Source organism: Agelaius tricolor, unplaced genomic scaffold (genome assembly GCF_023055355.1).
Source record: "Agelaius tricolor isolate 1412-34295 unplaced genomic scaffold, bAgeTri1.0.p SCAF_84, whole genome shotgun sequence".
NCBI classification, from domain to species: domain Eukaryota; kingdom Metazoa; phylum Chordata; class Aves; order Passeriformes; family Icteridae; genus Agelaius; species Agelaius tricolor.
Genome location: NW_027269344.1, coordinates 474,150 through 535,097, shown reverse-complemented (window position 1 = coordinate 535,097; position 60,948 = coordinate 474,150). Strand labels below are relative to the sequence as shown.

The 60,948-nt window shown below is 48.5% G+C and overlaps 1 protein-coding gene, 2 long non-coding RNA genes and 1 pseudogene across 3 annotated transcripts; 1 reads left to right on the top strand and 3 right to left on the bottom strand.

The window, feature by feature from the left end:
* The first annotated feature begins 12,076 nt into the window (after window positions 1–12,076).
* Window positions 12,077–58,098, top strand: LOC139585552 (uncharacterized). The gene is made up of 2 exons (XR_011677117.1): window positions 12,077–12,226; window positions 56,363–58,098. It is a non-coding gene; the product is annotated as an uncharacterized lncRNA (long non-coding RNA).
* LOC139585556 (uncharacterized) lies at window positions 27,457–29,119 on the bottom strand (annotated as a pseudogene).
* On the bottom strand, window positions 45,604–47,452 carry LOC139585545 (uncharacterized). Its single transcript, XR_011677110.1, has 2 exons — window positions 46,976–47,452; window positions 45,604–46,723 (listed from the first exon to the last, which is right to left on the bottom strand). It is a non-coding gene; the product is annotated as an uncharacterized lncRNA (long non-coding RNA).
* Window positions 48,670–50,145, bottom strand: LOC139585555 (zinc finger protein 79-like; the record flags this gene model as incomplete). Its single annotated transcript, XM_071418353.1, has 1 exon — window positions 48,670–50,145. A coding segment is annotated over one exon (714 nt), but the record flags the coding sequence as incomplete, so codon positions are not given.
* Window positions 58,099–60,948: the final 2,850 nt, after the last annotated feature.

Sequence of the window (60,948 nt, the reverse complement as noted above, 5' to 3'; positions counted from 1 at the left end):
AGGAGCCGATGTCCTGGCTGGGTGTTGGCAACAGCAAAGTCCCAGGGCAGGCTCTGTGCCAGCCCAGCTTCCTGGGGGAGAATATACCTTGATCTCTGATCCAGTGCTTGCTGAAGCAGTCAGAATTGCTTTTGCCGCCCTGTTAGGTGCCATGGCGTCAGCAGAAGATATTGAAGCCTTCCTGCTCAGGGCATTTCAGTGCCAGGCTCTTACAAGCACCCAGAGCTCCTTGGGTTGAGCTGAGCATGGGGCGGTGACCTGCGCTTTGTCTGATTCCCCTTCCTTCCCTCCCCTGGAATAGGCTGTTGCTTTTAGACACCACTTGTCCTGGTTGCTTCAGAGTACTTTGGAGAGGCTCCATATCTAATTTTCCCTATTTCCCTGGGGCTGCCCACACTTCAGGGTTCACTTCAGCATAGGCCTGGCCAGACATTTGACACAGAGGTACAACAGAACTGGCCTCTGTATCACCTTTTATAATATTAATTTGTGTTCCAAATTTAGCGATCAAATCCCTTCCCAGTAAATCATGATAGCAATTAGGAGCAAATAAAACTTCATGCATTTCAAATCCATCTCCCAGATCTACTAATAGTGGTTGAATAAAACCATACAGCTTTCCCACTTATGCCATGAATAATCAAAGACATTTTGGCCTTTTTTCCCTCCCTTAGGTCTAAGATTCAGAGTGGATTGAGAGGCCCCTGTGTCCATCTGAAAATGCCTCCTCTCAATGCAGACCCACCTGAATGTTCTCAAGGGCTCCAGTGTGGAGGGTCCCTGGTGTGATGGGAGCTGTGACAGCCCTGCCAATCCATGTCCATCAAGGGGTGGACTTGCTGGTCCTGAGGGTGCTGCTGTCTGTGCTTGCAGTGTCCTTGTGCCCTGCAGCTGGAGCCCTGATTCCTTGCCAGGGGCTGTTTGGGTGGGCTGTCCCCTGCCGAGGAGGGCAATGCCTCTGCCGGGTGCTTGTGGCCGAGCCCGTGCCCTGGGTGCTGGGGCCCCCTTGGGCCCTGGGGTTGATCCCTCAGGGGCTGTAGGAGCTCTGCCCTGGCCTTTGCCTTCAGCTTGGCCTTTTGCTGCTCCCTTCTTGCATTCACCTGCTGGGCCTTTGTGCCCAAGTGCTGCAGGGCCTTCTTCTGCCCCTCCTGCAGCCCCCCTCAGTGCCTGTGGGTGTTTGTCTTGCTTTACAAGACAGGTGTCTGCTTGGGAAGGCAGAAAAAGCCTCTCTAGGAATGGAGAATGCAAACCCCCTCCCTCTTAATTTTTACAATAGTGAAATCAAGGGTCTCTCAGGCAAAGCTATGGGAATAGGAATACCAGTTCTTTACTAGTGTGCATAATAAAGCAAACAAACAACCACAGCTCCGGCAGTGACAACAAACAGAGCCCGGAGCCAGTCCCGGCCTTTCGGCTGCGGCGCTTTCCCGTTGGGTGCAGTTCCGGGCACGGCCGGCAGGGGCGCTGGTGGCTCCCGCGGGGCAGGGCAGCGCATCCCTGCCATGGGAACCTCTCTTAATGGAAATAGAGCAATCCCTTCATCTAACTCTTTCACTTTTTTACCTTCTATAGCCTTTCTCCTGTGTTTTGAGAAAGAATTTGGAGAGGGCTGCCTTTTAACTGAGCTCCTAGTGTTTAGATAAGGTGCTTCCTGTAGAGAGAGAGTTTCCCTGAACAGCTGGAGCTGTGGTTACCAAGGGGATGTAACTCAGAGCAGGCCGGGGTCAGTGGAGGATATCCCGCCGAGGCTCGGTGGGAGTGTGGGCAGGGTCTGCTGCCGGAATCGGCAGAGGGGGATCTTCCCGTGGAGACCGAGCCGGAGCGTGGGCAGCCCCCACATGGCTTATGGCGGCTGATCCGGCAGCTCCCGGCAGAGAAAAGGCAGGTGGGAGACCCCGGCAGCAGCAGCGGCGGTGCCCAGCGCAGCTGGCACGGGCAGGGCAGCCGGGGATGGGATGGCTGGGACCCGGCCTCGGTGCGGTCGGCGCGGTGACCTCGGCCCACGCGGCAGGACAGAGCAACCCCCATCTTCCCCAGCATGGCCGGCAGAGCGGCCGCGGGCCGGGCAGTGGGAGCAGGGCACACAAATTCACCGCCAGCGCCGGGGCAGGTGGAGCTGCCCTGGGCAGTGAGCCCGCACCTGGGATGGAAACCGGGGCAGGCGGAGCTGAGGCGGGCAGCGAGCCGGGACCCGGGACAGGCGCCTCGGCCGCGAACGGAGGGGGCAAGAGCTGCAGAGGATCCCACTCTCTTTCTGACTTTTCCTCTTGTTCCCCTCCCTTTCATTTCCCCTTGTTCTCTTCCTGTTTTGTCTCGGGTGTTTCTCATGCTTTAAAGATTTTTATTCTCCTAAAATCTCCTGTCTAACCTATGGCATATTCTCTTTCTTCTAGATTAAATGGGTTTTTTTACAAATAAATCCAGAGCCTAACAAATCTAAACTTCTGCTTAGATACTTTGAAATGGTCGACGAGCTAACTCACGACCTCCTAATGTTGTTTTTCTGATCACCTTTTTATTTATCCTTTGGCAAATTAAGCATCTTTCAGTTTCTTGCTTTGCTACTCCAAAAATCCCAGTGCACCCATAGTTCCTTAAAAAATGATCACACAAAGCTTGAGTACCCCAGTGGGTTTTCTGATGCATGTCTTCTAATATTTTCCTAGTAAGCACATTTTATTAAGTAATTGTCTTCCATCAAGAAGTTTCCATTTCCCTGATTTATCTTGTTCACTTCCTGTCTTGTTTCATTCTTTTTTCTCGGCTTCCCTAAACTTTGGAATTTCCAGTTTTTCCTCGTTTGGAGTTAATATTAACATAACTCACTCAGCTCCACTTTCTGCTGTATCCTTGGCTTCGTCATCTGCCAAATTATTTCCTCTTATTTCTGGGGTCTTTCCCTTTTGGGGTTCCTTAATATGTACTATAGCTATGTCTATTAGGTAATTTTAATGCCTCTAAAACCTCTGAAATAAGTTCCTCATGTACTAAACCTTTTCCTCTTGAATTAAGTAATCTTTTTCCTTTCCAAATTTTTAAAGGTATGTACTACGCTAAAGGCATACCTTCAATCAGTATATATGGTTCCTTTATTTTGTGTTAAATATTCTAGTGCTCTTTTTAAAGTATATAATTCACGAGTTTGAGCTTACTAGTTTAAGGTTAATTTCCCTTTTTCCATAGTTTGCATGTTGTTCCCATCAACTACTACATACCCTGTACTTTCTCCTTTTGCAAGGAGTTGTATCTCTGTTACCTAACATAACTCCCAAAGGGCTATTTTTTTTTCTTTTTTTCCCCCTGTAATCCAACTTTCTGGTTTTCTGTCTCATTTTTCAAGATCTTATCTATTCATCATCTGCCTCTGTTTTTCACTTTCACTAACAACCGAAATACCACTTTTCTTTCAACTACACACTTAAAAATAAAAAACCTTTTTCTCACACTACTTTCAGTGCAATCCACCTTTCTCCAAGGAGATATAGTGAAGCTTAAAATACACAATCTACATTACATATACTTTCATTTGTCTACATTCACTCGCTTCTATTTCTCATTCACTTCCACACATTCTTTCACACGCTGAGGACACAAAGTGGATCCCTGTTGACAGAGAATCGCGGCTCCCTGTGGCCCCCTCCCCTTGGCGTTGGCCTCTGGGTCTCAGTATCTCCCGGCCTCCTGGGAGGGCCCTGACTCTGCTGCCTCCGGTGCCCGTTCACCTGTGAGGCTGATTTGTGTCACTCACACTCTTCAGCTACGGCCCCCTCACAGGCCCGGGGGGACAATGGCCCGTTTGCAGTCACACACATGCTCTGTCGCAGCCCCCACATGCCCAGGAGAACAATGGCTTATTTGTGGGTCACACACACCTCTTTCCACAGCCCCCCCTTCCCACCTGCCCGGGAAGCTGAGGCTGATTTTGTGTGTGACTCACTCTCACACACACAACAACAATAAGGTACCTTTTACTTTCACATCACCTATTACAATTTTAGGTATTTCTGGCCAGTCCTGGTGCTATTGGATTTTCCTCAACCCAGCTGTGTTGGCCAATCCCAGATGCTCTTGGGTGTAGGAGCGTCGGGGGGTAGGACGGTCGGGACGGACGGAGATGAGAGATCTCTGCAGCCAGGCCCTGGAACTTGCGGTTTATTGCAAAGGGCCCGGGTGCAGGGCCCTGCTTGGAGCTGCCAGGCACAGCTGGAGCAGGCCCGAGAGAAGAGAGGGGTAGAGAGGATGAGAGGGTGAGAGAGTAAGAGGGTAAAAGTGTAAGAGAGTGAGGTTCCCATTACAATTCAATAAATCTTCTGTGTTGAATATTCTGATTCTCACTAGCCAATCTAGTACAAGATGCACGTCCTATAGCATTTACATACAGCCTATAAGAATCATTACATTACCACACTGTGTTACATTTTAAACCGTAAAAACTCCTCTTTGGACCCCTTCTGCCAAGCTGGCAGGATCTGCTCTGACCCTTGGATCTGTCTGCAAGCAGAGGGTATTGTTTCATTAAAAGGGGATTACCTTCAGTTGGGCCACACCATTGTTTTCCAGTTGTTCACTAACTGAGGTATCTCAAAGCTTGCTTTGATTTCAATCTTGCTTATAGTTTCTATATTGTCAAAATCTTTTGCCAGACAATCATATTTATAAGGCTTTCCTGTTTCATCTTCCCCAACACTTGGGCATTTTTTTATTTCTCAATCCACCTGTGTTGTCCAATCCCAAATGCTCTTGAGCATATCCTCAATCCAGCAGAATTTTGCTTTACCCTGAATGCTCTTGGAATATTAATCCCTCAGCCCAGCAGGTTTTTAGGAGCCCCTTTTGTCCCATTTGCTAGTGGATTGGGCTAGGAAACTCCTCTGCTCCCTTCCTCCGAGGGGTCCAGCCCCTCTCTGAGACCCAGTCCCAGTTACCCCGGGGGATTCTCTCACTCCTTTTAACATTCACTTTGTCTCTTTACTGGCCACTTGTGACTGTGGTCACAAGGGTTTTCAGGATGAAGAAGAGACGAGAATGTTGACTCCATGATCAGAAGGCTTGATTTATTATTTTATGATATATGTTACATTAGACTATACTAAAAAGCAATAGAAAGGAAAAGGTTTCTTGAGAAGCTAGCTAAGCTAAGAATAGAAAAGAACGAATAACAAAGATCTGTGTCTCAGACAGAGAGCAAGAGCCAGCTCTGCCATGAGTGGTCAAGAAATCCAAACACCCACAGGAGACCAATCACGGGTCCACCTGTTGCATTCCACAGCAGCAGATAAACATTGTTTACTTTGGTTACTGAAACTGCAGCTTCTCACAAGGAAAAATCCTAAGAAAGGATTTTTTATGAAAGATGTCTGCGACAGCCACTTACCGCGGAAAGTCAGAAACGCAGCATGGGAGACTCCAGCACTCACTTGGCAGGTCTGGCACAACCAGCCCGCCTCTCATTCACTCACATTCATCCCCCCTGAGAAATACTTACCAATCCCTTTTCCTTCCCATGTTCTTCGTGCACATTACTACTCTTAGGGGGCCAATTGCCATGGTTGTAGGGAGCCTTTTTCCCTTGTCTTTGTTTTATTGTCTCCTTTTGTCCACCATAACCTGCGTCTGTCGGTCACCCCAGGGCAAACAGAGCGAGGCTGCTGAAGAGGGCAGGGGGCACCTTCCCCACTCTGACTCTCCTGAAGCACTGGCAGTGAGGTGTTGGTAACCATCCTCTGCTACCAAATTGTGAAAAACGCCAATCACTTGTTTTTAAAATTTTAAAAGTTTAATAGTAATAAAATAATTATCATAATAGTAATACTATTAGAGTAATAAAAATTTGGACAATTTGAATTAGGACAATATGAGACAACAAATACAAAGTGTTATGGAGTCCGGGTACCTTTTTCTGGGCAGCACAAGCCCTAAAAAGGACACCTGTTAACAAAGGATTAACCCTTAAAAACAATAGCCTGTTGCATATTCGTACACTTCATACATGATGCATAAATTCCATTCAAACATGGGATTCTGGTCAGTGCCACCTTCTTCCTCTGAATCCTAACAGCGCCTTCGAGGCGGGAAGAAGTTCATTTCTTCTGATAAGAGGGCAATAAATTCTTTTTCTCTGAATGATTTAGGTGTCCTGGGGCTGCTATCTCGCTGCAAGTCCTTTCTTTAAAGAAAGTCTCTTACCAAGCATAGTTTCTATTTTAATATTTTGTAATAACTAAAAACTGTATTTAACCCACTTCTTAAGAGAATTAATACAGCATTAGTTTCTAACACAAGATGTATAATATTCATTTTCATATTTGCGAAAACCCAATCACAAAATATGCACTTTTCACAATTATAATCCCACTTACTTCCAGTCTCTCCCAGCATGGTCCCAGCTGCCGCCAGCATGGTTCCAGTTGCTTCCTCAATCAACTCAGTGAGTCCCAGTATGATGCCATTTGCTCCCAGTGGCTCCCAGTCAGGCCCAGTATGGGGGATGCTGTGCAGGGTGTGCTCACTGTGACACTCAGTCACTCCCAGTATTAGTCCAGTCACTCCCGGTATGATCCAGAGATGAGCCCAGTGTGCTCCCAGTCTCTGCCAGAATAAACCAGTTTTGCGCTACATGGTTCCAGTTGCTCTCTTTCACCCTCACTTTCCTTCCAGTCGCTCCCAGTATATCCCAGTGTACCCCAGTTATCTCTAGCATCTTTCCAGTTCCTTCCAGTATGATCCCATTTGCTCCCAAGCACTCCCAGTCAGCCTCAGTGTAGTGGCACTCACTGCCAGTATGATCCCAGTCACCTCCAGCCATGATCCCAGTTCATCCCCGTGTAAGCCCAGCAGTTTCCAATCACCCCCAGTATGCACCCAGTTCCTTTCAGTTGGTCCTAGTATGTTCCCAGTTGCTCACAGTGACTCCCAGTCACTCCCAGTATATCCCATTTGCCCCTAACATGGTCTCAGTTGCCCCCTGCAGGCTCCTACTCACTCCCAGTACAATCCCAGTATGATCCCAGTATGATCCCACTCTCCATTAGTGCAATCACAGTGTGCCCTGGCATGGCAGTATGATCCCAGTATGATGTCAGTACAAGCCCAGTACAGTCCCAGTCACTCCCAGTATGATCCCAGTATGATGTCAGTACAAGCCCAGTACAGCCCCAGTCACTCCCAGTACGGTCCCAGTGCAGCCCAGTCCCTGGCAGTGCTGCCGCTGCTGGGATCCCCCAGCCCTGTGTGCGTTCCCCCCTGGCGGATGTGCCGGGAGGAGCCCCAAGGGCTGGCAGTGGCCAGGCAGGGTCCCCAGCAAGGCCCAGTTTGGATGTGCAGCCCCCAGTTTGCCCAGTTTGCCTCTCCTTTGGCCCGGGCCGGGTTCCCCCCGCCCGCAGCGGCTGGGAGCAGCCGAGAGCCCCGCGCTGCCCATCCCGACCCGTCCCGGCTCCATCCCCGCTCCTGCCGTGGGCTGCGAGGGCTGCGGGAACGGGCACCGAGGGTGTGGCTGCTGCTGGAGGAGGAGGAGGCAGGGAAGGGCAGGGATGAAGGGGGAAAAGGAGGTGGGGCTAGGGGGGAGGAGCAGGGGGAGGAGGGATGGAAGAGGAGGAACAAAAGCGGATCAAGGCTGAACTGAGGGAACCACGCCTTCGATTCCTGCCTGAATTCGCAGCCCCCACCTGTGGGATCATCGCCCCCCCCATGGCTCCGGTGAGCGGGGAGGGGGAGCTCGGCCCAGATATCCAGAGGGTCCCTGGATTGGGTTTTTGGGGGGATTTTGGAGAATGAAGAAGTCCAAGGCTGAGCGGAAAAGGCCCCTTGGGGGGACATCGGGGGGTGGCGGTGGCGGCTGCCAGCAGAGGCAGCCTGGAGGAGCAGAGCCCTGTGTGGCCCAGGAGGCCAAAGTGGGGAGCCCAGAGAGGGGGGAGCGCCGCCATTGGTGGGAGCCTCAAGAGCCTGGAGAGGGGCAGGGGGGACTCCTTGGAGCCGCTGCAGCCCAGAGCAGAGAAGGAGGGGAGAAGGGAGCCTGGGAGCCCAAACAGCCCCGGCATCCCGAAATGGGGAGAGCAAAGTGGGGGGAGCTTTTGGGATTGCTGGGACTGCCAGCAGCCTGGGCAGGGCGGGCACCGAGGAGAAGGGGGATCCCCAATCCAAGCGTGACCCCCAGTAGCTGGGACAGGGTGGAACCCCCGAACACCAGAGGGGAGGGACCAGGGACAGGGAACTCCTGGGTGGCTTTTTCAGGGCTGAATCTTGGTGTTTGGGAGGTTTTTCTGGAGCCCAGATGGCCGCTGACTTGTAGAGATGGACTCGGGCAGAGGAACCATCAAACTCAACGTGCTCATCCCTTGTTTTCCCCAAACCAGGATTTCCCATTGCCAACACTTGGGAGGCTGCAAGGAAGAGGAAGATTCCCTGGGTCACTGAGGCAGGTGAGGGGGAAATCAGTGTCTGTTGAATGCTTAAAATCACAGGGTTTTGGAAAAGCTTCAAAAGACAAGCCTCAGAGACAGTAGAACTGATTAGAGCTTTGCAGTAAGATTGGTCAGCAGAAAAGTTATATAAGTAGAAAGTAGGGAGAAATAGAACAATGGTCTGTGCATTAACACTTATCTAGAATAACTCCCGAACCTGCAGAAAAGTGTATCTAGAAAGATATTAGGAAGTTCCAAGCTTAATAATGGAGCTCTGTGCATTGTGTTTTAAGGCTTACAAGCAGGTATTGTATTTGAAATAAGGGAGCATTGTTTTAACCGTCAATGTGCTTATAGTGCTTGGATAGAACTACTGTCAGTATGGCTTTGCTTTGCGTGATTGGTCAAAAACCTTTTAAAGTAAGTTTTAACATGAAGTTCTTTGTCTGCTACCTGTGATGTGAGCTACTGGCATCTTCCCATTGTCATAACCAAGTAATGAGACAGATGCTGGGAAATAAAACAGCTCAAGACACGTTCCTAGCAGTCCCGTCCTGTTTGTGATTTGTGCACAGCCCCGAGCTGGCGATGAGTGCCCCTTTCCCCCCTGTGCTGCTCCATCTCCCAGCCCAGCAGGGCCCCCGGCTGCAGCTCAGCCCTGGGGGGATCTCCTTGCCCTTGCCTGTGGCACGGAGGCAAATCCCATGCTGTCCTTGTCCTTCCTCCCCCAGAGCAGGAGCTGAGCATGGAGAGCAGGGAGGACAAATGCCCGCGGCAGAACCTGGTGGCAGAGGCCGTTTTGAGCGGCTCCACGGTGCAGGAAGCCAACGGGGAGGAAAAGGCCCGGAGCTGCCGCACGAGGAGGGGCTGCAAACGCAGATGGCGGGGATGTGAGGGGGAAAGAGCCAGCCTGGGCCAGGAAGGCGGCCAGAGATGGAGCCAGAGCTCGAAGCTGGTGCTCCATGAGCAGTTCCATGATGGGGAGAAGCCTCACACGTGCGTGGAGATTGGGAAGAGCTTCAGGTGGAACTGCGACCTGATTGTGCACCAGAGGATCCACACTGGGGAACGGCCCTACGAGTGTGGGGAGTGTGGGAAGAGATTCAGACCAGCTCCCATCTCCTCCTGCACTATCGGATTCACAGAGAGGAGAGGCCCTTCCAGTGCCCTGACTGTGGGAAGGGATTCAAGCACAACTCCACCCTCATCACACACCGGCGCACCCACACAGGGGAGAGGCCCTACGAGTGTCCCCAGTGTGGGAAGAGCTTCTCCAGCAGCTCTAACTTGACCCAACACCAACGGAGGCACCGGTAAGGGAAGCCCTGCGAGTGCCCCGCGTGTGGGCAGAGCTTTGTGTGCTGCTCCAGCTCCATCCCCCACTGGAGGAGGCACTTTGGGCACAGCCCTGGTCACGCACATTCCCTGTGATCCATGTTGGGAACACACCTGGCTGCTTAGCCCTTTGGTTTGGCCTTAATTTTCCTCTGCTTCACCTTCATCCTTGAAAAACTCTCCAAACTGGGTTAGATGAAGGAAATTGATCGAATATATCTGCAGTTCCATAATTTCTCAGTTGTTTTAGAGGAAATTTAGGATTTGGGGACACGTTCTGTGTGGAATGCTGCTGTTGCTAAGAGGCAGGAATTTGATCTCATCCTTCTTGTGTTGCTAAGAACTCCTCCCCTGACCCAAACCCCAACTCCACCCTTGGGATACCCTATAAAAACCCCACCGCCCTGCCTTTGCCCTGTCTTTGGGGGGTAAGAAATGGATTCCCAGAGGATCAGCCATTTTCCCACTGGATTCCCAAAATTTCAGCTTTTCTTCTCCTTCTCCTTCTCCTTCTCCTTCTCCTTCTCCTTCTCCTTCTCCTTCTTCTTCTTCTTCTTCTTTTCTTCTTCTTCTTCTTCGTCTTCTAAGGGAGGAGGTTTACATTTTCCATTTCAGTAGAGGCTCCTGAAATGGGGAGACACTCCCAAAGACGGGACATGTAAAATAGTTCCTGAAATATGTAGATGAGTTTGTCGATATGCATGAGGGTCTATGAATATGCAACAGACTGATGGAATTAAAACCAGATTAATTAAGGGGTGTCCCCGGAAATAACTCGGAGGTCTCAGTGGCCATAACAACCTTTGCTGGATGGTCCTTGTCTCCCATGACATCAGCCTGTTGCATATTCATAGACTTTTTGCATATCCATAAACTATTTTACATATTCCAGGAGCAAAATTGGCTTCATCCTGTTTGGGGGTCCCACCCCCCTTCCAGCTCAATTTAGGGTGTCCCATCCCCTTCTCAGCTCAATTTGGGGGTCCCACCCCCCTCTTTTCCCCTCTCTCCTTCCCCTTTCCAATCGTTCCCCCAGTCCCCTCCCCTGTGTTTGGTTTTGGGGGCTCCAGGCCCCTCCTGCTCCGTTTTGGGGTCCCGACCCCGTTTTGGATTAATTTGGGGCCCCCAGCCCATCCTCAGGGTCACCTTCCCCCGGTCCCCAAATTCCGCTCCTCGCAACTGATGAGTCATCAGCGAGACACGCTCTGATTGGCTGGAAATTACCCCGCGCAGTCTCTGATTATTGAACGCAGTGAGAGGCCTTGACTGTGCCTGGCAAGTGATGAGTCAGAGTCGGGCCGGGCGCGGATTCGCTGAAAATCGCTGAGCGGGGCCGGTGCTCTGAGTTTCTGCCCAGCAATTAGATCGTCATCAGTACTGCGCGTTCTGATTGGTCAGGATCTGTTATGGCGTGGGGACGGGAGGAACTGGGCTTACTTGGGGTTTATTTGGGTTTATTTAGGGTTTGTTTGGGGTTTATTTATGGTATTTATGGACTATTTGGGGTTTATCTTGGGTTTTACTTGGTTTATTTCTATTTATTTGGGGTTCTTTGGAATTATTTTGGGTTATTTGGGTTAATTTGGGCTTATTTGGAATTATTTGAGGTTCTTGGGGTTTATGTTGGTGTATATGTTTTTTTTTTAGCTGTACTTGAAATCATTTTGGGGTTTTTATTTTAATTTGAGGGGAGTTTTTTTTTTTTGTTTTTTGGGGTTATTTGGATTTGTTTAGGGTTATTTGGCAGACTTTTAGGTATTGTTTGGGGTTTTTTAGGGTTATTTGGGGTTTATTTCGAGTGTTTTGGGGTTATTTGGGTTATTTGGGGTCATGTGGCGTCAAAAAATCAGGGAATGTTTCTCCTTCAAAAAACGGGAATTTTTCCTTAATAATCTGAGAGGTTTTCCCCAGAAAACCGGGAATGTTCTCTTAAAAATCCCGGACTTTTCCCAGCCAATAGCGGACGCCCCGCCCCAAACCATCCAATCACCTCCCCTCAGGAACACCGGCCTCCCCGTGCGCCAATCCAACCAATCACCGCACACCTCCCGTCAGATACGCCCGCCTCTGATGTGCCGAACCAACCAATCACCGCAGGTCTCCCCTCAGTAATGCCCGCCTCTCTCGAGCTGAACTAACCAATCATCGCCCACCTCTCCTCAGCAAAGCCCGCCTCTCCTGCCCCTCTCCTGTCAATCACCACGCCCTCTATGAAAAAAACCAATCACCGGGCGTCTTTCCATTGCAACTCCTGCCCTCCCCGTGCCGCTCCAGCCAATCAGAGCCGAGCCTGAAGCGGCGCCCCCTGACCCCGGGGCCGGGCATGGAGCGGGCGCCCCCCTTCCACCTCCTCCGCCCCCCGGGACCCCCTCGGGGACCCCCGGGAGCCACCCCGGGCTCGGGCGGGTCCTGCGGGAGGCGCTGGAGAGAGCAGGGGAGGCGCTGGGAGAGGACGGGGGGCTCCGGGAGCTGCTGAGGAGGCGCAGGAACAGGTGAGGGGTCCTGGAGGGGTCGTGAGGGGAATTTGGGGAGGGGTCTTGAGGACGTTTGGAGGGATTTGGGGAGGGTCTGGGGGGAACTTGAGGGGGTTTTAGCGGGGTCTGGAGGTGCTGGGGGGGCTTTGGGGGGGAATTTGGGGAGGGTTCTTCGGGGGGTGTCACGATCTGTCCTAACAGACGGGTTTCGTGATGATTTGTGGATTTGATCTCAGGGTGCAAAAAGAACCAACACGGTACAAGGGGGTTTGCAATGATAATCGAAACAAATGCACCTTTATTGAATGACCACTGCAAAATGTGAGAGAGGGATTAAGGGAGAGAAAAAGATAGAGGAAGAGAGAGACAAAAGAGAGAGAGAGAGAAAGAGGGGGATAGAGCTACCAAACATAGAGACGAAGTCCTTTGGTCCAGTCCAGTCGAGGATCCGCCTGTTATGTCGGGGAGATCTTGAAATCTCTGGCTAACTCAGAGGTTTTTATTATGATAACTCTATTGGAAATTGTGAGGGAGGGGGGAAAACAGATACAATAAAGAATAGATGTAACAGGTAGTCCATGTTCTCAGCAGTAAATGAGAGCCATTGTCTTCTTGGTCCAGCGGTCACAACCTGCAGGCAAACATCTCGCTTTGGTCAGCTTGCCTCCCCCACACACCTGCCCCGGGCTGGGGGTTTCAGTGCCAGTCCTTGGAAGGAGCAGAGGGGCCTTTTCACATGGGGGTTTCATGTCTCGGTCTTTGATGGAGAGGTTCCTTACATCTCAGTCTGTCTGTCACAGTGGTTGTAAAACAGGTGAGGGTCTTCTGTGGGGGACCACCCAGAACTCAGGAGAATCCAGCCAGGCCGAGAGGTGGGACAGCTCCCAAGGCTGTTGTTGCAAAAAGGGCACGGTGCTTCCTTCTTCTTCTCATTGGGCTCAGTGTAGCATACAGCAAACAACACCTGTGAAAACAATAACCTAACATTGTGCTCTCAGGTCTCGAAGCCTTTGGCTTGTGTAACTTTCTCCTACAAAGCCCGAGATTTTCAGTGGTCCCCAATGACGACCGTGAGGCAGATGAGGGATATTTCAGACAGACTCTTACACGACCCCGTGACTCACAATTGTCTTGAAGGGATCGTCATCAGCAGGGCTCTGGAGTGTCGCTGATAGGTCTTCATGACTCGCTGTACGTTGGTAGTAGAACCCGGAAAAATAGGGACAGCATGACAGAGAGAGAGAGAGAGAAAGGAGGAAAAGAAAGGATAGGAAGAAGAGGGAAAAAAAAAAGAGAGACAATAAACAAACATAATTAATATTGATCACAACAGTATCAATTTTATAACTATTTTCAAATGGTTAATTAATTAAAATAGTATTATTTTTATAACCATTCTCAAATGGTCAAAACAAATCACAAATATCAAAAGCAAAAGCAATAAACAAATCATAATATAAGCACTAACTTTAAAATGATTTTCTAAACCAATTCACTAAAAATCAAAAGTAATTCCCACAAAATCATAAATGGAAATTAGGATTATTCCAAAACACATATGCTTCATTCATAATTGCCTTGTGTCAAAGTCTTGGGGATGTTCACAGTGCATGGGACATCAGCCAAGTTGTTTGCATTAACTATAGATGTCAATCTTGTCAGCTGTTTCATGCTCCAATTCATAACGAATGGGACTGCTGATAAAATAAAACCAAGCAGAATTGGTATCAAAAGGATAACAATGGGATGACACAGACTGCTCAGGACACCCGTGGCAGTAGGAGACCACCTAAAAGAGTATCCCACCCCCTGTGCTCGGCATCTTTCTCCACCCTTTCCATGACACGGGGTATCTGTCTGACATTGTGATGAACAGTCACCAGGGCTTTCTGTGCGTTTTTCTCAATCTTCTCAAGGATTTCAACTAAGTCTCAATGGAGCAGCAGTTGTCTTACCAAAGTGAGATCCATCCCAATAGGAGTAGGCATCAGTTTGTGAATCAGTGTGTAGTTGGATTGCAATAGGTAGTGAGAGGTAACTGGAGCTTCATAAAAGAAATCACATCCTGTAATCTTGGTAAAGTTACAAGCACAAAAATTTGAATAATTTTTAGTATCTACTACAACATTCTCTACAAATACAAAATCACAAGCAGGTCTGAAGCATGCACATCTATTGCCTATATATATAAGGACTGTTTCAGAAGTCTCATTAGGATGAATTTCAAAATGACAGATATTTTGCTCTGTGTCTAAACAAATGTCTTGAGCTATGATTGCATTGCTTTCACAGATGAACCCTTGTTGTTCTCGGACAAGACAAGATTCTAAATTAACATTTTGCCATTTCTCACCAATTTGACGGGCCCATTCCCAATGCTCATAAGGATAGAGAACAGCTCCATCATGATTCAGCCCTAATGCAATCATAGGAAATATCAAATGCACTGAGGCATTACATATGGTTAACACAAAAGCCATGGCTATGTTTGTAATGGGATTGTAAGTAAAATTCACCAGGTTCCACCAGGATTGGAATTCTCTTTCAAAATCAGTGGCACTGTCCCAAATTATTTTCCCAATTTCAGTAGGAAAAGTGCCTTCTTCACCTTCTCTTATCATTGAGGCAGCAACTGACTGCATCCACAATTGTGCCTGGATACAGCTGAGAGCCAAAGAAATGTTGTTTTGTGTAGCACCGAGTGTATCAATTACCAATTTGTGGTCATTTACATTTACCTTTTCCCAATTTGGCAAAATGTTTGATAGCAGCCACTGGTGTGTTCCTAAAGCCAATGACTGCAGTGGTTGTTGTAATTTGGTCAAATCTCTAGTTGTAGCAGCCAATTTTATTCATTAATACTTCTGAATCAATACTCTTTAGAATTCCCAATCCTGTTCCCACAACACCAGTTATGTCTCTTAGCGTCTGTCTTTTAAAAGAGTTCCGCTTTTGCAACCAGGTCATCCAACCCTCAAAGGAAGTTTGCAAAAAAGGTGAACAGGCCGGCTGAATTTCTGAGACATTACTTTGCATCAGCAATTTGACTTGTTTAAGAGAACCATGCTGGATTGAACAGTATTTGTTGTTGTCCTGTTTTCCTAATTATATCTGGTCCATTTTCAAAAATTCTTGGGCTAAGCATAAGCGGTGGTTGGGCTGGAGTGGTGGTGGTGTAAATTGTAACAAGTTGGGCTATAGCATTTACTATAAACTTAAAATGTAGGCCCTACAGGCCTACATTTTTTGGACCAAAGACAAACCACTTCTATGGTTTGTGCCAATGTAAAATTGTGCCAACAATCCTGTAAGCTTGGGTGCGTACAAACCTTTTCATGCTTATTTGTTTGATCTGTCAAAACACCGATTGAGGTTGCGTTACTAAGGGTAGTTCCATTAATCATTCGGATCCTATACTAATTTTTTTCCCCACTATCCCTTGAAGCTGCCAGGTTTTTTGGTTTTCCCATTCCTGCCTAGTGTATATCTGATTTTCATGCATAATGACAGTTGATAGGTTTAAATCCCTCACGTTTCCTGTGGATCTGGAAAAATGAACAAAAGCCTGGGACCAAGGCCATTCAGTATCAAGTTGACTAAGGGTGCTCTCAGTCCTTTCTACCCACTGGGGTGTGACTACTGTACTCAGTGTGGACTTTGTTATAGCATTTATCTTAAGTTTGTAAACTAGGCCTTTTAAAATTAATGGATTTGTCAAGTTATTTTGCCAACGGCGTGTCACATAAGTTGGTTTGGCTAAAGTAAAATTATGCCAGCAGTCAGTTGATTAATTTCTACAATCCTTTGTAATTGCATTGTTGGTTCTGGGGCCTAAAGTGTAGTTACCAACATACTCCTGCCAGCAGCACAGAGTGAGGGGAATTTGTTTGGTACACTCCCACTTTGTCGTAGGACACAGTTCTGTTGTAGGGATGTGCAAATAGTTTTTTCCATCTGGTTCTAAAAAATTTCCAGCACCTGCAATGGAGGTGGCTTTCTCATAGAGAGATCCTTCCACTTTTCTGCACGCTACCACAATCGACTCACCAATTGTTCCAGTTAGGGCTCTAGTCCAGTCCTTCTGATCCCATCCCCACTCACTTGGGCGATATATCTCAGAGTCATGCAGCACTATAGGCTCTAGGTTCAGGTGGTGACCCTTGGGATATGATCCTAGAACATTAGTGTGATGGATGGTAGCTTCAGACGACGACCACTCAGCAGGATTCTGTCCACGGAATTGTGGTAGGATGCAGAAAAGTATCACCAGTGTTATCATGGTTCAGATGATCCTCATGTCCCTCAGGGTTCTTCTGTAAAAGTAAACACAACAGAATCCTGCCACTAAGGGACAGAAAAAGTTAGAATGATGGAATTATCCAGTGTGTATTTATCCAATGCTCTCTCCCTAGAGCATCAGAGGCTACCCATGCATGTTTATTCAGAGGGGTTTTTAGCACTAGTGGTAGTTCCCCTACAGTAGGGAGGTCCACCAGAACAGGTTGTCCAGGGTAATATGCTGGAATCTTGAAATCAGCTGGTCTCCCTAGAGAGGCAATTATGCTTGGAGCTATGGGGAAAAAAACAGTGATTTTGGGACACCCATTTACCCCCCCATCTGTCATTCACACTTTTCACAGCTTCCCATAACCGAACATCCCAATTTCCCTCCTCTGGTTTCAAAAGTCATTTCAAAAGACCATTGGTCCTTTCCACGATCCCGTTAGCTTGAGGGTAGTAAGGGGTGTGAAAAGTCCATTTAATTCCTTCATTTTTTGCCTAATCCTGTACAATTCTAGCAGTGAAGTGGGACCCATTATCAGATTGAATTTCCTGTGGTTTTGGGAAAATTCCAAACCATCCCTGCAATGCTTTAACAGTATTATCTCCTGTAGGTCTTTTAAAAGCATTGGCCTGGACCATCCCAGATACAATTTCTACTCCTACTAGCACAAAGTGTTTAACTCCTGACTTCTTAAAGGGTCCAATATAGTCTACCTGCCACGCGTCCCATAAGCCTTTACCCTTTCTGAAATGCAGAGGGTCATCTTCCAAAGGATGTCTCTCCAGTCTCCAGTCTGCGATTGCTCACAGGTTGATACGCATGTTTTACACCTTTCCTTGGTGACAGGCCAACGCTGGGCAAGAGCTTCCTTGTACAAATCTTTCACACCTGTGTGCTGTCTTTTTACATGCAGCTATTCTAATAGTTTGTGGGAACTCAGCACATCGCTCCCAATGTCCAGAGATGCCAGGAGAACCCTTGGGGGGTCTCGGAAATCCTGGAATGTTGCCAAGAGTGCTTGGTGGCTTGATTTTGATCCATCCACAGAAGTGACAGCAGTTTGAGCACATGAGAATCACTTTAGAGTGAAGGGTGTAAAAGGGACACATTTATAGGGTGAAATATAAACTTTAAGGTTTTTGGTACAGGGGGGTTATGGAGACAAGATGGAGGGATCAGGGCGTGTCTCGTCCTTCTTCTTTCTTCTTCTTGTCTTCCATCTCCTGTGGTGATGTTGGCACTTGGGGATTGGTTTATGGTGAAGATGTACTTGCCAACATGGGTGAAAAGTATTGGAAAATAAAAGTAAATATCATGTACGTAGATTTTAGTATAAAAAGACATGACCGCCCCGTGGGTGGTCACGAGTGCCCTTGGCTGCCTTGCAGATCAGACCTCTGTTGGGCAGACAGAAAATTTTGTAGATAAGAAACAATAAACAATCTGAAGATCGAAAAGCTGAAGAGTCCAGACTCGTCCTTTGAAGTGCGTGCCACCCAAGAACCACCCTACCTGTGTCCGGGCAGAGACAGACAGCCAGACCCGACATTTGGCGTCCCTGGGTGGGCACCCGGTGGGTGATCCGGGGGGCTACCCGGCGGCGACCGGCGACCCAGCAGCATCCGGCGGGCACTCGCTGAGCCACGGTGAGCTCTGGTGTGCACCTCTTGCACAGGGGCAGCCTTGAAGTGCCGAGTGGGCAGCTCCCGAGCTGGACTCATTCCCAGGAGAGCACTGATAACTCCTCGGGAAAGCAGCCAGAAAGCAGCCAGGAGAGTCTGAAGACGCAGCAGCCACTGAGAACATTGCACTCCACTTCGGCCGAAGAAAGTTCGTAGCAGAACAGCCCGGGTTGGAATCGGAAAGGCGCCTCCGAATCCATCTCCGTGTAATCTGCGGGCAGTGACCAGGAGCCTTCGGACTGCTCTGACGACAAATTCGGTAAGAAGGTCAAGAATTAAGAACATGGGGATACACTTTCCCAGGAACAAATAGAGATTCTGTCCGACCTACAGGGCGTGGCAGACACACACACTAAGGGGATCCCAAAGAAAAAACTTAGTTATTGTTGTGGGTGCAGTGTAATTACCTGTACTCAGAGACACGTTTGTTATTTGAAGTAGGTTTTTGGCAAGAAGTTAATAGACACCTATATTTTTTAGCCACCAATGATGATAAGACAGCCTTGAAATTGCGGTCTTCAGCAAGAATTATGTTAGAGGCGACCTCGACTCAATTTAGAGGGTCAGCCAGGCAACAACTTGTTGCGAGTCCCACAGGGGCAGAGGGAGGAGAGCAAGGTTTGAAATGGAGATTGGCTCTGATCCCGATTGGCCCGGGGGAAAAAGTGCCCGAGAAAGGGGGACAAGGAAAAAGTCATTGCCTTCAGTCCCACCATCCCGAAGACCCAAGGAAACCCCAAAGCGTCCTGAGACCCCGGAGAGTGCAGGGGCTTCAGGCTCCGACTGAGGCACAGATGATACCATTCCACTCCCTGATGAAATGAGGTTTTCTCCCAGCGATATCAAGGAGACAGGTCGCTCTTTAGGAGCATACCGCCCCGATTCGCAGGAGTCAGAGGGAGAGGAGGTGGCAAAAGTGGCGGAGTTGGGGAGGGGGGTTCAAAGGGAACAAGAGGGAAGGAGGGATGCGCTCTCTCGCGGCAGGCGCGGCGGCGCGGCGGCGGCGGCTGGCGGGAGGGGCACGGAAGCGATGGGGGACACGGGTTCTGGTGTGGCTTTTGCGAGCGCAGCGTCAAGGGCGGCGGCAGCCTTGGCTGGCGCGGTGCCAAAAGTGTGTGCGATGAGCAAGGCTCGCGGGAGAGCTGGGGAGGGCTATCAAACCGACGCGGCAGCGTCAGACACGGGTAGAAAGGGCGGGGCGGCTGCAGGGCTCCAGCAGGCTACTGTGGGGGGACGCAGGGGACGTCTGGTGGTGACGTCAGACCCGGAATCTGGACGCGGAGATCGGCTCGAAACGCGGCGCGACAGGGGATACCGGCAGGGGGAGGGCCGCGCGCATCGGCGGGGGGTGTGGATACAGCGTCAGAGGAGGAGGAGAGAGGGACAGGAACAGACAATAGGGAGGAGACTTCGGAGGTGGAGTGGGACGGAGACATAGTGGGACGGAGTCAGTACAGGGGAGGCAGGGAGCGTTCCGGAAGGCGCGCGTGCGCGGGAGGTGCGTGTGGAGCGAGGACGGGGGCAGGTCCGATCCCCTGTGACGTCTCGGGCAAAGAGGAGGGGCCACGCTTGGGGTTCGACATCCCAGGGCTCCACCCCCTCTCCGGTCCCAATGCCTTTAGCCTCAATCCCTATGGTTCAAACCTCTTCCACTCAAAAGAAACATTCAAGTATTCAACCCTCAATGCCAGCTCAGTCAACAGCCATGCAAACTCGGTCTCAAGCATGATTGCAAGCGTTGCAGTCTGACAAGCAGAAACCGATCGAGTTCGTGTCGTCATCACGGTCGTCCAGGCAGGCGACAGCGCCACCTCGTGGAGGGATGACCACACTGCAGGACATGTCGGACCTGCTCGACAGCGCCACCACATCACCTGCTGGCCAAACTGCGACAATGCAACATTTTTTTCCAACGATCTATAAAAAGAAAACCACATTAAAGAAAACAAAAACAACAACACAACAAAAGGATAATTTTCCATCAACTTCAGGATCATATGAAGTTGAAGACAGCTCAGATGAAGCACAGCCTCAAGGAGAAGAAATGATACACATTACAGCAAGAGAGGGAATTCCAGCATTCCAGCTTTCAGCAGCGGAAGCAGCAAGAAATCTTCTGCAGTCTTTTGATGCAGTAAAAAGAACACGTTCAAGAGAACCTCAAGTTTCTTTTTCATATTTAGGAGCAAGACCAAAAACCTCAAGTCAAAGAACATGGAGCGAAGGATCACCAAGAGCCTCCACGATTCCATTGTGCAGGCAATGGCCAATGGAGTTTCCAGAGGAGGAAGAAGAACGACCGATAGAAGCAATAGACTGGAAGGAAATTAGAAATGAATTATCAAAAGAAAAGGGTCTGATCAGAGGATCAGGAGACATAATAATGCCAGTGACATATGATGCACAAGGTCAAAATCCAAGGTGGGAAAGGTTGGGTCATGAAGTGATCAAAGACTTATCAAAGGCCATTCAGAACAACGGTCTGAATTCACAATTCTTCAAACAGCTCCTGAAGGGGACATTCAATACGTGTGATTTCATGCCATTTGACATTCAATGTCTTGTGTCAATGATTCTTAAAGGGTCCTTTCAAACTAATCACTTGGGGCAAGGGTTTCTCTTGTGTTTCCACAGGGCGAGGTCTGAAGTGGGTGTCAGCGCGACACGTGAAGCCATTTCGGACAAGAGAGCAAGAGAGCACTGATCCCAGAAGCAGAGAAACGAGCACGCAGACGGAGGAAGAAACTCAAGTTGTGAACAATGACTCAGAAGAGGGACAAAAAGAATAAAAACTTTGGGGGTTTTTCCTTTGTGGCTTTGAGTGAGAGCATGACAATGATTTTTCATAAGGATGAAGTCATGAGCTTCATGATGCTCATGCTTTCATCTGTTGCTTTAAGCAATGGAGCAAATTTACCCATCAATCAACCAAAACAAAATGTTTGGGAAACTTTAGCCCAGGCAGCGAACTTAGAAAGTATCTGCCTGACACATTCGAAACCAGGGAAACCATTCACAGCATGCATGGTTGGGTTGCCAGTGGCCAAATGGCCAATTCCAGGACACTCTCCAATGGAGATTTCGCAGGTCATCAAAGATCCTGTGAATGAATGGTGTGCTTGGACACATCTTTTACCTGTGGCTTCTACCGAACCACAGGAATTGGAAATTTTCGGGTCCACAACAATGGAACTATGCATGAAATTCGAAATTTCGGATGTGTCAAGGACTAACAAAAGCGTTGATGTCACTCCAAATCGCAAGTTTTATAGAAACGCGTCAGCTTGGTGCAATCACACCGAGACAACAGCCAAAGGATCAATCCAGGTCCCAGTGCAATTGCCACGTGGGTTGTTTTTAATTTGTGGGGACAGAATTTGGCACGGCATTCCTGCAAATGCCAAGGGAGGTCCATGCAGCATTGGGAGGATTTCAATGTTATCACCAGATTTGAAAGTACTGAAAAAGCAAAAACATAAAGAGAAAAGGTCCTTGAAACATTACAGTGCAAACTGTGATGATGAAGTATACACCTGGGACAAGGCAAGGAGAATTGCGGCAGCAATTTTCTCACCTCAGACAGCGTCGGGGGTGGCCTTGACTCAACTGGACCACATGGGTTGTTGGTTGAGCAAGCATGCTCAATCAGTCTCTCTCGCTTTGAGTGATATGTTAAAAGACATAAGTAGTGTGAGAGAGGCAACTCTTCAAAATAGGGCAGCAATCGATTATCTATTGCTTGCTCATGGACATGGATGTGAAGAGTTTGAGGGAATGTGCTGCATGAATCTCTTGGATCATTCAAGATCAATTCATGAAAGTATTTAAAAAATGAAAGACAGTATAAAGAAACTCGGCAAAATCACTGGGTCATGGATTGATGATGTGGCGGGATTTTTTGATCTTTCTCCCTTATGGAGAGGGTTTTTAAAAATGGGATTTTATATTCTAATAATACTCTTAGTCCTCATGCTCATCGTTGCATGCATCTTTTTATGTGTGCGACGTGTCATGAGTCAAGTTGCCAAAGAAGTCTTCTTGGTGCAAAGAGAAGGGGGAGATGTGGGAACTCAGCACATCGCTCCCAATGTCCAGAGATGCCAGGAGAACCCTTGGGGGTCTCGGAAATCCTGGAATGTTTCCAAGAGTGCTTGGTGGCTTGATTTTGATCCATCCACAGAAGTGACAGCAGTTTAAGGACATGAGAATCACTTTAGAGTGAAGGGTGTAAAAGGGACACATTTATAGGGTGAAATATAAACTTTAAGGTTTTTGGTACAGGGGGGTTATGGAGACAAGATGGGGGGATCAGGGCGTGTCTCGTCCTTCTTTCTTCTTCTTGTCTTCCATCTCCTGTGGTGATGTTGGCACTTGGGGATTGGTTTATGGTGAAGGTGTACTTGCTAATATGGGTGAAAAGTATTGGAAAATAAAAGTAAATATCATGTACGTAGATTTTAGTATAAAAAGACATGACCGCCCCGTGGGTGGTCACGAGTGCCCTTGGCTGCCTTGCAGATCAGACCTCTGTTGGGCAGACAGAAAATTTTGTAGATAAGAAACAATAAACAATCTGAAGATCGAAAAGCTGAAGAGTCCAGACTCGTCCTTTGAAGTGCGTGCCACCCAAGAACCACCCTACCCATGTCGGGGCAGAGACAGACAGCCGAACCCGACAATAGTTGATCCCAGTCCTCTGTAATTTGTTCTTTTTCAGGGGACTTAGTCTTGCTAAATCATCAGCTTTATTGTTCCACTCTCCTGCTGGATTTCCATCTGTCTGGTGAAAGGCTGCCCACCCCAACAAAGTTCCCTTGGCTTGTGATGTTGAAAATGTCTTGCCACTTTTCCTTTTGCCATACTGGAATTCTGTTAACTTCCCAATCATTTTGCTGCCAAAAAGGAAGCCACTCAGTACATCCTTTATACACAGCATAGGAGTCCGTGTAGATGCAGACAGGAGAGGTATTCTGTACCTCATGTTGGAAAGCACTCCAAACAGCTCTCAGCTCCCCAACCTGAGCACTGCCTTCTCCCTTGGTAATGATTCGTTCACCAGAGGAAATGTGGAGGGCTGCTGCCCTGTATCTCCACACCTTCCCCTCCTGTTTAGCAGAGGCATCAGGGAACCAAGAATTTGCTGATCGTTTGGTGGAGAAAGGAGGGGATGTTTTAATTACAGAGGCAGGTTTGTCATGGCTGCTGCCCAAATTCTCAGTTTCTTGGATCGCTAAATTTTTTACAGCTCCTTCTGTTATTGAGAAAATGTTACAGTAATGTTCAATCTGAGCATACCAGTTTGCAACTGAGGCCCTTTGGGCCATCCTGTCGGCGGGGGTGGGGGGGTCCCAGTAGTGACTGTCTTAATAACTTTGAAAGGGCCTCTCAAGACAACTGGTTGTTGTTGTGCAATCTTTTCCACTTCTATGAGAGCTAAGCTAACCACAAACAATCCTTTTTCCCAGGTAGTGTATCTTTTCTCAGCATCTTTGAAACCACAGGAATAGAAACCAACAGGCCTCCTCGGTGTTGCCACCACTTGGGGCGTGGCGTCCCGGGTCAAGGACGGCTCGGTGGCAGCACCTTTGCCACACAGACCAAGTACACGCACTCACCAATGTGGTGGATGGTTAAATGGTAACTATTTCTAACTGGTTTTTAATAAACAATGCTAACTTCTTTGAAATATAAGGTCCAAGATCAATAATAGGGCCTAATAAGGTAGAACCAAGGGCAATCAGTCATAAGGGCTGACTGAACCATGACTTAGGATATCTTTGCAGGACTTCCTCAGTTTTTTGGCTAATAATTGTTAACACAGTTGACTATTTGAAATCACACATTTACCACAGCACTGAACTATCCGCCCAGAGTCTGCGACAGCTGACCTTAAAAGAAGAGTGATGTTGAGAACTCATGTCTGGATTCACGTTTACTCATGTCCGGATTCACGTTTCTCCAAAACTCCCTTTGAACCTTTTGACGCAGAAAAACTCTGGGCTGATTGGCGATCATTCCATTCAAGTAGAGCCAGAACCTGGCCAGAGTTGGAACTCTACTTGATGGATACCACTTAAAACAAGACTTTCAAAAACATTTATGTGAACCATGACTGATAACATTTTTGTTGAGCTTTTTTCCCCCAGTCCTTCTCTGCGCCGGCCTCTCCTTTAGTTTGGTCACTGAGTTTTTCACGACCCCGGTATGGTCTGCCATCAGGCTGCTTGATGATTCGTCACAGCCTTTAGGAAGCAGGGTATACGGGCCATGGGGGCGTCTGAGGATTCAGTCCTGCAAAACAAGCTTTACAAATTTCATTAGTTTTTGCCCTGAAGATCCAGTTTTATCGACTTAAGCAGGCACCATTTAATTTTACTATTTTTCTTGACGGCTGTGTACCCTCGCCCTGTGAGTACCAGCCTCCAACCCGTTTCCCATTCTCCTAACTAATTTTTAATCATGACTTGTGGGCCTTCCTCTAGTGCCCGGGTGGCCCAGTGCCTCTGGGCAGGACTTTTTGTTTTGTCTCCCCTGGGGAACTGATTTAAAGCCAGCAGGGCGGTTGCTAGGATGCGCGCTTGATCTTTTGGCCGGATGGAATTGGTAAAACCCTCTGTCAGGCTTCGACCTTGCCCCTTTGTCTTAGCATTGGGCCGCTCCCTCCCTCTAGGCTTGCCCTGCCTCCTGCTGGGGGAGGCCAGTGCCTTGTAATGAGATTTCCAACCCCATGCTTCAAGCGGCGTCAGCTCCCCCTCCGTGTCTTTTCCTTCCTTTTTGCCTGCGCGTGTCTGCGCTGTCCTGCAGACCTTCTCCGTCTCTGCCGATCACGCCCGTGTCCGCATCCCCCCCTTCTGGCGCCCACCACCCCGTGGCGCGTAAGGCGGAGGCCCCGCCCAGGCTCCCTCGGACTCTGAGTCAATGGCAGCGCCCCACGCCTCCGAGTTAATGGCGGTGCCCCGCGCGTCCGAGTCAATGGCAGTACCCCGCGCCTCTGAGGCAATGGCAGCACCCCATGTCTCTAAGTTAACGGCTGCGCTCTGCACCTCTGAGCTAACGCCTGCACCTCACGCTTCCTCTAGCAGCCCGTCCCAAATGACCGCTTTTTCCCCTCAGCCAGCGTGCCTGAGCTTGGGAGCTGCGAAGAGCGTCGCCGCGGCTGTAAATCCCCACACTCGGCAGACTCACGATCACCCGCAGTCTGTGCGGCCGCCCCCACACCCTGCCGGGGCCCTGCCTGCAAACAGTCCTGTGTGGTTTTCCACATTTCCTGCTCCTGCTGAACTTTTCACAGAGCCTGCGTGACTCTGCCCCATAATTTAAGATCTCGCCCCGAGCCTGAGGACAAAGCCTCCTCTGCTAGGGCCCCGGTACAACTATCCCACACTTCGAGGTGGAAAATATCCACCAGCTGCCCAATAACCCCAATCTGCAGGAGCCTCAACACTACGAGGATAAAATCTCCTGGCTCGCAGTCTACGCCCCACTGCCTATGAATTTTAAAAATGACCTTTGGGAGGTACTCCATTTTCTCCTTCGCCGGTCCTCGGCGCCAGACTTCCTCCTTTGCCGGTCCTAGGCGCGAGACTTTCCCCTCTCGCCGGTCCTCTGGGAGCGTCCTCCCTGCCGGGGACAGTCCTGCTGCTCCGGCTGCCGTTCACTCGCCCAGGCGGTTCCTGCTTCCCAGATTGTCCCGGGTTTTGGCACCACATGTTGCCGACACTTGGGGCGTGGGGTCCCAGGTCGAGAACGGCTCGGTGGCAGCACCTTTGCCACACGGACCAAGTACACGCACACACCAATGTGGTGGACGGTAAAATGGCCTTGATTAACAGTTGAACCAGGTCATTTATAACAGGGGTTAACGGTAAAAGGTAACAGTAAAAGGGGAGGGGTTCTGCCTGACCGTAACATCGCAATATCTTAACCTCCCACACATCGGACCCTCAGGACCCTGCTGCCGTAGCTGTACTGACAGCCCTGAGGAGCCAAATCCCCATTCCACCTGAAAGGGATCTGTGGGATGGACAGGGTCCAGTGCTTGGTGAGCTGTTGCTTCAAAAAACAGCAATTGCTATGCTTCCTCCTGAGAAAGAGTCCCATCCCATTTCACCCCATTTGCTCAGCAAGTCATGAAGGGGCCTAGCAATTATTGAAAGATCTGGAATGTGTTTTCTCCAGAACACTAATAATCCTAGAGCTTGCAGGAGATCTTTCCTGGATTCAGGCATTTTGATCTGATCTAAAGAGGTTAGGATATCAGGTGGAATACATGTCATACCTCCTTTCCAGCAAATTCCCAAAAACTTCACTTCCTGAGAAGACTTCTGAATTTTCTCTGGGGTCATCTGCAAATCAAGACTTTCTAAGTGAGAGATTATTTTCTGCTGATGTTTCCCTACTACCTCTATTTCACACCCCCCCCCCCCCCCCCCCCACCCCAGAATGTCATCAATGTATTGATAAACAGCTACAGGATCAGGTTTGGGTGTTTTTTCTAATTGCTGGGCTAAAGTAGGGTGGGCCAAAGTGGGGGAGTGTTTGTAGCCTTGGGGAAGCCTAGTGAAATTGTATTGCTGTCCTTTCCATGTGAAGGAAAAACGGTCCATATCTTCTGGCTGTATGGGTATCATAAAAAACATGTCTTTGACATCTATAGTTGCCATGATTGAGTGAGCTTTTTCTTGAATTGATGTCATTAATTCAGCCAAATTTGGGACCGCTGCTGTAAGAGGGTCTGTGTTGGCATTAAGCCTGCAGAAGTCTACTGTCAGCCTCCACTTCTCATTGGGTTTCCAAACCGGCCACACTGGCAAGTTGAAAAGAGAATGGGTATTGACTATTACTCCTTGGTCTCACAAGTCCTGTATAACCAGTTGATGCCCTCTTTGGCACCAGAAGGTAGAGGGTATTGTTTTACATGAGTAATTTTGCTAGACAGTGAGGAGGATGCAGCTTGGAGCAGTCTAATGTTAAGACGTGGCACGCCAAATGACCACAGGAATCCCTCAGAATCTTCCCACTGCCTCCCAGCAATAACATCCATCCCTAATAAATTGTTTGGAATATCCCCAATTTTGACAACTAATTGATTCTCCTCTCCATGGAGCATGAGTTTTACTAAGGCCACATTCATAGATTCTGTAGTTCCTAGGGCATTTAAAGCACAACATGGTTTCTTTGTTGGAACAATTCTACACTTCTGGGCATCCTTTTTGTTAGTGCAGAGATTTGTGCCCCAGTGGCAATCAGAAAGGTTACAAGTGCCTGTTTGAGGCCTGTGATAGCTGTGATCAATATATCTCCTGATTTATGTTTAGTGAGCATTCTCAGATACATCCATGCTCCAGCCCTTTGCTCACCTATAAGGGATGGAGAGCCTAGTTTCTCTGGTTCTGTGTTTGCTTTGGCTCACATCCTAAATTCTGAGGGAGAGGCTGGGAGAGGGTTTCTTTTGGCTCACTGGCTGGATTCTGAGAAGGGAGGGGTGCACTGGGTTGAACTGAAAAATTCGGTTTCTGATAGTGCCAATTAGTTATTATTTTCTGTAATTTATCAAGGGGCAAACCATCCATCACCTCTCTGGGGACCCCCCTTTTAACTTCCAACAACCACCAACGTTGGCAGTTAGAGATCTGTTTTCCCTTCCCTAAATTTTCACCGTGAGGAGCCCCGATAAACCAAACACTGTTTGTTTTTTCTGATTTCTCCTCCAGGGTTTTTACAGGTCCATATCATCTACTGTAATTAATCAAATCTACTGCAACCTCGCTCCATGTCCAAACTTTATGGCTACTGGCAGGTGAATCAGATTGAGAAGCTGGGGGCTGTGAGGGGATGGAGTATGGAGTGAAACCAGGATCAGTAGATCCAGTTTGGTCAGTGGGGTTACCAAGGAATCTATCTAGTCTCTCTATGGGACCCAAGGCCATTATGGTTTTCTGTAAAGTAATTGCTGTAGGTTTAGGAAGCCCTCAAATTAAAGGAGTCATAATTTCAGGCTTTACAGGTAATTGCACTGGTGACTGAAAACCAGGAATCAACCTTTTTCATGAATCATTTGCAGGCAGGTGGCTTTGTGGGCACCTTCCAAAAGCTGGTCGGGGGCACTGACTATAGCTAAAGGGTCTCCCCTTTCCAAAGGATTAATTCCCCTGGCCCAGAAAGGCACACATTGTGTCAGGGACCACATGTCACGCTTATCTCCTGTTGTTAGGAAAACTCCATGTCCCCAGTACCCACTGGCCTCCTGTTCAGTTAATTTAATTTGATCTTCACCAGTGAGGGACACTTGGAAGACATATTCTATCTCCGATTCTTGTGGGAGGCGCTCAAATTCTTTCTTCAGCTTAGCCAATTTGGTAGTGCTGAATGGTATTTGTTTAGTCGTGATATGTGGTTCAAAATCTTCATCATTAATATAATTATATTCTGTTTTAACCAGGGGTCTCAAATGAGGGCAGCAGTTTTCTCCACAGTTTTTTTACTGCCTCTAGTTCCTTATGGGGATAAATCTGTTTAATGTGAGGAGTTTCTTTTCCTCTGCCTGTGTTGAGGAATCAGCATTCAGTGAATTCTTAACATGTTCCTCTCTAAGGGCAGCTCGTAACAGATGGATCTCATTCCTTTCTTCATTTAATTTTTTTTCCAAATTTCAACTAGGTTTTGAAGGGAGTCCATTATAGCTTTTTCCTCACTTCTTCACTTTAAGAGAGTTTTTATAGCTGCTGTGAGACAAGCTCCCAAAACTGAGCAGAGAATAGTTTTATTTTTGCCCAGTTTAAATTTTGTTTCATGTTGTAAAGAACATACTCTATCAATAACATTTTCCAAATTAAATCAGTTACTTTGTGCCCGTTCTTCTCCTCCGGGAGAAGGTTTGGCATTGTGTTTGGCTAGTAGAGCATAAAATTCAGCTTCAACTTTTGCGCTGAGGTTTTCCGTCATTTTGTGAAGGGACCAAAACCATGACAGGGAAGTGTAGACTTAAGGTACACAACCACACAGCCTCTGCTGTGTTTCCCTTGCTTCCCTGGGTGGGTGAAGAGACTAAATGTGCCTGAGAGGTTCTACTCAGTTACTTCAAGTAGTCCCTTCACTTCCCAGACAGTCCAGATTCACACATACACAAAAACAGTTTCCCTTTTTGCACTAAGAGATCTTTTGTGAAATTCTGAAGGCAGAGCCCTCAATTGAGTATGGGGGTGCTTTTCACCTAGGCATGTGCAGTTTGTGGGAAATTTGAGTCACTCCCTTTCCTTTTTAGACAACCACTCACCCCTTTCAGGGTATCGGGCTCGGTGCGGCTGGAGTGAAACATCCTTCCCCTGTTACAGACTACACACAACCCTGCAAACCCCTCTGTCTGTCAGAATCCTGTCCATGATGGCAATTTAATGTCACGATCCGCTCGTACAAGTGGGGTTGTGATGGTTCATTAACTGATCTCAGAGTGCAAAAACAACATGGAGGGGATTTCACTCTTAATCAAAAGAAATGCACCTTTTATTGAGTGCCCACAGCAGAAGCAATAGAAGGATTAGAAAGGAGATAAAGGATAGAGGGAGAGAGAAGAAGACAGGGGTGGGAATAGCTACCAACGGAGAGACAAAATCCTCATGGTCCAGCCAATAGATCCATCTTGTCACGTGGGGGAGAATCTCAAATTCTTTGCATAACTCAGGGGGTTTTTATAGTCATCCACCAAGGGGAGAACAGATAAAAGACAATGGAGAATAAGTCTATTGAAAATGAGTAAGACAGTCCATGTTCCAAAACAGAACAAATCAATCTCAGCAGTGAGCGAGACCCATTGTTTCAGGATTGGTGTCTATGAGAAACCAGTCTTGGTGCAGCAAACACACCTGCAGGCAACACTTGGCAAACATCCCACTTCAGTCAGGCCCGTGCCCCTGTGTTAGAATTTTAAGGGACTCAGTCTCAGTCCTTGGGAGGGGGCTTCCCTTACAGCGCTTGTGAGGCAGATGAGGGATCTTCTATGGGGGGATCACCAGAGTTACCCCAGAAAGTTCATCTGGCCAAGAGGTGGGGAAATTCATGGGCCATTGTGATGAGCAGGGATGGTGAAGCAGGTGTAAGTGTACAGAGCAAGCCGCTCCCTGTCAGCCCCTGCTCAAAGCAGTTGTAACGTGGGGGCACAGCAAGCACAGCTGCAAACAATCACTTGGCGAGCATCCACCCCAACCAGGCCAGAACTCCAGCCAGGGTCCTCAGGGTCTTCCTCTCTGTCCCTGTGACGGTCGTGAGGCAAATGAGGGAAACTTCAGACCATCACTTACAGCAGTTTACTTTATCTCTTCCTCAACAATCCCCCCTCTGGGAGATATCTTCTGTTATTGGGCCCTTGAGTGTCACTGCATGACTGATGAAAAATTCATCATCCCATTGTGAGATGCTCCGGCCAGAGGGAGGAGCCAAGCATTCCTACCTGGATATAATTTGACATTTGGAAGAAGAGAGACAGCCTTTTCCCACTGGATTCCCAGAGGAGCAGCTTTCTTTTCCACTGCATTCCCAGAGGAAGTCCAGGCCCATCTACGCCACCACTGGACCTTCAGAGGAAAACTCCACCCTTCTACAGGATCACTGCTTCAACAGAACCCCACCTGTCACTGCAGGAGCACTGCAGCCTCCATTTAATAGGACTGCTACCACCACTGTGACCCACAGGGTGTCAGGTCATATTCTGACTCTGCCAGTGGGGTTTTTTTGTTTGTACTATTGCATTTGTATTTTTAGTTTTCCTCGTAAATAACTGTTATTCTTATTCCCATATCTTTGCTCGAGAGCTTTTTAATTTCAAAATTATAATAATTCAGAGGGAGGGGGTTTACATTTTCCATTTCACAGGAAGCTCCTGCCTTCCTTAGCAGACACCTGTCTTCAAACCAAGACAGAATGCCATCCATATAATGTAGGATAATGGCATCTGGGAGAGTCCTTTGGATGGGAGATAGGACAAGGGCCATGTACCACTGGCATATATAGGGGAGTTTTTCTCACTTTGGGGGAGGACTCACCGGTGGTACCGCTTCAGAGGTGCCTGTCTGTTCAGGGAGGGGATGGAAAAGGTGAATATGGGAGCATCTTGAGGATGGAGGGGGATGTTGAAAAAGCAGTCTTTGATATCAACGACCACCAGTCTCGAGTCACAAGGAAGCAAGGACGGAGAAGGAAGGCTGCAAGGGACCCATGTCCTCAATGACCTTGTTAATTTTACAAAGGTCATGGAGGAGTGTCCACCTGTCCTTGCCAGGTGTTTTGAGAACAAAGACAGGGGAGTTCCAAGGGCTGTTGGAAGGTACAATGTGGCCCTTGGAGAGCTGCTCCTCCACTAGAAGCTCGAGGGTACGTAATTTCTCTGTTGAGAGGGGCCACAGATCCACCCACGGTGGGGTGTCAGTCTTCCAGGTGATGGTGGGGTGGTGCACTCTGCAGTGGCCCCAAATAGAAATCCCGGGACAGAGGTGGAATATCAAGTCAAGCTCCCTACTGGGACAACAGGTCCCTGGCCCACAGGGTGGTGAGTGCCCTGACTACAAATGGCCTGATGGTGGCAGTTTGGCCCTCCAGTCCCTCTGTTGTGATAATACGCTCGCTCCTCATGGAGATGGCGGCTCCTCCAATCACTGAGGTGACTCCAGTGACAGGAGTCAGCTCCTGGTTCAGGGGCCATTGAGGTTGTGTAATGATAGTAACGTTGGCCCCTGTGTCCACCATCCCTTGTAGGTGGATGTCATTACCTTTATTCAACTGACTGCACTTTATAAGGGGCTTGTCTTGGCCCATGATTTCAACCCAGAATGCCATTGGGTGCTCTGGGATATTGTCTATGCTTAATGGCAATAAAAAGGCTTGGGCGATCACAGTCTCTCTGTGCAGGAAGTGTGGTGGTTTTGTGCAGCAGAAAGTGACTGTGATTTCGTCACTTGGCCCAACAGTTTGTACTTCCACTATAATATGTATTTCATTTGGTCCATGAATACATTACCTATTACCAGCACATCCCTCAGGCCCTCTAGGGGTCCATATTTTCTGGTGGGAATACGATAGAAAGCAGAGTCATCAAATTGTATAGACAAAGCACTCACCAGTTGGTGTCACGTCCTGACCTGAACTTGCTGGAAAGCCTTGGTCACTCTGGTCTGTTGTTCGGAGTATGAAGAGCTCCGCGGGAATTTCCCCACTTTTGGACCTCCAGAATAGTGGGGAGGGTACAGTGAAACAGCTTTCCATTTGCTGTCTTCACACGGGGCCACCCTGCAGTCTGTTGGAAGTTTTTTGGCTGATAATGGTGCTGGTGGTGGTGAGGTTACTGGTGATAACAAAACTGAGAACAGTTGTTAGAATGTCTGTTGCAATCCATACAGTGTGATGAATGGCACCTCTTTGGTGGCTGCTGGTCTTTAGGTATTTTGTATTCTGCACAATCCTTCAAAAAAAGGCCCAGTTCCCCACAATTAAAACATTTTGCAGTGTCTTGGGATGTTAAAAAGGCCCTCTCCCTTAGAGATTGCCCTTGCCACAGTGTGTTCAGTGGAAGATAATTTGTTGCAGGCCTCGTCCATCTGGTTGATTGTAGGTTCTGGGTCTTAATATTGTTTTGCACTCATTGTTTGCCTTTGCCAAGGCCATTTTATTTAGCACTTCCTTCTTGGCCTCTGGGCTTTCTATTTGTCACTCAAGTGCAACTTTAAGTCTGTCTACAAATTTCATGAACATTTCACTTGCCCTTGTTTAATGTTAGTGAAGCTCTGTGTATGTAGGGTGTCGTCGAGAGTGAGGAGCAGGGATGTCTTTGCAGCAGTGGTGATGCCACTGAGTGCAGCTTCTTGTAAGTCCTTTGCTTGGTCTTGTGGCTTCTGGAAGTCACCTTCTCCTGCCATTTATTCAAGGGTTAAATTTGGTTTGTTGGCATCTTTTGAATATGTGTCCGCCAGTGATTTGAGATGCCTTTTTTACTGCCTCTCCCACAGCATGTACTCGACCGGGGTGTGAGACTCTGTCCAAAGTTTCTCTCATCTGCCTCACAATCATCATTGGGGACCACTGAAGAAAAGACCCTTGTCTGAAGTTTCTGGCCCTGTTGGAGAAAGTTACGTGCCAACGGCTCCGAGACCTGAGCACAGTGCTAAGCTATTGTTCACAGGTGTTGTTTGCTGTATGCTGCACTGAGCCCAATGAAAGAAGAAGGGGGCATCTTGCCTTTTTGCAGCAATAGCCTTGGGAGCTGTCCCACCTCTCAGCCTGGCTGGACTTCTCCTGAGTCTTGGGTGGTCCCCCACAGAAGACCCTCACCTGTTTTACAACCACCGTGACAGACAGACTGAGATGTAAGGAGCCTCTCCATCAAGGAGTGAGACATGAAACCCCCATGTGGAAAGGCCCCTCTGCTCCTTCCAAGGACTGGGACTGAAACCCCCAGCCCGGGGCAGGTGTGTGGGGGAGGCAAGCTGACCAAAGCGAGATGTTTGCCTGCAGGTTGTGACCGCTGGACCAAGAAGACAATGGCTCTCGTTTACTGCTGAGAACATGGACTACCTGTTACATCTATTCCTTATTGTATCTGTTTTCCCCCTTCCCTCACAATTTTCAATAGAGTTATCATAATAAAAACCTCTGAGTTAGCGAGAGATTTCAAGATCTCCCCAGACGTGACCTGGTGAACTCCATTGGCTGGACATCAAAGGACTTGGCTGTTCTATGTTTGGTAGCTATATACCTTCCTTTCTCTTCCTCCCTCTTTTCCTTATTTTTCCCTTTTTTCCCCAATTCCTCCCCAATGAATTTGGTTATTCAATAAAGGTGCATTTGCTTTGATTATCACTGCAAACCCCCCTGTGCCGTGTCGGTTTTTTGCACCCTGAGATCAAATCCACGAACAATCACAAAACCCGTTCGTAAGGATGGATTGTGACACAGGGAGAGTAGGCAATTCATGATATTTTTATTTTCATGCACGACCAAGACACGGTCAGAGAAGGTGGCTTCCAGAAATTTTTTTAAGAAATGCAACCCCCAACCATATTCCTTAGCCACTTTGCAGAGCTCCTTCAATTCCCCCTAGGGGATCGGCTCCCAGGAATTGATTGCAGTCACCCTTCTGCTGTGTTTACATATAATTGGCAAGCCCACAATCTTTTTGGTGAGCTCTGAGCCCTCCCAGTGGCTTCCCTCTGCAGCTTGGCCCAGTGATCCTCAGACTCAGGACCGGAATCCAAGTCTGGGAATCCCTACTCTCATCCTCCGAGGAGGATGGAGGGCACTTGATGACTGCATGGGGCCTCTTGGGGCAGCCAGAATCTGCCTGTTTGTGGGCAGCTGTGGAAGCCAATATGAGCTCCTTCTGGTCGCTGTCATCACCACTTCTGGCTCCAGTGTTGTGGGAATGGGAATGGGAGGGACCATCAGGAGGAGTCAAGAGAGGAAGGGGTAGGGATGGGGTGTGCACAATGGGGAGGGGATTCCCGATAGAGAGGGGAAGTCCCAACATGGACACACTTCCTGACACAGAAGGGAGGGGCAGGGTGTGATTACAGGAATAGAGAAAGTGGGAGGAGGGTCAGAGGTGTCGTTTTTGGCAGAACAGGGAGGTGACAAAATGGCCATTGCCTTTGTGGGGTCAGCACCATTTTGTGGAGAAAGGGCAGAAAAACTTGGAGAGGGAGAAGACAAGATGGCGGGGCTGGCCACATTCCTGGCACCATCTGGGAGAACAACTGGGGGTGGTAGAACTGGGTACATGGGCATTGGTAAGAGGGTTAGGAGAGAGCCCAAGGCAGCATGGCCAGTGCTGCCCTGGAGAGGGGACAGAGGACACTGGGAGATGTCAGGGTGATGGTAGCAACCCTGTGCCTGCTGGCAGGATCCATCTCCCGATCCTCCCTGAGGCAGGGAAGAGAGTTTAGGGATGTGAGGGGAGGAACGGGGAGAAGGGGTGTTAAACTGGGGTCCCGAATGTTTCCCAACATTTTCTACAGACTTAGCAATAAGGCCAAAGGATAAAATTTCCCCACTGAAAGATCCCCTTTAACTCAAAGAACATAGAATCTTTTCCCTATATGGTCCCAGAACTCATTAGAATGAATTCCCTCATAACATCAGGAAAATACTTGAACAACCAATGAAGAAAACATTTTAAATCTCCCTTTGAAAAATGAAAATTTTCTCCAACAAGGATTCCTTTAACTTGGGTATAAACTTCCCTGTGTGGGTGGGTCAGTTTGGCTCCCATCCCCACACTTTCTCCCAACATCCAAGAGGAAAAGAAGGCAAAGGAAAGACAAAAAATGGTGACCCCCAAATATAGTACTCACATGACAGTGGGTCAACAAAACCTCTCCAGGTTGTCCGTCAGCTTCAACCAATCTTCTCGCCTCAAGAACGTTGCCGGTCGCCTGTGCGATTCCCCAATAAAACTTAGGAGTCTCCTCTGGGAATTGGCTGCTCCGAACATGGCTTAACTTCAGTAGTCAAAAAGCTACTGAAGACACCTCCAGGAATGCTCCGAACAGGTCCCTGTTCAGGCTGCCAGCTGTCACAAGCCACAAGCCCGTTGGTGGTGGAGAGAGAGGCAGCGGAGCCGTGACCTTCCAGAAGTGTCTCCAGTAATGAAGCCGCTTGGTGGCACAGGCACACACACACACACACACACACACACACACACACAATCACTGCAGCACACACTTCTCTTGTAGAATCACCAACGACAAAGAAACGGGAAGGGTCTTTGTACGGACGCCAGAGAAGGAGGTTTATTCCAGCCACGCACAAAGGGGTCTAGGGACAAAGACAAAAAGAACAGTGGAAGGTCTGGGTTTAAATACAGGGGACATGGGGGGGCAGAGCAGAGCATCAGGGCCAATGGGCTGAGGTCTCAGGGCAGTACAGAGGGGAGACAAGGGGTGGCAGCCAATAGGGTAAAGAGGGTGGGACACTGAGGCAATATGGGGCCAATGGATAAGCAGGGAAGGGAGAACATTCAAGGACATAAATATAAGGAAAAAGGGAGGGAGAGGCCAACAGTCCAACCAGGGAAGTAGAACTGGGTATATTTGCATATACAACAAAGCATCCTGGAAGAGGGTCTGCTCAATTGCCCTGAACAGGGGAGATTTCTCCAACTTGGGGTCTGTCTGTCTGTCCAAAGGCCTATAATGGCCTTTGTTCTGTAGGCCCACCGGCCTCCACAGACGCTCAGTAGAAAAAGGGGTTAGAAGCTTTGCTTGTGAAATTTGTGGGACATGCAAACCTGAATATTGCAGCCCTCATGACTGACCACCTGGCCAGAGAAGGAAGCCACTCAGACCCTGTTGGGCAAACCCACATTCCTAGTGAGGCCCTTGAGGGTATTACTGAAGCTGTGCATAGCACATTTTTAAAGGTTCCTGATGCTGTGAGACCCCAAAAAGTATTTACTTATGTAAAGCAAGGACTGGCAGAGCCTTATATGCAATTCAATGGCTGCTTGAAACAAGCTCTTAAAAGACAAATTGAGAATGACATTGCCAGACAGGTGTTGCTTTCAAAATTAGCTGCTGAAAATGCTAATGAGAATTGTAAAAAACTTCTGAAGTCCTTGTCTAAGGAGGAGCCCATCCTGCTGTAAATGATAGAGGCATGTAACCACCTGTGTGCCTTCAGCATAGGGCAACCGTTACTAATGAACCTTACTGTGGGGGCTGGTATAGCAAATGCCTTTGTGTGGAAGGGGCCAACAGCGGGCCTGTTAGCTAAAGGAGTGAGAAGAAAGGAAACAAGCAAGAAGTTGATAAGGATTCTCTCCAAGGCTGTAACTAAGGAGACCAAAAAAAGTAAGGAACTGAAGAAAGATAAGAAGAGAACTTTGCAGCTGGATGAAGTATTTTTAGAAAGTCAGTTGAAGTCACTGTAACTTATTACCAATGATGTTATGTTGATTTATGGTGGCCAATAGTTAGGGTAGAAGAAGTATAAACAATTAGAAAGTGTATAAAAGGTCAGCCATGTTCGATAATAAAGAGTTGCCATCTGAGACTGCTTGTGGTCTCTGCCTTGTGTCATGACTGGCCTGACAGTGACATCTGGTGACCCTGATGTGATTCAACACCCTTAAGAACATACTTGATCTGGACCCATACGGGCTCCTAGAGACTGGCAGCCATGACTCACTGGGACGTAGTGGGGGAGGCGGCGTTGGTGCAGCTGAGAATGGCGGGTGGAAGCCACAGGGAAGCCCAGACCTGATTTTCTCCTATCAAGACACCTGGAAGTAGGTGAGCCACCAACTAGTAATAATGGGAAATAATTTATCTAATGAAGAAGAGACTGTTTTGGCTACATGGAAAGTTTTGTTAAGAAATAAGGGAATTAATACTTCAGACTATGCCCTTCGTAGTATATTGCTGTGGGCTAAATCACAGGATTTTGGCACTGATCCCGACACAGCATTTAGTGTTAAAGCATGGGAAAAAGTCGGGGACAGACTGTAGGAAGTCATCTGAGTGGGAGATAAAACTGTTGTTGATCTAGCTGTTACCTGGGGATTGCTTTTTGAGGCATTAAAGGAATGGAAAACCGAGCGAGAACAGAGCAGGATGTGGATGAAGAATCGGGGTTGATAACAGAAACTGATGAAGGGGATGAGGCAGAGGGGGCCTCTGATGGGGAACTTGGTGAATCTATCCTTGAAGAAGGTGCAGGTGCCATGCAAGTTACCAGGCAGACTACCAAAGCTTCCAGGAAAGCTGCCAGAGCTTCTGGGCTGGATGCCAAAGCTTCTGGGACAGCTGCCAAAGCTTCTGGGAAAACTGCCATAGTATCTCCTTCTCAGACTCCTAAACCTCTTTATGTCACAGCTGCGCAGCAGCTCCTGATGGTGCCTGTATACACCACACCACTGCACCAGGTAGCTGAAATGTCTTTAGCAGAGAGAGAAACCCAGTCTTCTGCCCCCCTGCTTCCCTCTGCTCTAGCCCAGCCATCTTCGCTCCCCTCTGAGCTGCATGAACAATCTCCAAGGTCGTATCCTCCATTACCTGACAGTGACAGTGACAGCGAATCAAGTGATGAGTCGCCCGCAGTAACATCGGAGTTGGGGCAGGGAACTGTTGACAGTTCACCTTCTAATAGCTGTAGCCCTACTGCCCCATGGACTTTGCCCCCACGTCAAGTAACTGGGCTTCCTTGAGAGCCTCAGTGTCCTGGGTTGACTATATGATGCTTTTATCCCCAATTATGTTATGTTGAATAATAAGTTTTGCACCTTATATTATGTTGAATAATAAGTTTTGCACCTTTAAGAGTGTTCCAGAGAGTGAAGCAGCGGGAGAGAAGAAGCAGCAGGTTTTTTTCAGACACCGTACTCACTCCTCCACATTTCTGCCCCTGGACTGTTGTTGTCTGCGGATGGACTGACAGTGGGGCAGAGCTCTCTTTTGCTTTTAGTCAGTTTTAGCTAGCTGAGGCAAAGAAGTTCCCTACTGTGGGGACTTTTGTTTTTTTCCCTTTTCCTTGGAGCTCTTGAAACCCGCTCTGGACTGAACACCCAGGGGAGCACGGGCAGCTGCATCTGTGGCCCACCAGGCCGGGCCTGGCCTGCAACATTTCCAGCACCGGAGGGACTGATCAGAGACAGAGTGAGCTGAGCCGCAACCCGGGGAGGGACTTTCTCAGTTTGTCATTTCTTTTGGAGTGGCAAGAGATTTTATTATTTGATATTGTTAATGTTTTTTGTTTAATAGACAGGTTTTTTCCACCTTTCTCCAAGGAGGTATTTTCTCCCAGACCAGTTGGGGGGAGAAGAGCAGATTGGATCTGCTTTCCTACTGGAGCTCCTTTGGGGGATTCTCTCCCAAATTTGCTCTAAACCTGGACACTAAGGAGTTTTGGGAATTTGTTAGGAAGAAAGCAGCTGAAGAAAAGAATTGGGACATGATAGAAAGATTAGGTGCTCCAAGAGTACCTCAGGAGAACAGTGCTAATGCAAATGTTGCCTGTGATAACCCTATGGCTTTTCCAGGTTTTAAAGCAGCTCCTGGAACAGGGCAGGATGACAGTCATCACGTCTTTGTCTGGAAGGTTGTGCAAGATCTCCAATCGAAAGTGGCTCAGTATGGCATTAATTCCTCAGAGGTAATGCAATTAATATGTGTAATTAATGCAGATATGCTTGCACCTTATGACATCATGCATATTGCTACTATTTCATTCCAGCCAGTACAATACAGTGTATTTCAAGAAACTTGGAGGCGAGTGGCTGAGCACACAGCTGTAACAAATATGCAGTTGCCTCAACACGACCCTCATCATGCTGTGGGTGTTGATGCCCTACTGGGCACTGGGCCTTTTGCTAGCCCAGATTCACAGGCAAGGTGGGATCCTTCAATTTTGGCACAAGCTCAGCAAATTGGCACGAGTGCTTTAATTAAATCAATGGAAATGGCAGCTCCAAAACAGAGATATGATACTATACAACAAGGGATGAGAAAACCATTTTTGCAATTTGTGGAAGAGCTTGCTGCAGCCATTGAAAAACAGGTAGATGATGAATCTTTGCGACACAAATTCTGTATACATTTGGCTAAAGAAAATGCAAACTCAGGCTGCAGAAAGATTATTGACACTTTACCTGGGGAACCCACATTGCCTCAAATGATTACTGCTTGCTTGAAAAGTTGGTTCAGTAGACCATAAAATAGTAGCTCTTGCTGCAGTTCTAAGACCTTCATCAAAATGCTATAATTGTGGACAGCAAGGGCAAGTAATGGCACAGTGTAATACCCAGAAAATAACATCTAAGCCAAGCGCAAACAGCAATGTTGTGTGCAATTGTTGTGCTAAATTTGGGCACTATGCTAAACAATGCAGGAGTAAATATCATGCAAATGGTCAGCTGTTGCAGGGAAACAGGAAGAAGAGCGCAAAGGGGCATGTGTGAAAACAAATACCCCAACAACTACAGCAGCAAATATGGGCCTCCCCAGCACTGCAAAGCTAAACATTTGTGAACAATACTCAGGGGCAACAAGTGGGTCTGCAGGGATTGATATACCCACCGCTGACACAGTAACCATTCTGACAAAAGAAATGTGCAAAGTGCCCCTTGATGCCTATGGTTGAATAGGACAGGGATTGAGTGCATTTTTGATAGGAAGATCAAGTACTACAATTAAAAGGTATTCATGTGCATCTAGGACTTATTGATGCTGATTATTTAGGACAGATTCATGCTATGGTACCCATTGATGACCCTCCTGTCACTATTCAGAAAGGAACTTGCATTGCTCAAATTGTACCTTTTGTGAGTTCTGTTCTGAATACAGTGGACCGAAGTCACGGCACAGGAAGTTTTGGATCAACAGGGGTACCTCAAGTGTTCTGGGCTCAGAAAGTTATGGAGAACCATTCAGAAAAGACATGTATCCTCACCACCAGTGGATGTCATCCAGGAACCATATCAGTAACAGTCTTGATTGACACTGGAACAGATGTCACAATACTCTCGTGACTTTGCTGGCCTCAATTGTGGCCTCTCACTCATGCAAGATTTGGACTTTTGGGGTTGGGTGGTGCTACAACAGGTGGTTTGTCAGCCATTGTAATTAATGTGAAACATCCTGATGGCCAACAAGCTAACATCAGACCCTATGTTGCCGATGCTCCTCAAAGTTTGTGGGGATGACATTGTTTATCTCAATGGGCTGTCAAAATACGTATTTTTAATAGGGGCCACTGTGATGCAGGGCAATGAATGTCCAGTTGTAGCCTTGATATGGTTGACAGATGAACCTGTCTGGGTTGGCAACCTCCATCACATTAATGTTACTTAAGTCATCAGTTCATTTGCTTCCCACAGGAGTTTTAGGACCATCCAGGCAGCGTATGCATGCATTGTTTTTAGGTTGGTCATCCATCTCTTTGATGGGACTTTTTGTTCTCCTTGGGGTTATAGACTCTGATAATGAGATTATGATCATGGCCTGGACACTCCAACTGCCTTTCATTGTTCCCCAAGGAACTTGAATAGCTCAACTGATTTTATTGCCCCAAACCATGAGCATACCTTTTACAGATGTAATATGAAAAAGGGGATTTGGGTCTACTGGAACACCCCAAATATGTTGGGTACAACCTATACTAGAACAATACCCCACATGCCGGTGTACTCTGACATTAAAAGGGCAAAAGATAACACTTGACAGCCTCATAGACACAGGGGTTGAAGTTAGTTATCTCTCAAGACAAATGGCCCTCACAGTGGTCCCTTGCTAAAGTACTCCAGGCACTTTCAGGCATTGGAGGAAGCAGCCGCAGCTGTCAAACCCACCACTGGATACAGATCAAAGGGCCCGAGGGACACCGTGCTTCAATCATACTGTTCGTATTACCAATACCAATGGTACCGTGGTGGGGGATGTTCTCTCCCAATGGGGCTTTAGGATTCAATCAGCTTTTTAAAGGGGGCTGTTGGAGAGCGACACTTTAAAACTAACCTGGAAAACAGGGAAAATGGTTTGGGTGGATCAATGGCCCCTACCATTGCAAAAACTTTGTGTATTAACAGAGTTGCTCCAACAACAACTCCAGAAAGAGCATTTTGTCTTTCTAACCATCCTTGGAATTCTCACATGTCTGTTATCAAAAAACAAACTGGCAAATGGCGCTTACTCCATGATCTTTGAAAAATAATGCAGCTATGGAGGACACAGAGGCCTTACAGCCAGGTCTCCCATCTCCTACCATGATTCCCAAAAATTGGCACTTGACTGTTACTGATTTAAAAGATTGGTTTTTTGATATTCCTTTACATCCTGATGATGGTCCTAAATTTTCCTTTTCAGTTCCAAGCACAAAAATACAGGCACCCTTAGAGCGATATCACTGGATAGTTTTACCTAAGGGCATGAAAAACAGCTGTACTATTTGCCAGTGGTATATTGCTAGGTCCTCAATTCTGTTCATCAACAAATGCCTAATGTTCTTTTGCACCATTCTACGGATGATATTTTTGTAACAGCTGAACAACAGGAAGTCATGGAGAAAGCCTTAGTTAGCCCTTGTCACCAAAGCTGTAAATCAGGCAGGGCTTGGCATAGCTCCCAAAAGGTACAAAAACATCCTTCGTGGAGGTATTTGGGGTGGTGCAAATATTGGGGTCTCTTCAATTTCTCCCCAAGCTCTTCAAATTCAGACAAATATTTGCACCTTACATGATGCACAAAAATGTTTGGGAACAATCAGCTGGGTGCACTCCTTGTTAGGGAATTCAAATACAAAGCTAAAAGTCCTTTGTTTGAATGATTAAAAGGAGATTCAGACCTTTTATCACCTAGAAAACTTACATTTCAAGTTCAGCAGGTGCTGCAATGCCCAGCTGATGTCATAATAAACCAACAAGCTGCACACTGGGCACCTGAGCTGCTTTTCTTTTTAATAATCTTGCATCCAGCAAAACAGCCCCATGCCTTGATGTTTCAATGGGACCCCAATGCACCAGACTCTTTGTTTATCACTGAATGGATTTACTTACACCCCAAATTACTAAAACCATCAGTACCCAACATGAAATGATGGCCCAACTGGTTGTTAAGGCCTGACAGAGACTTGTTTCTCTTGCAGGAGGGGAATTTTCCACTGTTTTCCTACCTTTAACCACCTTTTATTTGAATTGGATAGTTCAGGGATCAAGGCTCTTCAGATGGCCTTTCCTGAATTCAGTGGACAAATCTCAATACATCCTCCAAAACATGAGTTGTTTTAACAGCTTTTAAAAGCTTTTTTTAAGCTTTTTTTTTTTTTTTTTTTTTTTTTTTCAATTGACAGAGAAACCCAAGAGGAGTGAGGTTCCACTTCAAGCCTTAACAGTATTCACAGATGGTTCTGGTCACTCTCAGAAATCTGTGGTAGTATGGAGAGACCCCTCTTCTAGTGGGTCTAATGGAGAGCAGATTTATCCATATCTGAGTGGTCCCCCCCAATTGTTGAACTTGCTGCTGTTGTCAGAGCTTTTCAAAAATTTTCTGTTCCTTTTAATCTGCTTACAGATTCAGCTTATGTTGCAGGAATAGTGATGAGAGCCAAAGCATCAGTTTAGAAAGAGTTGAAAATTCACAACAATTTTATTGGTTGCAGCTCCTTGTTTTTTCCTTAGAAAATTGAACATTTCCTTACTTTGTTATGCATATTTGTTCACATACAGACCATCCCAGATTTTTAGCTGAAGGGAACAGGCAAGCTGGCCTTTTAACAATGCCTGTACAACAATCTGTTCTACCTAATAAGATAGAACAGCCTAAATTGATCCATTTGTTTTTTCACCAAAATGGTGTCACTTTGATTTGGCACTTTGGCATTAGTAAAGCCCAAGCTTCAAGAACTATTGCTGTTTGTCCTGATTGCCAAAGGTGTTCTTTTCTCTCTATTGCAGGAAGTATTAATCCCAGAGGGCTTCAGAGCCTTAAAGTCTGGCATCAGATGTTACCCATTTTTGTGAATTTGGTCATTTAAAATATATTCATTCCTCTATTGATACCTTTTCTGGTGCTCTTTTTGCATCTGCCCATTCAGGGAAAACAGCTTACGATGTCTCTAGACACTTCACTGCTGCTTTTGCCATTCTTGGTATACATCTGAAGTGAAGACAGGCAATGGCCCAGTTTATATTTCCCATTGAGTTGCTAACTCTTTTGCTTTCTGAATAATTATGCACAAAACAGGTATTCCTCATTCCCCAACAGGCCAATCTGTCACAGGCTCATGGCTCCCTCAAACATCTCTTGGTACAACAGAAAGGGGGGCCAGAGATGGCAACCCTGCCAAGAGACTGCAGAAAGCCCTTTATGTGATCAACTTTTTGAATTGTTCTTTGATGGACCCCAACCCACCGATTGTTTCACATTTTAATCATGAATCACAATTGCAACAAAAGGAAAGAAACCCCTGCATTAGTGAAGGATCCAGAATCTGGTAAGATATTGGGGCCTTATCCTTAGGCCACCTGGGGTAGAGGTTTTGCTTGTGTCTCCACAGAGAATGGTCCCGAGTGGATTCCAGCAAAGAATGTGAAGCCGTTTTTAAGAATCTTTGAGTGCATCACCTGAAGATTCACCTTGAACACCAACATTGGCAGAGAACCCTTGTGAACAGGACCTCACCACCACACCAGCGCCTGTTTAACCTCTAACAGACTTATGTCCTTGGGAAAATGGTTAAGATTACCCAGTGGTATCAGGGTTTACAGGGCTAGGAAAACTTCTGGGGGATTGGAGACTTGGTGGATGGATAAAAAATTTAGTTAAAATAGGCTTCTATGTATTAGGCATTGTATAATGTATTGTTATGGTTATTCCTTGTATTTTACAGTGCGTGAAAAAATTAATAGACAAGTCACTTAAGAGTGTATTTTTGTTTGAATGGATAGGGGGAGGTATGGGGAATAAAACAAAAAGTACAGTGGAACTGATGAAGGGGCCTGATATCTTAGGCCTGATTGAGCAGAAACTGTGGGAGGGACAGACACAGATTAAGGCTCCCTGGGCAAGAGGGGACCAAGAAACAAGATGTGAAACTTAGTAACTTAGTGATAAGATAATGTTACCAGGTGACCTGATGTCCTCAAGAATGTGTAACCAATGGGAAATTGTTACAAAAAATGGAGCCCTATATAACTACCATACAAGTAAAACCCCGTATAAATCCCTGGCATACTCAATAAAATTGGCTTCTGATCTAAACTCAGATGTCCCCGTCTCTCCATCATCATTAACCCCCCTAGGTGGGGGGAAGATGTTGGAGAGATTCCTTTCCCTTCTCTTTGTCCTGATGTGATTTGGTTGGTAATAAATTCACTCCCTGTGCCCAGGCTGGGTCTGTTCTCCCTGTGCCAGTGCTCGGGGTGGGATCTCTCCCATTCCTTCTCTCAACTCCCAGGCCTCTCCACAGGCAACAAGAGAATGCAATGAACAAGAATCAGCCAATCAGAGAGAGCAGTTCTGATGACTCACCAGTTGCTGGGCACACCCACAGAACCCAGTGTTCCCTGGACCCCACCCTCCCTGCTCAGTCACACCCCAATCCTCCCTGCGCAATCACAGGAGGTCCCAGTCAGGTGCAAGGCCACGGGAAGGGGCTGCGGCTGCCACTGGCTCAGGAGCTCTGAGGGCAGAAAAAAGGGGGTGACACCGGGATGGGGGACACTGGCAGGACTTCCCTTAATGGTGCCTCCATTTGTGTTGGCCCAAGTGAGAGCTTCTGGAGAATCTCTTCCCACACACAGGACACTCATTGGGCCTCTCCCCAGTGTGGATGTGCCTGTGGGTGACGAGGGTGGAGTTGCGCCTGAAGCCCTTCCCGCAGTCGGGGCAGTGGAAGGGCCTCTCCTCAGTGTGAATCTGCTGATGTACTGAAGCACAGACAGACAACTCTTCAACTAATTAAAGTTGAAAAGAAGGGTATTTTATCGCAGTGCTGGACATATAAGGAATCATTTCCAAATGGATGTGCAAGGATTTGCAGACTCCTGCTCTCTATTTATACAGAAAAGGTTTTACATATCCAAGCAGTTTCTAAGGATGCATAATACATAATCATTATCTGCCCACTTTGTATTATAATCACCTGAATACCTAATATGTCTGCACAATTGCACTGCCTTAATTGGGTCTGTGGGATTTTGGAATAAGGGAGTGGGCGTATGTGAAGAAGAAAGCTCTCTTCCTCATGGTAAACTCTTCACCCATGGCGAGTTTGCAGGACTTTTTGATCTGCTGGTCATGGTCCAAGCCTCTCCAAACTGATTATTCTTAAGGCAAGATATTTCTATGGTCTCTGCTCCTCCACAATTGCTACATCTATCCCTGTCACTCCGAGCTTTACTTTCTAATATATTTGTTACTCTTTCACTAACCTATGTGATTTTTGCTTAGCTAACATACCCTCTTAACTAATTTTAAAATCTTAACTAAAATATGCAATCTTCTACTATCTCAGTTATACTCCCAGCTGGCCCCTTGACTCAACCACAGTTTTCAATTATCGTAAATACATTTCCAGCTGACCCCTTGACTCATTACGATGAGATTGGAGCTGCTCAGAAACCACTTCCTACACTCGGGACACTCATAGGTTCTCTCCCCAGTGTGGATCTTGCAGTGATTGATGAGGTTGGAGCTCCAATCAAAGCCCTTCCCACACTCCCCACACTTGTAGGGCCGTTTCCCCATGTGGATCACCTGGAGCCAGATCCCATCTGAGCTCCAGAGCTCCAGCTGAAGCCCTTCCCACATTCCAAGCACTTGTGGGGTTTCTGCCAGCCATGAGTTGTCTCCACCACCTCTGAGTTCTGAATGAATCTCTGGCTGCCTTCTGGACACAGGGGGCATCTTTCCTCCTCACAGCTGCCAGGGCTGGGTTTGCAACCCCTCCTTGTGTGGGATCTCCAGGGCTTATCCTCCCCATTGGATTCCCATGCCATGGAGCTGCTCAAAACGGCCTCTCCCATGAGGTTCTGCAGCAGGGATTTGCTCTCCCTGGTCTCTGTCTGCAGCTCAGTGCCTGGGGAAGGAAAGGAAAGGAAAGGAGAGGAAGGAATGAGGAAGGAAGAAGGACAGAATGAGAAGGGGAAGGAGCTGTGGACAAGGACAGGATGGGATTTGCCTCTGTGCCAGAGGGAAGGGGAAGGAGATCCCCCCAGTTCATCCTTGGCAGGACGGCATTGGTAGCGGGGTTGTCCTGCAGCCAGAGGAAATGTTGGGCTGAGACATGAAACAGAGGAGAGGGGGAAAGGGGCAGTGACTTCCTCCTTGCCTGCCTCAGTGTCCCAGGCCATCTTCCTTTTCCTCGCAGCCTCCTCCAGCTCCATCCAGACAAAGATTGGGATTGACAAATCCTGGCTTGGGGGAAAAACAACAGGTGAGGCCCTTGGTCCTGCTTCCCAAGTCCAGCTCAAAAAGTAACTGCCCTGTTCACAGTTGGATGGGCCCAGACCCTGCTCATCTCCAGCCTCCCCCACCCCTCCAGGCTGACAGGATCCCCCAGCTCCAGGATTGGCCTTCGTTGCTCTCCCCACTCTGATGCCAATCAGAGTCCCAACACCAATGTCCCCCCCCAGCTGGTACCACTGCCCCAGCCAGTACAGACAGTTTGCCACAGGAACCTTCCACAGTTCTCCAAAGGGGCATCTGTGTCTCACCCTTGGGGCCCTGCAAGATCCAAACATCCCCTCCCCTGAAACAAACCCTCCCAGAGATCCTCCAATGGATTTGGGGTGAGTTCCCCCTCCCCACTCACCTGTGAGATCTGGGGGGGATAGATGCTGCCAGGGCCAGGGGAGCTGCAGACTCAGTGGGCGAGTGGGAAAACAGCGTGGTTCTGCTGCGGCTCCTCCTCTTTCTATTCTTCCTGCTCTTCCTTTTCCCATCCTCCGTTTCTTCTCTCCCTCCTCTTCCTATTTCTCCTCCTCTGTGCCCAATCCAGATCCTCCTTTCACACCCTTCTCTCTCCCATGGCTGCAGCGTTTGGGTCGAAGGAACCAGGGAACATCCCATGAGCTCCCCAGGGATGGGCAGGGGGCTTGGGAATCCACCCAGTGCAGATCCATTCCCCTCCAGAGCCCCAGGGAATCACTCCAGGGATCAAGCGATGGGGACACAGTGGGATCCCCACGGAACCACCCTTTTTCTATCCCATCCCCAACTTTCCCTCCCCTCTCCTATCGTTCCCCCAACCCAAGGACCCCTCCCAACTCAATCTGGGGATCCCATCCCTCTCCCACTCTGAATCCTCTTTTTCCCTGCACTCCCACCCCTTTCCCATCGTGCCTTCAGCTCCACCTCTCGTCCCTATTTGGTTTTGGGGGATGCAGGTCCCTCCTGCTCAGTCTGGGGGGTCACATCCCCCCTTTCCCTCAATTCATGCATCTCCTGGCTGCTTTTTCCTGGGAGCAATCCCTCAGTTTTGGGACTTTTGGGGTGTAGTTTAAGAGTGTGACAGCTCTGTCTGGCTTTCCTCTCCTGTTGTGGCCTCTCAGTTGCCCCTGACACCCTGGGGGTGCTGGGATTTTCTTCCTGGGGACAAGGATGTTCATCCCCTTCCAGGAGCCCAATGCCCGGCTGGGGCTCCAGTTCAGGGGGTCCTTGAGCAGCTGCCCCATAACCTCCCCCATGGTCTCCCAGCACAGCCAGAGCCACTTGGCCTGGGGTCCCCAAAGGCCTCAGCAAGCCCCAGGTCCCTCCCAGGAACCCTCAACCCCCTCCAACCCAGCATCCCCCACATCCCCTGCAAGTTCCCCCCATGGCACCAGCCATGGCCATGTCCCCACATGTCACTGCCCATGTCCCACCGTGTCCTCACCCACGGCTGTCTCCCCACCATGTTTCCATCCCTGTCATTGTTCCCCACATCTCCATCCATGCCTGTGTCCACCCACATCCCCATGAATGGCTATGTCCCCCTCCATGTCCATGTGTCCCCCAACTGGTTCAGGAAAAATAAAATACCTCTTTGAAGAAAAGTGGAAAAAACTGTTTATTACACAATAAAACCTAAACAATATTAAACAATAAAACCTCTTGCTGCTCTAAAAGAGAGACAAACTCACAAAGTCCCTCTGTGGGCTGTAGCTCAGCTCACTCAGTCCCTTATCAGTCCCTCCGGTGCTGGAAATGCCACAGCCCAGGCCCGGCCTGGTGGGCCACAGGTGTGAGCTGCCCATGCTCTTCTGGTGTTCAGGCCAGAGCAGGTTTAAGCAGGTCCAAAGAAAAGGGAAAAAAACACCACAGTAGGGAACTACTTTGCCTCAGCTAGCTAAAACTAACTAAAAGCAAAGGAGAGCTCTGTCCCGCTGTCTGTCCATCCGCAGACAAGACAGTCCCAGAGCAGGAATGTGGAGGAGTGAGTGCAGTTTCTGAAAACAAACTCAGCATTTCTTCTCTCCCTCTTCACTCTCAGGACAATTGAATGCAAAAGATTTTATGGGGTTGAAAGTCAACAAATCTGCCCTCCCCAAGGAATTTCCATTGTAGGTCTGTGTCCCAATGGATGTTCCTGCTGCTGGGTTTATCTAGCTGCCCACAGGGAACCAGGAAGATGCGGAGCCTCCAAGCCAGGTGTCTTCCCCACACGGATCACCAGGACCATGGATCACCAGGGCTCTGCCCAACAACGCTCACTGAGGATCATCCAATGTAGATCGTCTCATGGGGGACAGAGCTGGAGCAGCGCACAAAGCTCTTCCCTCACGTGGGGCACTCACAGGGCTTCCCTTAGTGGCGCCTCCGTTGGTGTTCTGTCAAGTGAGACCTCTGTGAGAAGCTCATCCCACACTCAGGACACTCGTAGGGCCTCTCCCCAGTGTGGATGCGCCGGTGGATGGTGAGTTTGGCATTTTCCTTGAAGCCCTTCCCACAGTCGGGGCAGCGGAAGGGCCTCTCCTCTGTGTGAATCCGCTCATGTTTGAGGAGATCGGAGCTCCTGTGAAACCTCTTCCCACACTCAGGACACTCGTAGGGCCTCTCCCCAGAGTGGGTGCCCTGGTGTTTTCTCAGGTCAAAGTGCCACCCATAGCTCTTCCCACATTCCAAGCAGGTGTAGGGCCGTTCCCCCGTGTGGATGACCTGGTGCCGAATCAGGGCCGAGCATCCTCTGAAGCTCCTCCCACATTCCCCACACTCAAAGGGCTTTTCCCCAGTGTGGATCTTCTGGTGTTCCGTCAGCTGGCACTTGATGCTGAAGCTTATCCCACACTCCCCACACTCAAATGGCTTTTCCCCAGTGTGGATCCTCTGGTGTTGGATCAGGATGGAGTTGTGGCTGAAACATTTCCCACACTCCTCACACTCAAAGGGCCTCTCCCCAGGGTGGATCACCTGGTGCTGCCTCAGGCTGGAGCTCCAGCTGAAACATTTCCCACATTCCAAGCACCTGTGTGGCTTTTCCCTGCCATGAGGCTTCTCCACCAGCTCCAAGCTCTGGCTGGATCACAGGATGCATTCCTGGCTCATGGGGGCTCTTTCCTCCCCAGAACTCCCTGGGCAGGGTTTGCAGCCCCTCTTCATGAGGTACATTCGGGGCTTTTCCTCCTCCTCCATCAGGCCACACCCTGAGAATTAAAAATCCTGGTTTGCAGAAAAAATCAAGAGGAGAGCAGCTTGGACTGGGAAAACCTCCATGCCCAAGTTCATCTGGGAAAGTCATTGGGCATCTTGTGTCTGAAAGAACCTCCAAAATACCATGATTCAGCACAAAAATCCTCTAAACATCAAGATGCAGATCAAAAACTTCCCAAACGTCAATATTCAGCAAAAACCTCCTTCAAAATACAGAGATTCAGCCCTCACAAAGCACAAAAGCACCAACATTTGCCCAGTAAAGCTCAGAAACCCCAAGATTCAGCCTCTGTGAAAATCATGGATTCCCCCTCCCCTGGTCACCTGCTGCATACGGACAAAGCTCCTGGGGCTGGGGGGGAGGCTGCAGATACAGGGAGGAGTAGAACCGTGTGGTGCCGCCTCTTTCTGCTCCTCCTCCTCCTCTGTTCCTGCTCTTCCTCACACTCCTCTTCCTCCTACTATTCCTCCTTCTCCTGCACAATCTCACCTTTTCCTCCCACGTCCAGGGTTTCACCATTTTGTTCCTCAACCCTGCTTCTCCTTCCCTTCTCCTCCTGCCCCAGGCCCAGCACCCGCTGCCGGCTCCCTCTTGCCCCCCAAACCCACAGCATCCCACGGCAGGGGCAGGGATGGAGCTGGGGCAGGTCGGGCTGGGGCAGCGCTGGGCTCTCGGCCGCTCCCGCCCGCACTCGGTCCCCACTGCAGCCGCTCCCGCCAGGACAGCGCGGGAGGGCCCGGCCTTGGCCCTGCCCCACTCCCACCTCCCCAAATTCCGCTCGCGGGGGGCGCTGGGGCCGAGGGAGGCGCTGGGCGCAGGTGGGGAACGCTGAGAGCTGCGGGTCTGCCTGGCAACTGCTGAGTCATCAGAGCCGCGTGCTCTGATTGGCTGAGCCCTGCCTGAGGGCTGGGGCTGCAGCAAGGGGGGACACACAGCTCCAGGGGGGATGTCCCACAAACGGGGGACCCCCATGAAAGGAAGAAGAGGAAAGTGTCTTTGCAATCAGATGCTGTGAATCTGATGAGAGATAGAGCCAGGAACTTGTACGTAAGGAAGCGACAGGAGAAGCCATCAGTTTAAGAAAATGTTGTTAACTGATGACACAGACTGCTGCTCAGCCAAGGTCCTGCCACATTCATGAACTTCGAGAAGAAGAACAACAAAGACTTCACAGAGCCATGAATATCGGTTGCTACACAAAAGTAGGGAGCATATCAAGGGGATATGTAGTAAGTGGATTGGGAAGTCTCTTCCTCTCAAGTACACCACCCAATGAGGAAAGGAAGAGGGAGATGCAGCTGGGAAAATTAGGATGAACAGGAGGCTGTGTCCTCCACCAACTGGAGAGACCCTGTAGGAAATGTCCCATGGCCTCTCCCTTTCTTTAGGAATGAAATTACTTTTACAGGACTCCTCTGTCTGCTTTGTGGACAGAATCCTCTGGTGATGTCAATTTTTCCACACACCTTGGGACTCGTCCGGAATTCTATCCACCGTCTGGGGCAGTGGGCAATGAGTGCAGCTGAAGGTGCCTCACCCAGTTTGGGTGATCGGCCCCCTTGGGGGCGGCAGCACCGGGGACTGATTGGGTACCTGAGAGTGACCAGGAGACAGACGAGTGACACATCAGGGGGGGCTGTGAAGAGTCAGCAGGGAGAGAGCACTGAAAATCTCATCAGTGAGTGCACTGGGATCTTTGGGGAGTGAGCACGGCAGGGCACCCATGGAGACAGAAAAGGGAAAGCCAGGAAGGGGTCCTGTGCCAAAGGGATGATGATCCCAAAATATCTCTGAAGGGTCCCTTGGGAGAAGGGTGAGGTAGATTGCACACTCCCTCAGAGGCAATTAAGGACTTGGACACCCAGGGGGGCAATAAGAGAAGTGGAGAAGGGATTAGGACAACAGGGGATGGATGGCATTGGTGTGCTGGGAAGAGACTGGGTGAAGGGGAGTGTGCAGGAATTTGATTAAGGCAGGAAGCAGCAGGAGGAATCTTTGTGGTGAGAAAAAGAAAAGGGGAGGAAGAGAAAAATACCCAGAATTTGGATGTTTTTCAGCAGAGTCTTATCCTCAACATTTGCCAGCTGATCATTTGTATCCCCGGTTTCCAGGAGAGGAAAACAAGGAGGTCAGGGTTTCAGGGGGTTTCTCTGTGGGGGGCAGCGGCAGCAGCGGGCGCAGAGGTGCGGGACCGGGAGCACGGGCTGGGGGCCTGGGGGGAGCTGCGGGGCCGGGCCGGGGCTGTGGGGCAGCCGGGGCTCAGCGCCGGGCGCTGCCTGACCCCACCAGCCCCGGGCAGGGCCGGCAGTGGCCCCCGGCCCCCAGGAGGCTGCGGGACGCCCCGGCCGCTGCCCGGCCCCGTGGAGCTGCCGGCCCTGCCCGCCGGGGGGCGCCTTTGGACACTGCGGCAGGACAGGGACCGGCTCTGGGATACGGGCTGGGGAGGGCACCCTGAGCACAGGGACGAGGAGCAAGGAACACCTGGGAAATGTGGATTATACAAGGAAGGACTGAGATTTTCTTTTCTTTTCTTTTCTTGGGATCACCACAGAAACGAAGGATTTTGCAGAAAGCTCAGCAGCTCTCAGAGGATGAGCACCCACAGGCACTGAGGGGGGCTGCAGGAGGGGCAGAAGAAGGCCCTGCAGCACTTGGGCACAAAGGCCCAGCAGGTGAATGCAAGAAGGGAGCAGCAAAAGGCCAGGCTGAAGGCAAAGGCCAGGGCAGAGTTCCTACAGCCCCTGAGGGATCAACCCCAGGGCCCAAGGGGGCCCCAGCACCCAGGGCACGGGCTCGGCCACAAGCACCCGGCAGAGGCATTGCCCTCCTCGGCAGGGGACAGCCCACCCAAACAGCCCCTGGCAAGGAATCAGGGCTCCAGCTGCAGGGCACAAGGACACTGCAAGCACAGACAGCAGCACCCTCAGGACCAGCAAGTCCACCCCTTGATGGACATGGATTGGCAGGGCTGTCACAGCTCCCATCACACCAGGGACCCTCCACACTGGAGCCCTTGAGAACATTCAGGTGGGTCGGCATTGAGAGGAGGCCTCTCCTGATGGACACAGGGGCCTCTCAATCCACTCTGGATCTTAGACCTAATGGGCAAAATAGGAAAGGCATGGTTTAATTATTAAGGGAATAAGTGGGAAAGATGAGCAGGTATGATTTCATCAACCACTACTAGGAGATGTAGGGGATACGCTTGAAATACATTAATTTCTTTTTCTTCCTACTGTGATTGCAATTTACTGGGAAGGAATTTGGTGGCTGGATTTTTATATTGTAAAAGGTGATACAGAGGCTTATGATGTTGTACTTATGTGTCAAATGTCTGGCAAGGCCTATGCTGAAGTGAACCCACAAATGTGGACAGTCCAGGGAAAGAGGGAAAATTAGATATGGACCCTCACCAAATTACTTTGAAGCAACAAGGACAAGAGGTTGCTTGTATTGATTTAAAATCAATACCCTATTCCAAGAGAGGGAAGGAAGGGCTTACAGCTTATTACTGACTCTCTCTTAAAGGCAGGGTTTTGGAGCCAGGGATCTCTCCCTACAACACTCCAGTCAAGAAACTGGATGGATGGACACAAGGAGGAATCACAGAATTTTCAAGTGTTAAAAAGCAAATTAACTGAGGCTCCTGCCCTGGCCCTCCTAGACAGGGAGAAAGAATTTGAATTATAGGTGGATGTTAAACAGGGCTATGCCGAAGAATTCTTGTGTTAAAATGTTTAACCCAGTGGCCAGAGTGGCCTCAATGTCTGCAGAATTGTGCAGACACAGCTCACATGGGAACTGAGGCCTGAAAACTGATGACAACAGGAGGATCTCCTAGAGTTCAAGTCTGGCAGCAAGTTAAAGCTCTGACAACCAAAAGAGCCTCTAAATGGATGAGCAGGGCTTGGTTATTACAGTATGAAACTTGTTCAGTGGCACAGGAGGATTCAGAACTGAGGACAGGGCAAGGGTTTAACCCAGCCTCCTGTTTGAACAGCCTGGAGAGGGGCTGGCAAGAAACCCAGGACTGCACTCAAGGGACAGAGCTCCAGACCCAGGCTGGGAGAGATTGATGGGACATTCCCAGGCCTGAGGGACAAAATGTGTTTGTGGATGGCTCTGCAAGGGCAGCAGAAGGGAAAAGAGCTACAAGACAGGCTGTTATTAAGGAAGGGGAATCAGACAAAGCGCAGGTCACCGCCCCATGCTCAGCTCAACCCAAGGAGCTGTGGGTGCTTGTAAGAGCCTGGCACTGAAATGCCCTGAGCAGGAAGGCTTCAATATCTTCTGCTGACACCATGGCACCTAACAGGGGGCAAAAGCAATTCTGACTGCTTCAATCTGACTGATGCAATCACTGCATCACTTATTAGGGTATTTCTGAAATAATTAATTCATAGAGAAGGGATTGTGGAAGCAATAGACTCAGAAAGAAGAACTCATTTTACTCGAAAGATCCTTCAGGGGGTTATGGCAGCTTTAGGAATACAAGGGGACCTCCATAACCCCTGGCACCCCCTGAGCTCAGGTCAGGAGAAATAAAGAAACACTTTTGGAAGCTGGTGATAAAAACCAAGATGCCGTGGGTACAGCTTTTGCCATTGGCTATGGCAAGAAGAAGAGACAGACCCAGGGCAGATATTCAATTATCTCACTTGGAATTGATGTCTGGAATTCCTTACCCTGGTAATTCTCCACCTTGTGCAGGGTGGAGATAAGGGATGTATGTTTCAAGCAGTCCGTGGCCAGAATCCTGTCTCTTGTGAAATCTCTCCCACAGGAAGCTGGGCTGGCACAGAGCCTGCCCTGGCACTTTGCTGTTGCCAACACCCAGCCAGGACATCGGCTCCTGCCTAAGGAGTGCAAAGCAGCACCACTGGTGGCCAAGCGGCCCATGCCAAGTGTCCCTGAGGCCAGAAACAGCCGCCAGCACAGCTGAACACGGGGGGACCCCTCAGCCTGGCCTCAGGGGCTCTGAAGCCCCGGAGATTTGCACTTCCCGCCTGCAGCAGGACCATGGCAGCCCCCACTGAGCCTGCCCTGAAGGCAACGCAGCAGCAGCCAGGGCTCCACAGCGGGCCAAGCCCCTGGGCCTGCCCACAGATCCTCTGCTCAAACCCTCGGAAATCCTGGCCACCCTCCTCTGGCACCTCCAGCCACTGCGGCCAAGCCTTGCTGCCACTGCTGCAGCTTCAGCGCTGGCTGGGCCTGCACTGCCACAGCTCCTGGGGAGCACCACGGCACAATTCCACTCTGGGGCTCACTCACACCCACACTCTGGGCTGCCTAGAATAAGATTACACCATGAGAATGTTTTTTCTAAATAATCCTACTTTCATATTGTCAGTTAGGTTTGGGGGTGAGAATCAGTTTTTATTCTCGGCAGAAGAAGTAGAAAATATCTTTATTGCTTTGGATTCTTTTTCAGTGTGTGTTTGCCTGGCTGGTGGAGATGGCAAAATTTTGGTCCGCGTTTTCTGGTGTTTACCTCCAGGCTGCGTTTAGAAGAGCTTTAAAGGTGACCCTTTAACTCACAAACCGTTAAGAGAACACTCTTCAAAAAAACCCCCAAAAATTAAAAATACCCCAAACCCTGGCTTTTGGGGTGGGGCGCATGAGAGTCAAGCTCTGGAAGAGTGTAGAGAGCTTTTTGGAGAATTGGTTAGCTGAGAAAGGACATTCCGATGTGATACCAATGGATAAGGGTAAGAGAAACAAGCTGGGAACTGAGCAACCGATGCCCAATTACTGATGAAGGTCACAGTGACCTTCTCTAAAACGGGAAGACGGGGGAGAAAATTGCTTGCCAGAAAATGTAGTTATCCCAAGGTAGAGAAATTAGAAGAATGTACACATAGAAGCAAAATAATTGTTAAGAGATAGAAGTAGGTGTGTTTGATTATAGTGTGCTTTAACCAATAATGAGCTCAGATTTTGCAATATGCATAAGCTTCATTAACACTAATATAAAAATGTGTAAGCTTTCAATAAACTTCGAGATTTGCTATTCATCGCATATGGCGTGTCGCATCTCTCCCGCCGTTACGACAAATGGTGACCCCGACGTGATACCTTCGGGACTAGCCACGGTCGGAGGCGTAAAAGTCAAGTGCAGGTCCTTTCGCGGCTGGGGACGGCAAAAAACACCGCTGAAAAAGGAAGGTGTTCGTGCCCCGGGTGACCTCAGAGGAGAGCCCGGCTGCTACGTGCTGCCGGACCTGAATAGAGCCGCAAGAAGCGCGCAATCGTCGTTGAAATGGATAAAGACAGGCAAGCAGCATATGATTTATTTACTGACTTTTTACGAGGGCGTCAGATTAGAGGGATAGATTTACAGAAAGAACTTCCTGGGTTGTTAGCTTATGGGTGTGCACAGGAGTTTTTTCGTAATCCGCATACAGTGCATGAATTGTTGGAATGGCGTATATTCGGAAATAAGTTGTGGCGTGCAATCATAGATGAGGATAAGACCGCGAGAGAGTTGGGAAATTTATGGCGAGTCGTGCATGCTGAATTCTTGAAATACCAGGCAGAGGAAAGAGCTGCCCAGCAGACTAGTGCAGCCCGTGAAAGCAACAGGAGTTGCGGAGACTGGTTTGGGTCCCCGCCGATACAAGCTCCTGCTCTAAAAAGCAGCTCCCTGCAGCTATCGGCTTCTGCCGCGGGCAGTAGCCCCCCCGCGCGTATTCCAGCCGTGCCGTCCGCGCCGCCTGCCCCGGTGTTAAACCCTGCACCGCCTCCGCCTCCTCCCGCTCCGGACCCGCACCCTCAGCCTCCCCGCCGCAGCGCACAGCCCGCAGCCGCCCCGCCGGAGAGGCTCGTGCCGGCCCCGGCCCTGGGCGACTCAGCAGCTGCAGCGCAGCCGCCTCCCGCTCCGCAGCCGCCAGCACCGCTCCGCAGCCGCCCCGTCCCCGAGCCGAAGGGGGGGCGGCAGGACGGGCCTTCCACCCCCCGTGGAGCAGCGGGCTCCGGTGAGTCCGCCCGCCCCGCGGCTGCCCGCAGCTATCACCACTTCGGCTAAACCTGCCTTCAGCCCGCAACCGCCGGGAGCCTCGGAGTAGACCTAGCAACAGCAGCAGACAGTGATTTTGGTGACTGTTCACCCAGGAAAAGTTCCAACGGGACTAAACAGACCACTCATTGTTGATGGATTATCTGTGAGAGTTTTGCTTTTAGGACATTTCTCGGCTACAGTGTTAAGATTGTTTGTTTTATCTAGAATAATGGACGCTGGCTATGTAGGGGAGAGTTCTATTATGCTGTATATTCCTTTTCCACCTATGCGAATCGAACACTGAACTGTTAGATGAATTTTGACCTCTGTTAAAGGGAACTGATCCAGCACAGCCTGTTCGTATAACCCCTGAACGGGCTGAAACACTGCAGCAGATATTAGACCGTGTTACACAAGGCAGTGTTCAGAGACGTGATTTTGATTTCCCTGTACAGCTGACAGTTTGGTGTAAACAAAAATTTTTTACTGAGTGCACTTACTTAGCATAACAGAAAAACGGGGGAGATATGGGCCTTAGAATGGATATCTCCTCCACTTCAACAACATAAAACTCTTTTTCAGAAAATTGACATTTTAACTGATTTGCTCAAAAAGGGTCGTGATAGGACAGTGGAGTTAGATTTAATGCCCAAAAAGATCACTAAAGTCCTTATCAGATGCTATAACTGCTTACACAGATGCAAGAAGAAAATCCAAACAACTGTTACTCATTGTATACATTTATATGTTTAGAAAACTGGACTGGATGTCATGTAACATTTAGAATTATAATTTAACCTGAATGTTAGTTTGCACAAAAAAACAACTCCCTCCAAACAACAAAACAACAAAACTCCACTCAAAACAGATACTAAAATATATAATAGACTTTCAACCATAATATTAATATTATTATTATTATTATTGGAGATAATTTTGATAAATAATTACCAAAAGGAATATATTCATCCCTACTGTTTAAGCATCAATTGACTTTTAAAACATAAAGCATAAACACTGATGTTTGAGGCCTAGAAAACATTCATTTTATTGTTTGAATAATGATTTCAGTCTACAGGAAAACTGTTGCTTAGCTTTTCCTGTAACATCAAACAAAGAGTATTTTGTACTTAGTTGTTATCCTTTTTCTTTGTCCAAGTGAGAACACAATATGTCATTTAAAATATTCTCTCATTTAATTTACATTTTAATCTGAAAGAGAATATGAGTTTAAAAAATCATACCACAGCATTAACGTCCCTTTGTACTTAGAAACATATTTTTTGTACCTGTTCAATTTAAAGCAAACCTGCAATACTCTAAGCACCTGACTCAACTTGTAACTTCTCCATCACTTCTTATATTTTTTCCCTCTGAAAATAACCAGTGTGAGCTGTAGCTTGTCTCACATGTGTTAAGTTCTTCACTGGCTTTGCATAAGGAGATTCACAAGCACATGAGTTATTCTACACTGCTTATTTGTCTTAAATATCCGATCTAAAACACATAATCTGATTTGTATTTCTTAATATTTTATAGGTGAGTTAGTTCCGAGTTATTTTTCTCTGTTTCCTGTGTTTAACCAAGATGCTGAAAGACTTTGTTGATACGTCAGACTTCACTGAAACAAAGGCTTCACACAGATCAGGCCTTGGTATTGATGGATGGCTCAAATCTTTAAACTTAGGATCATGGTTATGTTCGATTATTAAGGTTAGCATTGTAGTAGCTATTGTAGTTTTGTTGTTAGTATTAGTCTTGCCTTGTTTTTGTATATGCTTGCAGAATATGGTGAGAAAGATGATAACTACTGCATTTAATCAAACTATGCTTGTTCAACAGAAAAACAGGGGAGATGTAGAGAGCTTTTTGGAGAATTGGTTAGCTGAGAAAGGACATTCCGATGTGATACCAATGGATAAGGGTAAGAGAAACAAGCTGGGAACTGAGCAACCGATGCCCAATTACTGATGAAGGTCACAGTGACCTTCTCTAAAACGGGAAGACGGGGGAGAAAATTGCTTGCCAGAAAATGTAGTTATCCCAAGGTAGAGAAATTAGAAGAATGTACACATAGAAGCAAAATAATTGTTAAGAGATAGAAGTAGGTGTGTTTGATTATAGTGTGCTTTAACCAATAATGAGCTCAGATTTTGCAATATGCATAAGCTTCATTAACACTAATATAAAAATGTGTAAGCTTTCAATAAACTTCGAGATTTGCTATTCATCGCATATGGCGTGTCGCATCTCTCCCGCCTTTACGACAGAAGAGAAGCTTCATTCCAGGCAGCCTGCAGAGGAGCTTTAGAAATGCAAATGAACACTGCTGGGCAAAGCCTGGACAATGTACCTGGGTCTCTTGCCTGGGGCAGGAATTGGGCTGATTCCCTCTGCCCCTCAGCCCAAGCTCTGCCTGCTTGCACTGATGGAATTTGCACAGCTCAAGGCAGAGCCCGGGGTGAGGATATCTGAGCCTGCAACAGAAACGGGTGAAGCTGCAAAGGGAAACAGCAAATGAAGAATGTTGGGAAAACTTCACTATAAATAAATGGGGGGGAACCATCCCTCTGCCCACTCCAACATGTGCGGTCACTGTCAGTGTTATATAGGGTGTATTAGAGCACTGAAATGTTCTTGCTACCACAAGTTCAGGGAAATCAGATAGGAATCCAAGTTTGATGATTTAAGTAGAGAAAAGCATCAATTGATGCAGTCCTTGCTGGAGAGCGCGGCCAAAAATGGAGAAAAGATGAACGGCCAGCAGAACAAATCCTATAACACCATGGACCAGCCCCTGGGAACCCAAACCAATTCATGTCAGGAGCCACAGAACCTATTTCTCATTTCAATGGCATCATTAGATTACAAGCTGCCCTGGGAATAACCAACCAGACAGCTCCAGCTCCTGACCTTCCTGCTGAGCAATCCCTGAAATGAGGAACATTTCAGTGGATTGGTCAGCCGTCCGCGACTGACGGCACCGTCGGCCAATCGCAGCCAGGGGCGGGCTCTGCACACGGCACAGCCTCGCCCCGCGCTCTCAGGGCCCCCCGGGCTGCGTGAGGGCAGAGCCGGAGATGAGGAACAGCCCTGGAACGGGCCCGGGCCCGAGGGGATTGAGCTGAAAACAGAAACACACTTCTACGCACCTCCCTCCACGGCTTTCCCGAAGCACTGCGGCTTCTGTGGCTCCGGTCAGCGAGAAGCCCCGGAGCCTCACTACTGCTACCTCTAATTAGGAGCATCAAGGAATCGCTTTGATTTCCCCCAAAAAGGGAAAACTGCCCCAACCCTGTGGATGAGTGGGCGAGGGGAGAGATTTCTGACAGAAAACTCCAAAAACTCAGAGCAGGATAATGAGAAGTGAAGAGCCTTAAATCCAGCCTTCCCCCACGCCTCCCTCCTTCCAGCTGCACCTCCTACCCCGGCAGTGCCGGAGACAGGGAATGGGGCCCTGCTCACTTCATGCCCCGGGGCTTCTCCCTCTGCTCAGGGACAGGAGTCGTTCCCCTGCTGCACCCTGGGCTCTCTCCCACCGGAGACTTCTCCAGGAACTTCTCCAAGCTGAGTCCATCCCACGGGGCACAGCCCCCCTCCAAGTGCTGCAGCGTGGGTCACTGTGCCCCGGGGTCAGTCCTGCCAGGACAGGCTGCTCCAGCGGGGCCCCTCTGGC